The following is a 72,089-nucleotide window of genomic DNA, read 5'->3' as shown; positions in this document are numbered from 1 at the left end:
AAAAATAACATGACATTATGATTGGTCAGTGTCAGGGTACTTTCACTACCCTTAGGTGACTAGTACTCCCTCCACCCTAATGCTCAATAAGTTAGTAAATCTATTAATTATACCAGTTTGATCCTGACTCAACATAGGGTGTCATGTTTCTTTTGCCTTTTCTTTCGGAGGTTTTCGATCTACTACAATGTATAGTCTTTCAGGAATGCAGGTGCCATACCATTAGAGGTGCACAAATCGGTTTTTTTAAAAAAACCGGTTCGGTTAATAACCGGACCGGTTTTTCTTGGCCTGGAAAAAAACCGGTTTTTAAATAACCGGACCGGTTTATTAACCGGTTTTTTTGGTGCAAAACTCGGACCGGTCTAACCGGTTAGGACCGGTTTAGAAACCGGTTAGAACCGGTTAATAACCGGTTTTTTTAATTAACCGGTTTTTTTTTTTTTAAATAACCGGTTAATAACCGGTTTTTTCATAATAACCGGTTTTAAAATTAACCGGTTTTTTCCATAACCGGTTCAGTAACCGGTTTTTTCTCTAGAACTTGTAACCGATATACGAACCGGCGGTTACTAAACCGGTCAAACCGGTTTTTAAATAACCGGTTTTCGTAAAAACCGGTTTTCGGTTTAAACCGTTGAACCAGTTCACCAACCGGTTTTTTTGCCCATCTCTAGGTGGTGGGAGTATAACTCGATATCTTCTCCATATTAACATCACATCACCTTTTTATTCTCATCTCAAAACGATAGAAATACATTCGATCACCAAATCATTTACCCCATCCCAAAGACATTTTTCAATTAATTAATTCAAATAAATATTATTAAAATTAAATAACAATAATTTATTTTATCATTTAAATAACTATTGTAATGCATTTTATTGATTTTTTTTAATTTCTTTTGATTAACATCAAATTTCGTGTTGACCAACACGAGTTCACCACCTATATGTACTGGTTTTGTTTTCGATACCAAATGAATGGGGTGGTGTCCTCCATAGGTATCACAGACAAAATCATCCTGACCTGAGTTATGCTGAAATCATTCCAATTTCCAAGTAGCCTAAGGGACGTATATTGTACTTATTTAGATTTTAATGACACATACTTTTTCATTTTCGTGTTTTAGATAGTAATTTTAATAGAGCATATATATATACATGAAAGAAATATCTTATAACAACTTACGTACCACATGAGCATTTCAAGCCATACAAATTACATACAAACAAATTAATTAACCACCTAGGCCATCACACCCTTACACAAAAACAATGAATGCTAAAATCGTGGAGGACTTGATTCATGGGATTGACGAGTATCCTTAATAAAAAAACATGCAAATTTATTTCACATTTGATGTCGCTTCTTAATCACAATCTAGCTTGTTCTAGTCATGGCTTTGGCGGTTTCAATATCTTTGATCAATTGATGAATTTCTTCTCTACGTGCTTTGGTACGAATTTAACCCATCCATACCATATATATTGTTTGCTTCTACAGTTCCAATATCAGGTCTACACAAAATACGAGTCATGAGTTAGATATATTAAAAATTTAAAGCTTTGGAACCCTGATCCTTATAGAAATATTTATTTTAACATTTTTTTAAATAAATTTCACATGTGAAATTCAAGGAGACACTATTTGACCTGTCTTTTGGACAAGGGTTGAGTGCAGAATGTAGTTTTTGTAGTTATGCTTGTGGAAAATGCATTGAATTTCAAGCCAGTGAGTTTTTTTGTTATTTTGTTATTTGTTTACTGAATCTTTTTAATAAAACGTCTAAAAGATTAATTTTATATATTCTATACTAGTCTCAAAATTTAGTTGACTTTCACTGATTATTTCTGTGTCTAATATATATACCTATATTAGTTAGATGGTGTACAATTTATTCTCCATGTATATATATATGTGTCGAAGCATGAAATGAATCTGACCTGATCTATGACGATGTTTTCATGGATTTCGAGATGAACGAATCACGCCTTTATCTTCTTCTCCGGTTGCTTGAGATCTGCAATGGCTTTTTGGGGGTGTGGAGGTGACTGCTAAGAAATCTCGAGGATCTCTTGTTTACAGACACAAAAATATATGATGGCAGCTCTTACTGAGCATCCCACCAATAAGGAGCTGAAGACCTCCTTATATAGAGAGCCTCATGGCCACCATCATGGTACCCTAATGGGCCTAGCCCAGTTAGGGTTACCTCCACAAAACCCCCTCAGCCCAATAACATTGTATTAGTCCGCATAATAAAATAAGCCAAACATAATAAATTTAGGGTCGTAAAACCGGGTTTAGTACCATACCCCTACAAGCCCCCAAGTCCAGTGTTGCTCCTAGGCGTGCAAGCGTTTAGGTGGAGCGCTGGACTTTATAAGGTGTGTTAGGACGTGAGGCGGTTTTTTCCCTTTTCTTCGACCTTGTCTTTATTGTCTTTGAGTTTTGGGAGGTTTTCTCCATGATGGTGACATGTTGTGGTCCTTATGATAATGATGGTGCACTAGCATGAATAAGATATAGCACGCATCATAACAATAGTGGCGCGGGGCCTGATAAAAGATAGAGTGCGCGTCTCGATAATAATGTAATGTAACTTGCGCGCGAGGCAGCTTACGAGTTATAAAAATAATTAAGCTTGCGCGTGAGGTGACTTACGAGCTATAAAATAATAAAGCTTGCGCGTGAGGCGACTTACGAGCTATAAAATAATAAAGCTTGCGCGTGAGGCGACTTACGAGCTATAAGAATAATTAAGCTGGCGCGTGAGGCGACTTACGAGCTATAAAATAATAAAGCTTGCGCGCGAGGCGACTTACGAGCTATAAGAATAATTAAGCTGGCGCGTGAGGCGACTTACGAGCTATAAAATAATAAAGCTTGCGCGCGAGGCGACTTACGAGCTATAAGAATAATTAAGCTTGCGCGTGAGGCGACTTACGAGCTATAAAATAATAAAGCTTGCGCGCGAGGCGACTTACGAGCTATAAGAATAATTAAGCTTGCGCGTGAGGCGACTTACGAGCTATAAAATAATAAAGCTTGCGCGCGAGGCGACTTACGAGCTATAAGAATAATTAAGCAGGCGCGTGAGGCGACTTACGAGCTATAAGAATAATTAAGCTTGCGCGTGAGGTGACTTACGAGCTATAAAATAATAAAGCTTGCGCGCGGGGCGACTTACGAGCTATAAGAATAATTAAGCTTGCGCGTGAGGCGACTTACGAGTTATAAAATAATAAAGCTTGCGCGCGAGGCGACTTACGAGCTATAAGAATAATTAAGCTGGCGCGTGAGGCGACTTACGAGCTATAAAATAATAAAGCTTGCGCGCGAGGCGACTTACGAGCTATAAGAATAATTAAGCTGGCGCGTGAGGCGACTTACAAGCTATAAAATAATAAAGCTGGCGCGTAGCCATGTGGGATATTATTAGGCTCCCGACCTTTAAGTTTGGCGCGTGGCCATATGGGTTTATAAGGATTCCCAACCTTTGAATATGGCGTGTAGCCGTATGGGTTTGGGGATTCCCAACTTTTTGGTTTGGCGCGCGGCCTATGGGTTTATGAGGATTCCCAACCTTTAAGTTTGGCGCGTGGCCTATGGGTTTATGAGGATTCCCAACCTTTAAGTTTGGCGCGTATGTGATATGCGCCATGCGCAGATGTTTCACGCGCGGATGTGATATGCGTGAGCATACGTGATGCGTGAGCATATGCGTGACCATACGTGATGCGTGAGCATACGTGATGCGTGAGCATATGCGTGACCATACATGATGCGCGAGCATACGTGTAGGTTTTGGCTTTGTGTCTTCATGACATCCTGATTTTAAGCCTCGTCTATATTTTGTGGGTTGACCCGCCTCGCTCGACGTAGGGCGGGTGCATACCCCCTTCAAGCCCCCGAGTCTAATGTGTCTTGTCTCGCGCGAGCGAGATAAGATAGATATTAGACAAGTTTGCTTTTTCAAGAGGGCCTGTTTTTTCTTTTTCTTTTCTTGCACGCGCGTTGCGCGTGATTCCATCCCTCTGGTGAAAACGAATCGTTAATGCACGTGGTTGGTTGGTGTTGGATCGCGGTGGTGCGGTGCTCGGCGCTAGCGCGCATGAGTGACGGCGCGCTGCTGCTTCATGGCGATGTATTGAATCGTGGTGGCGCATGCGTGGTGGCGATGTATTGAATCGCGGCGGCGCATGCATGATGGCGGTACATCGAACCATGGTGGCGCATGCACGATGGCGCGAGCGTGTGCTTGTTGAATATAAGGTATGCTTACACGTTGAAATTTGAACAATGTTGTAAGGAATTTATTAAGTACTCCTTAATAGTTGTCATATTTCAGGCTATTTTGCGATATTTTGAATATGCTGACACGTGTCTTGGCATTTCGTTATTCCTCTTTTGCGCGACGTTATCATGCATTTATTATAGGGAATTATGAATGAGTTCTTTAGCCTTTGCGCGTCTATATTTAGCGCATCCATTATAATCCCATGCGCGGCCCCGACCTGAAACCTCAACAACTGTGTTTTGGCATGTGCTTTGCCTTAGTTGTGCTTAGGTATGTTATGGTCGAGCCGCGCAATACGCGGGATGGATGCTTTGAGTAATTTGAGCTAAGGCTCATATTATTGGGCTAAGGCCCTGACGTTTTAGAGTTAAAACTCGTCAACGCGTTTGAGCTTGAAGCTCGCGTATGTATGTTTTACTTCGTTTTATTTTTAGTTTGATGTCAATATAATGTTGTCATATTGCTCAAATTAATAAAAGGAAGTGTGAAACATGTATGCAAAGATCAAAATCAGGCTTGCACATGCATGGCGGCGGAGTCGTGACTCGCGGGCGAGCATGCATGGTGGCGAAGCTTGCTCCTTGGCAGTGCGCATGCATGGCCGCGGAGCGGTGACTCGCGGGCGCGTATGTATGGCGGTGAGTCTTTTGCGCAAAACCCACATGGTGGTTTCCGCGGAGTGAGAATTCGCTGGCGCGCGTGCATGGCGGCGGGAGTCTCCGTAATCAAGATTGTAATTTTAAACCTAAAATCCAGGTCTGTAATCCAGATCTAGATCTGTAAATCAGATCTAGATAGATCTGAAGCTCGGAGCGGAGAGAATTTAAAACCATCACAGATCCGGAGGTTTGATCATCCGAATCAGGTAGTTTCTTTTTTGGATCTACAAATCCTTTTCAGCTTCATTTTTGCACAGATCTGGAAGCCTCTTTTAGATCTATGGATCTTTTTGAGCTTTAATAGAACAAGTCTTGAAGCCTCTTTCTGTAAACTTCCAGATTTGGGTTTTTCTTGGGAGAGATCTGAGGACCGAGACGAAAATCGAAGGGTAGTTCGTTGCCGTCCCACGGATGGCGCCAATGTCGAAGCATGAAATGAATCTGACCTGATCCATGACGATGTTTCCCCGGATTTCGAGATGAACGAACCACGCCTTTATCTTCTTCTCCGGTTGCTTGAGATCTGCAATGGCTTTTTGGGGGTGTGGAGGTGACTGCTAAGAAATCTCGAGGATCTCTTGTTTACAGACACAAAAATATATGATGGCAGCTCTTACTGAGCATCCCACCAATAAGGAGGTGAAGACCTCCTTATATAGAGAGCCTCATGGCCACCATCATGGTACCCTAATGGGCCTAGCCCAGTTAGGGTTACCTCCACAAAACCCCCTCAGCCCAATAACATTGTATTAGTCCGTATAATAAAATAAGCCAAACATAATAAATTTAGGGTCGTAAAACCGGGTTTAGTACCATACCCCTACAATATGCATGATAGAAAACATGAATCAGTATTCATATAAGAGAGAATAACAAACTAAAGATGAATTATAATTACTACAATATTAATATCTATATAATAAATAATAAACTTGGGTTTATATAGGTCACCAAACTGTTGATTTTCCCGCATCTCTCTTCTATTAATTAGATATATTTGATGTCACTTGTCGACTTGTGGTGTGAAGTCCGGCTTTTGATTTACTATTTTTCTCTCATATTAAATAATAGTGATTTTCTTTAATTTGATAAATAATATAATTACGCTATAAATTCTTCTCTTTGTTTTTATATAAGACGTCTTTAAGAAGTATATAAGTACTTTTAAAAACATTTATTCAACCGGTGTAATACATGAGTTTCAAATGGATGGGACAGACATACCTTGTGTAGTTTTTCATCAGCTGAACCAGAAACATCGGATGATGTTGTGCATCTTTTCAGTATCTTTCTCATTGAATGGCTATCAGTTTTCTCTTCCTTTTGTTTACCTATGTGGCTTTTAGTTTCAGTTTTTTCGTCGTCCATTTTAGTTCTCTGGAACAGCTCCAAAAGTGTTGTTCTATTGTGGTTCACTTTAGTTGTTTCTTGTGGAGTACATGCTCTATGATCCGAACTCAACGCCCTCTTTAACTGGTTATAAGCCAGCTTCAATACATATTCTGTTCTTGTTTCATTTTTCATCATATTCCCAATGTAAGTCGCAAACTCTGGCGTTGCTAGACCGCTGATGAATCGATCTCTTTCAACGGCCCTGATCGTTTGAAATCCGTCAAAGTGTTCGCCACTTGATTTTTCCTCCATATGCTCGTTCACAAAATGCTGCATGTAATTTAGCACACTAAGGTGGTTAGATAATCTCCAACCAAAAGACACATGCATAAAAAATATTTAAGAAGATTTAATATAACTAACCACCTCAAAAGGTAACTATGATAAAACATTAAAACACCTTTTTGATTTCTAATATATATATATATATATATATATATATATATATATATATATATATATATATATATATATTATAAAGGTGTATATTTAATGTATTTGATTTTGCAATTCAAAAAGACTAGCGGCATAACTGGTTGTCCGTTTGCCTTCTATTTCGATGTAGATCAATCTTTATATAAATGATGAATTATATAATCAAACAAACAAATTAAAAATATTTTATATTGAAATCACTAACCTTCAAGTTTAGCTTCATCTTCATGGTTTGGGGAGAGAACGAGATCGATTGATATATATATATATTTTTTGAATGGATATTTTTTAATAGGGATCGATTATCGATTTATTGGAGAACTGAAGATAAAGGTTTTGTTATGTGAATTTGTGAGTTTTTGAGGGCTATATATAGATGATTTTGAAGGTCTAATTATTGGCGGATAACAACATGGAGGATAACAACGTTCGAGTTGGATATTTGCATAAAGTTCTTGCTGATATTTGTGTAAAAGTGCAAGTTGAATCCATAATTGTGTAGAGGTGCACGTTTTCTGTAAGCCTATATTATAAAGGTTTAAAACTTTATATTAACACAAGTAAAATTAAGCCTATATTTGCGCGTGGCCCGTCATGATTTAAGGCCCGCCGACCCGTCGTGTTTGGATATGTTCTTTGATTAGATATGAGTGATTGGTTTCTATGATCTTCGTTTGGAGTATAAGAATAGTGATCTGTGATGTTATATATGTATATACAAATATTTATATATAAAATATAGTATATATTCGCGTAACCATTCAATTAACAAAATTTTCTATGACTAGCTTGTGACAATTGAACGAACAATCTTGAAACAACATGAATTGCATAGAGCATTTTGATTGTATAGAATGTCTTGAAATTGATTGGCCGATTTATACACATCGAACCGACACTTCTAGAGTTACATCGGTTGTAGGTACTGTTTCATAGTATGTAATTTCTACATCGTCTTGTTTGGTTAATAAGTTTAGTTATTGACACTCCTATACTTTACATACACAATACATTCATATTAAACGTTGTTTCTACTAGTTATAATTTGGCCCTTAAACTTTGTGTCTTCACAATGATCAGGATTACATCCATATTCACGCCCTTAATCATGATCATTGCTTTGTCGTGGATCTTGAATTCCTAGCATGTCTCTCATAGTGATGAACTTGATTCATTCAGGTGCTTCGTTGGTATATCTTCCCTCTGTAATTCAAAACTTAAGTGCTTGTTATTAATGTGACCATTCTCCACACATACTCTAATGAAATGGTAAAGGGTGTCTATATGCTTGCTTCTTCTATGAAAGACTGAATTCTTCATAAGGGCTATAAGGGAATTAATATCTTCTTTCAGTGTCATCTTTTCTTCCTTCCAACATGTTTGTAGAATGGGAGATCATGCAACAACTAACAATCAAGAATATAACAACAAGAAGAAGAACACAATAAGGGATTAACCCGAAACACAAACTTGTATTATATGAACAATATTGTTACAAGACACGACAGTATGACGCCCTATTTATAGTTATCATGGTGGTTAATTAACCACCCTGGTTGTTATATAACTACGTGGTAGTTATATAACTAATTTATAACCGTCTATAACTAGCTACTATTTACATCAAGACCCCCTTAACTTACAAATGTTGCATAAAACACCCCGAACTATACTTATACTAATTACAAATTTGACCAGCAACATTTTTTTCAAACTTGATCACACAATTAAGGCCAACATTCCCCCGCCCCCAATTGTTGATCCAAGTTTGAGTCTTTTTCACTTAACTTGATCCATCTTGTCTTGTATTTTCTTGCATCCTAATGGTTCTGTAGAATTCCTTCTTTGAACTCACCCTTGCTTTTCTTGCGAACGTCTTGTGCAACCCTTGACCAAAACGCTTTCTAGTCGGATCGAACTTTGGTTCTCCTCGGTTAAATTGCATGTAGTACTACCCACCACTGATTACCGGCCGCACACCACTTGGTCACTCCCAAACAGTGTTGTAAAACTCGGCCTAGGCGGCCGAGTACTCGGCTCCTAGGCGGACCTCGGTAGTTTACAGAAACGCCTTTCACCTAATCGGCCTAACTAGTCGGAATCTTGCCAACTCGGTCAAACTTGGTCCAACTCGGTCTAGGCGGTCAATAAAAAAATTGACTTTTTATTAAAAAAGCCCAATTTCACTCCTCACAATCAGCCCGCCATTATGACTTCCTTTTCACGCTGAACTTCAAACGGCGATTCACTAATTAGGGTCTCAATCTCCATGGGTTTGAAGAATTGAAGGCTTGAAGAGGTGAAGATCGTTTGATTGTAACAACTCTAGCCTTTTCACTTGTTCACTTCTATTTCTATCGTCTCAACAGGTAGCATATAAATATGATTATATGAATCAATTCAACCTTTGTAATTTGTGTGTTTTTGTCTTTTTGACATGCGTGATCTGGAAATAAACCAAGTAACCAATTGTGATGTTTTAGATACTTAGATGATGATAAACCAACTGTGAGTCTGTGACAAGCTATCATTCGTTGTTTGAAATTTGAATAATCATCTAACAGTACTGCTTATTAATTATTAGTTAGATACTTAGATGATAATAAACCAACTGTGACTTTGTATTAGTTGCGTGTGTTTTCTGGTGAATAAAAGTAAACCAACGCATACTTGAAGATATTTTTGGTGCCAAATTGTTATAGTTTGTGATATGAAGTTGCACCAATTATCAAGCATTTTGGTTTGATTAAGTGGCTCCGGTTATTGATATTTGGTTGTTTATTGATGCATGTTCTTTTGCTTTATAAACAGTTAAACACTAAATATGTCATCAACTACTCCGTCAACCGCAACTCAAAACGACCTTAAGCGAAAATCTAATGATCCTGGCTGGGATTATGGAATCTTAACGGATCCTAACAACAAAGATAAAGTGAAATGTACTTTGTGCAACAAACCGATGTCTGGAGGAATCAATAGACTAAAACAACACATTGCACAAATAAAGGGAAACGTTGATGTGCTAAAAGTAGTTATTAATTTATTAACTAAATAAACACTAATCTAGAAACTAAGTAATAATTCTAGACTCTTAACTTAACTAAAACTACTAACCGGAAAGTGAACCGGTCGACTCTAGTACAGCTAAGTAAGTCCGGATATCGAACCCACGAGACTCTTTTAATTACGTAAACTAGCTAAATTAGACTCAATTACAAACACGACTATTTATATTACGTTGGGGGGGGGGGTTTAATAACTAGTATTAAGCTAATATTAATTTAATCACTAAGACTTAAAGACGACTTAAACCTGGACTTAATTCAGATGATGACAAACAACCACCTAGGCTAGAATCCCTAATGCATCAATTATCAATAGTTGGAAAATGCATGTTATGGAACTGGGATCATAAAATAGTCACTTAAAGAAAACCCGAACAGGACCCCTGACCCTTCTCAAGAGACACCTATGGATTTCTATTAAATTCTTAAAAACACCAGTTTAATTAGTCTCGCTTACGGTCGCTAATTAATTTTATGACAAGTACCTCCAAACGAAATCCTACCTTACAGCGCGGAAATCAAAGGTAGTTTAAAGCATTCACTCGACTACACAAACAAGGCTGAAAATCAAACCTAGACGAACTCCTTACGAAGAACTAAATCTAGCAATTTTAAACAACCAAGACTTATCATATAATCTGTCACCTCTCAGCTATTTAGATTAGCAGCACACTTAGGCCTATTTGATTTATTAATATTGTTCCTATGGCTTTATTGCAAGTCAACCATAAACTAGTCAAAAACACATAGTAGATGACCTGACAGAATCCTATTATATGAAACAATTACCAAGGAAACTGTGAAACAATAAAACTCGTCAAACAATCCTAAGCACACATATGCATCGAATAAATAACAAGAAACCTCTTACTTAATCATAAACCATAAATAAAAGCAAAATCCAAACTAAAATCCAATATCAACAAAAGTTCATCATAAACCTAGGTGGTATAAGGGTTTAGCAAACAACCATACTCAAGACCAAAAGAAAATAAACAGGTTCAAACAGTAACTTCATGACGAAAGTAATAAATTCAAACCGAATAATAAGAATGTTTGGATGAGTAGGTGTTGAACCCAAACACTCCCTGCTCGAACCCAAAGGCTTCCTCTCCTCTCCTTGCGCCTGCCTCCTGGTCGAACTCCCTTCTGCCTCCAGGGTCTGTATTCCCAGTCAATATTATATAGATGATGCTTTCTTGTTTTCCAATCATATGGCGGCTCCAATAAATCTGCCCACAATCCCCCACCGAATAATTGTTATGAACGTGGTGATATATTGCCTTATATTATATTATTACCAAAATTAATAACACCACAAGATTGGATTCCAAATCCAACAAAACTTCTTTTTTTTTTTCTTTTTTCATCTCACAATTATTATTATTATTATTATTATTATTATTATTATTATTAACATACGTCATTAGAGTTTATTTCTCATTTTTTAATATTACAATAATAGTTAATTAGCATAATAATAAAAATTAGTAAGATATAACATATGCTCGACCCTTCTTTCGCCGGTCTCAAGTTTAGTAAAAAGTGCTCCACTTTAGCTCATATTCTCTAAAAATCATTAAACTCACATGTGAACCAAATATTAAGAATATTCAATAAAAACTTGGCTCAAAAGCACTTAAAAGTACATGGATTATTTATATAATAATATGTATAAATGAGACCACATCAAACGTCGCCCCATGTTCTGAAGCCACAAAAGAAGATTAAATAAGATGTAGAGATTCTCTTAATGATAGCAGATTGAAAAGGAAAGGAAAGGCACGTGATGATCAATCTTTAAGAGCAGGGGTGAATATCGAAAGCGATGGACATGTTGAAAACACTACCATTGAGGATGATGAAATGGTAGATTCCTTTGGTGTTGATAAGCCTCCACGATCTTTTGGTCCTATGGATCGTTTTGTGGATAACACTATTAATCCAGAAGATGTATTGAATAAGTTAAAGAGCAAAAGTGATAATTTATCAGATATAGTTTGTAAAGAACATATAACTCGCGCAAAAGAGTTTATATGTATATGGGAATACAAATGTCACACCCCGATCTAGGGCCTAGGCGTGTGACCAATAGTTGGTACCTGTTTTGCAAATATATCAGAGTTACGTTCTTTTAGCGGAAGTCATAAAATATTATTATAATGAAATATCGGGAATTTAATACCCGTTTTGATAATCAAATACCTGCCATTTTAAAATATGATTCTTCAAATATTTTAATTAAAACATATGAGCCATCAGATCACCTCTAATGACTATGTCTCCAATCTTCTAATTTGGCTTGCTTGTCTGTTCTACCTTTACTGTTTTCCTGAAATGTGAGGGAAAAATACGTTAGCTATGTGCTGGTGAATAGCGCTGACTCAATAAAAAGATTTTTATAATTCATCATAATATAATCATATACAAAATCACCTTCGTTATGATACAACACCAATAATGTTCAACGACTCAGTGGGCCTCATCCCATCTCATCGGAACTAAAAATACCAATAGACCACTTCACTCGCGCTAGAGACAGTCACTTGCCTCATGGTCAGTATGTTTGTAGTGTGCCCACTACAGTACATATATGTAAGAATCCAGACACATGTGTATTTTAGCCTGAGTGTTTAGTACTACCTTGTATCAAAACGTTTTAGAGGATTTGAACCAACCCTCATGCAAATATTTCCATAACTCTTTTACATATGGATAATAGTCCATAGTTTTAAAGAGTAAATATTTTTTCAAAATATACAGTACATAGACGTATTCACGTCATAAAACATTTCACACTATAAAAAGGTTTGGACGTATTCACGTCATAACATATTTCACACTATAAAAAGGTTTGGACGCATTCACCTTTTGATATATCAATGTATCTTACTGACAAATGCCTACTTTTTATCTCGGACCTATAGTACGAGAATAATATTTCATAAATAACTAGATCTACAAATCTAGCTTTAGACCTTTAGTCTATTTACATAACCTTTACCTTGATGTTCTTTTCTTTTAGAAAACCCATATGTATACTACGTTTCTTCATCATGAAGAAACGTATATATATATATATATATATCTAATTTCTTCTTTCATAAAAAATATATTTACACGATAATAAAGAATAATATTTTATCCATAATCTTATCTTATGAAAGCTTATTACAATTACTTATCTGATCAAGGTATAGACTATATTCCTGACTAAGGTCTAAGCCATATAAAATAATAATAAACTAATAGCTTAAGTAGAACCCCTACCTTATGCGGGTATTTTATTTACCTAAGCTTTGCGCGGGTAGCACTTCTACTCCCTTATCACGTACTGAAGCTTAAATCGTCAGAACCTTGTTTCGAACTTGCTTAACACATCTTTGTGTCGTTAAAACTTCAGTTCTTGCACGAATTACGAGAAATCGGAACCACGGAACCTCACACGAGTCTGGCACGTCTCCCAAGGTTGTGTGTGTGTAAGTGAGTGTGAAAATAGGATGAGAATGCTTCAAACCCGTAGCCCCCTTTTATAGGCAAAGTTTTGACCATCATCGCGTAGCGCAATGGGGTTTTGCCCCAGGCCATCGCGTAGCGCGACGCCGCAATACACCAGAGGTTTCCACGTATTGACACGTGGTTGATCCGGTTACTTAACCGGGTCATCGCGTAGCGTGATACCCCCTTCCTTCTGGACCATCGCATAGCGCGACGCCCCTTTTTCTAAACTCATGGGAAACTGCATTGTGTAGCGCGATGATCTAATCTGTATACCCATCGCGTAGCGCGATGGGTCTAGAAATCAGAATTTTTATTTTTAGTCCTTGAACTTGAGTATTTCGTCACTTCTTGGTCTATCTTCCACAATTCAAAAATACTAAAGTGCCAAGTGGGCCATCAAAACGCCACATTACGCCCATCGCCCGAGCCTGTGTGCGTCGGGTGCTAAACACCCTCCGCTAGGACTAGTGAGAGTGGTTAGCCCCATAAGAACATTACCATGGAAAACTCCTTCCTTATAAAGTGCTTTTATTTCTTTCCCACCTTCCATGTGGGATGGAGTTTCCATACTTTTTTCTTAACATAAACATGCATTCATTTCTTTACTTTATTTTCCCATTACATATCTTATGAATATTTTTGGTCCTTCACTTTTAAATTTTGTCAAATTTGGACCAAAATTTTGTGGGTGTTACAACAAATGTGCAATTCCTTTTCATGCGTTTGAAGATAATAGCTTCAAATTGATGTTGGAGGCAATTGGCCAATTTGGATGTGCGCTTCCACCTCCAACTAGATATGAGATGGGAGAAACGTACCTAAAAAAAGAAGTTGACAGAACAACAAATTTGTTGAAGCCATACAAAGAGGAATGGAAAACTAACGGATGCACGATAATGACAGACGCATGGTCCGATAGAAAGATAAGGAGCATCATGAATTTGTGTGTGAATTCAAAGTTAGGAACTATTTTTTTATCCTCTACAGAATCTTCTGATGAAGCTCACATGAGTGAGCACATATATGAGTATGTAGAAGCTTGCATCAAGGAAGTTGGTCCAGAAAATGTTGTTCAAATTGTGACCGACAATGCTTCAAATAATATGGGAGCAGCAAAGTTGTTAAACGAAAAAAGGCCAACAATAGTTTGGACCTCATATGCAACGCATACTATCACTCTTATGCTTGAAGGTCTTAATTTTTTATCATGCTTTCTTAGATTTTTTAGCATTACTGTTTTTTATTTTCTTATTTATATTTTTATATATAATGTTTATAATTTATTATTTTATTAACATGTTTATTTTTTTCTGAAAGGTATTGCGATGCTACCTAGGTATCAGAAGGTTATCACTAAAGCAAAAGCATTAACCGTGTTCATATATGCCCATCATAAAACTTTGGCTATGATGAGGAACTTCACTAAAAAAAGAGATATTGTGAGACCAGGTGTCACCAGATTTGCTTCCGCATTTCTCACTTTGCAAAGTTTGGCTGATAAGAAGGCCCAACTAAAACAAATGTTTACTAGTGATGAATGGGAAAAGTGTAAGTTTTCTAAAACAGTAAAAGGGAAAAGTGCTTATAATACGGTGTTGAATACCTCATTTTGGACCGGTGTAGCTTTATGTTTAAAAGTTTTTGCCCCATTGGTTAAATTTTTACGGATGGTTGATGCGGATTGGAAGCCATCCATGGGATTTATCTATAGTGAGATTAAAAGTGCAGAAGAAGAAATCAAGAATGCTTTGGGAAATAATAAAAAAGATTATCAACCGGTTTTGGATATCATCTCAAAAAAGATGAGAAATAGGCTTGATACGAAGTTACATTTGACGGCCTATCTTCTAAACCCATTTTATCTTTATAACAATTCGGAAATCCTAGATGATATTAATGTGTCAAATGTGATTGTTGATTTAGTTGGTACAATATATCCAGAAGATCACAATTTGCAAAACCATATTGTGACGGTCGAGTTGCCGGTGTAAAAGGGTAAACAAGAAAAGTTTAGTCGGGCTATGGCATTGAAAGGATGTGAGGTGAATGACGACAAATTTGATCCAGGTATTAAATTAATGTATTTTAATTTATAACTTATATATAATTAATGTTTATACTTTATAGTTCATAGTTAACAAGTTATATAAAATTTAACTTTATCAATTTTTGAATTTACTGGTTTAGTATCATGTTTGTTTACTTTTCACATTGTAGCAAATTGGTGGGCAGCTTATGGTGCATCAACTCCCGAATTAAGAAAGATTGCTATGAGGATACTTTCTTTAACAATTAGTTCGTCGGGATGTGAAAGAAATTGGAGCACATTTGAAGGGGTTAGTAACTTTAATATTACTAGGTGAATATGAGTCAAAGTATGCTTATTTAGTTATTATTTATTAAACCATTTGTCATTTTGTTGTTTATTTTTAAAATTTGTAGGTACATACAAAGAAAAGAAATAGACTAGAGACAAGCAAAGTGAGAAATCTTGTTTTTGTTCAATTTAATACAAATTTGATGGAAAATAACATAAAAAGGAAAACTAGGGGATTGGAAGTGTTATTAGCAAGGGATGCTAGTGAGGCTCAAGATTGGATTGTCGAAGGCGATGTAGAGGAGAGTGAGCCTGGAGTTACTCATGAAGCCAAAGGCGACGATGATGAATCTTTAGAAACCCGGAGAAATGCTAGATTAAGAGAACTTGATGAGGAAGATTTCGTGTCCGAGGATGAAGAGGAATTAAATGATGAGGTTGAATATGAATCAGATGGGGTTACCATCAATGAGCAATATTGAGACACCTTGGAAGACAATGATTAAATGTTTAACATGTCTAATTATCTATCGTACATGCAACGTTTTGAAATACGCTAATATGTGACTATATGTCAACATCTATCCTTTTTTATGTATTTTGAAATTAGAATTTTAATTATGGTTGGAATGTTGGATGTAATGCAAGTATTGATTTTAGCATGCATTTTGTTAAATGAATGTAAGCTTATGATTTTTCACATGTATATAATCTTATAAAAATTAATTTCCTTTATAATTCACCATGTCCACGTACTCCCCGAGTACTCCCCGCATAGGCCGAGTACGCTCAACTCCCCAGTCGGCCGCCCGAGGAGCGCCTAGCGGCGCCTAGCGAGTTTTGCAACACTGCTCCCAAACCATTTATTTCCCGTGTTTCTAATACCTTTAGATTCAAAAAGCCCCTTGTACACCTACGTGATTAAGACAAAACACCAGGATTCCAACCACCAATTTCCCAAACCTGAATACAAAACACATCCGTTGCACATTAATACCTGCGGCCTCCTGTCGCTTTTGATGTTGCCATACCGTTGTCGCTTCTTAACCGCCATCAATGGCCACCAAGTAAGCCTCTGCCTACTCTAATTTGATTACAACGTACAAACCATCGTCGTTTCCATCGACGCTGCATATCTCTAAATCACATCGCAAACGCCACCACAAGTCGCGCCCGACTCGTTAAGACTTAAACCAATTATTACTGCCACCGAAACATCGTAGCTATGCTCTTCTTTATTGTTTTGCCCTAGCACCAAAATTGTTTGATATACAAAACTCAAAGCAAACCATTAAGATATGATATCGCTACTCGGTTTCCAGTTCTTCTTTCTATGAACCCCAATAACCGCCACTAAATTCTTGATTGAAGATTAAATACAATGATCTTGATCTTTTGAACCTTTGGCTTCGATACCAATAGAAGAAGAAGAAGAAGAAGAAGACGACGACGACGACTAGGGATTAGCCTGAAACACAAACTTGTATTATATAAACAATGTTGTAAGAACAAGACACAACACTCTGACGCCCTATTTATAGTTATCATCATGACGGTTATATAACTATCTCATGGTTATATAACTAGCTTATAACCGCCCATAACCGCCTAATATTTACATGAAGACCTCTTAACTTATAAATGCTGCATAAAACACCTCAAACTATACTTAGACCTATAACAAATTGGATCCGCAACATTTTATCAAACTTGATCACACAATTAAGGCCAACAATGTTATCTCACTAAGCAACTCTTCAACCGTAGTGTTTGACATTATACTGCAGTAGCTGCCTTGAATTCTGATTCACAAGATGATAATGATATTGTCTATTGCCTTTCAGTTCTCTAAGTTATAGGTGATTCTCCAAAATACCATACCATTAGTCGATCCTTTTTTTTTTATCTGCATTTCCACTTAACACCATACCCTGTCACCATAACCTGTTATGTTAGAGCCTCTTTGTTTCTTGGAGATGATTACATGTTCCTTTTGTTCCTTTGATGTAACATATTACTAGCTTGCTTCACTGCTTTTAAAGATGCTCCTTTGGTGGTTGTATGAATCTACTAAGTAAACCAACTGAATAACTTGGATCTGGTCTATGCAGTACAAAATGTTCATTTCTAGTTTATGGTGGATGCTCATAACCAAGTTTGTGGTCTTGTCAATAGTTGAGTATAATTTTAAACCTTATTAAAGTATGCCATGTTACTTTAAATATATATAGTTTCAAAGTGCATATTTAGGATTGATTATGTAAACATGTTAATTAATTTATCTATCTTATTCGCAAATCATTGGGTGATTAGGACTAAGGTTAAGTTATCCTTATATATATATATATATATATATATATATATATATATATATTCTTAAAAGTGCTCTTGAGAGCATTCTTATCCGGTTCCCTAAATGTTTGTGATGGGATTTTGTAAATTATAAGGTGGAGGTTTGAGTGGTTGTGAGTGTAAATTAAAGGATGGAGAGAGAAAATGTAGTGATTTTTATAAATTTGGGGAAAGGGTAGTGATTTTTTGTAAATTATAGGGTAGAGAGAAAAATTGTAATGAATAAATTACAAAAAATATATTATTTAATTAAACAGAAGAGAGAAATGTAGTGTTTTTAGTGTAATTATAGAGAGAGGGATATGGAACCGGATAAGAATGCTTTGATTGTATCATAAGCAGCATTTAATCAAGACCAAGTGGACCAGGAAGGCAGGAACAAAGCACATACTACCAGTTTGGTTCGGTAATTATGAACTGTTGGACTCGCCGGTTTTGTCAGCTTCTAAGTTAATCGGTGACCCATCTTCTATAGTTCCAGCCTTAGTTTATACAAATGATTGCCTTCGTTCCAGCGTGTGTTAAGCTTGTGACGAAGTTGATTAAGAGAAAATTGAAAACAAATAGAAGGGGCCATTAGTTTAGAATGTAGCATGCAACTCATTCTTGAAAATCGAAATATTATTTAAAGTTAAAGTTGTTAGGTGATGAAATGTAATTAAAATCTCGCAGCGGGGTCTTTAAATATGAAAACAGTATTAAGTTTTTGGTTTCTATTTATTAATTATGGTACTCTCCTTATTCACATGGAAAATATTTAGTATCAACCATATACAAAACTCCGAAATCCAAATTATGAAAGTTTTGTTACATAAAAGATTCAAACCAAAAGTCTTCAACGAGTTGTCTCGATCGGGCTTTGTCTCGAGTGTACCATTTGAACAAACTAAGACGTTAGCATTGGTTGAGAGTTTATGTTCTCTCTCTTGACAGATTGCGCACGTCTTCTTAGCTAGCTTAGTGGATTTATGAAATTTCTGTCATACCCAAACACTAAAAGCTCGATATATAGTCATATATCTATGACAAGAAGTCTCGACATTTATAATGTATACAATGTGCATCCCTAGATGATAATTGGAACTTGCATGACAAACAATATATAGTCATTTCTGTTCCATATATGGTCCCTAAAAATGTGTCACTCGATCAATTATGTTTGTCATATTATTGGTCCAGCTAGCTTTCCAAATAGTGATCCCCTAAAACCCAAGCACTAAAAGCTCGGTCGTACGTTATCTAGTGACAACAAGTTTAGATATTATCTTCATCTTGAGTTGTTTCCGGACAGTGTTCGATCCTGCATGTATCATTTTATGTAAATATGATCATTTAATTTCCTAACAATGAAGTAAACTTCTTGGTGAATCATTAATCTGTCTTCTTCCTATCAACGTTATGTTGGTGATTTTAGTCTCGATCATCAGGCGGTTTTTGGGTAATAGGGATTCACTTAAAAATTAGAATATACATTTATAGAAGTTAGGAGATACGAAGTGTACATTTGATCAAGACTGTTCTGATTTCTCGTAAATGGGGCATGAGGCATCGTCACTGGTAGTTATGGTGGTTATAACCGCTATCGGTAGCTAAGGTGGTAGTATAACTACTAATTGTAGTTATGATGGTTTTATAACTACCAAAGTAGTTATGGCGGTTATATAACTACTAGGCGATTATAACTTACCCGGTTCACAAAATTTACACGAATTCACATACTTGTTCTTGTCAAACGTTTAAGTCTATCCGATTAAAAGTTCAGAAGAACCACCGAATTATTTTGATTATCCAAGCGTTATCGATTATGAATCTCCAACACATTATCCAGCCTACTATAAAATACTATTTTTTTTTTACGTACGTGGTTGTACGGTTCCGTTGTTCAAACATATATGCTAGATAGTTAGCCAGCTAATAATCATAGTGAAAAGGTGGGAGGGTGAATGCGTTGAGATATTTGTGTCGACCGGCCTTTGGACGCTGACTAATGATGAGAATTGGATCTGGGCCACAACGTGAACCCTGTTCCATGTCCCCAGCCCAGATAATGCACCCATTATTGTTGGCCCTATATATCCAAGGTACACTTTTACTTGTACCAGCTAACCCTATATGTAAATGTAAGTAAGTGACTCGTATATATTTTGAACATATAAGTGAGTTCTGAATTTTGATCCACCTGATCTAGGCCAGCTTATGAACCAAACCCCGGTTAATTAGGTACGTAGTATTAGTTGGAGTTTATGGACGCACCTTACCTTATTTGGTTTCTAGGGTTTGAATGTGAGTGGAAGTGGCAGAGCCTTGGGTGGTTTTGAAATTTTGATACCATGTAAGATAACGTTAAACAGTTTATTGTTTCATAATAATTCATTACAATATACAGAGAACTCTGGAAACCTAAGATGGGCCCGCGGACTTACATTATAATTCCTAATAATAATATAGTCTAATAGTATTTAAGCATTATGTTAGACACAGTTTGGTTCATTATAAAACTCTAATATACAGTAGAACATGAACCCAAAAAATAATAAATTATATATAAATGTGTATGTCCAAAGTTACTGAAAATACATTTTTTTGCTTAGTTAAACTAAACTAAATTTTCACCCACTTTTCTAGCAAGAGTCCCCTTACAAAAAATCAATGCAAAGTGAAGAGGTATGTACCCGCCTCAACACCGAGCAAGGCGGGTCAACCCACAAGATAAACACATTATGAAGGCACAAAGCCAAAACCTATGCGCATGGCGCATACAAAACATGCTCAGACATCATATGCCCAGGCACACATATGCTCGCGCATCACATATGCTCGCGGCGCATATCACATGCTCGTGCATATCACATCTGCCCAGGCACACATATGCTCGCGCATCACATATGCGCCCGGCGCACCAGCGCGCGGCGCTTATCACATGCTCGTGCATATCACATCTGCGCATGAAATATCTGCGCGTGAGAATAAAGAGAAGACCTCGCGCATCCTCAGGATGGGCGCATATCACACATGCACATAATCGACCTCGTCCTTATCCAAATCAGGATTAGGGCAACCTTGATTGTGCACATCAGACAACCTTCCAGAAGGCATCTTTTTAAGGAATAAGAATATGCTGATGTTGACAGCTGCCAAATGAAAGGTCGACAACTCAGCATGACACATGTGCTACCACGTGATTACAACCAACGAGAAAGCGCCAGGTGTCCCAGAGGACACGTGGCGCAGTGCGATTGGAGGAGGCCAACGAGGTTGAGCCTAATCAGTGAAAACCCTAGCACTATAAATACAGCATCAACTCCACTTTGATGGACATTCATACTCAATCATTGACAGTTACAGACACATTGATTCACATTGAAGCATATTCAATCACACAATCATACAGAGTAACATACAGTATTCAGCTATTAAGCAATACTCTCCCAATTCCCTCACTCTCACATTATTATCTTCTCCTACACATACTTATTCTCACGCCGGAGGGTTACCCCAAAGAGGACCCCTCTGTCCCTTTCTGAGGGGTAAGTAACGGCGCTGTTCATTTTGTAGGTGGAATAACACTGAACCAGAAGAACCATCGGTGAAATAGTATAATCACACCCGAGGAAAGTTGATCTGCTACCAGTGAGTAGATCCACGTTTCTTCATTGGCGCCATCCACTGTTACAAACGGCAATCAGATCTACATAAAAAAAATAAATCACCATGGTTTCTGGCGTTCGTAACGTTGATCAAGCTCTGGAGGATATTGAACGTGAGGGTGTTAACGACGGACAGCAGGTTCTGAGGGTTCCGCGTGATTCTACGCGTACCACCAGCAACCGTCCCTTCGTCACAACCCCTCACGGCCAGACTGAAACTCCTCCAGACGATCTCACGTTACAAAATATGGCCGGCGCGAAACTGAAAGGACCAATGGGTCCAGAAGAAGAAACAAATGATCCGAATGAATGGCTCATAAACGAGCAGCGGCGTCTGATGGAAAAATACAATGAAATGGTCAAACAGAAGAAGCTAGCCGACCAAACACAAAGGCAAGCGTTTGATAAGCAGACTACAAAAAGGCCGCGCGCGCCGGAAGAAGGACATTCTGTTCACACTGCACACACTGAGTTCAGTGATGAAGAAGTGCATAGCATGAGGAAGACACGGGATACTCATGCAGGAGGCTCACAGCTCCGCGCGCCTGTGAACATGGCGCCTGGAGCCAGAGCAGATCTGGATCTGCACATGCCGTACAGCCCACCGGTCAGAGGGCAAGTGGACGTAACCACACCCTACAGACCAGCCATCTTGGTAAAACACTCAAAGTTTACTGCGCGCATTGCGCAGGCTCCCATCCAGCACAAGACCAAGATGCCAAGTGGTCTGGGCAAATATGATGGCACAACAGATCCAGATGACTTTTTGCAAGGTTTCTATAACACGGGAAACCTAGAGAGCTGGACGATGCCAACATGGTGTCATATGTTTGCTCGCTGCCTCACAGGCGCAGCGCGGGTATGGTTCAAGAGCTTGCCGACTGGGCAAATTGATGGGTTCGAGGAACTATTAGAAAAGTTCCAAGCCCACTTCGTACAGCAGCGCAGGCACACGCGCGATCCTGATGACATCATGCACTGCGTACGCAGGAATGATGAAACGATTGAAGATTACATCACTCGTTTCAATCAGGAGTCCCTGGCAATCGGGGGTATAACTGAGCAGCTCCTGCGCGTGGCCTTTATACAAGGCGCGCGCAGTGATCAATTACGACGAGCTCTCGTAAGCAAAGATGGCATGCCCACCACGTGGGCCAAGTTAATGGAGGCATCGCGAGTTTTCGCGAGAAATGAAAAACAGATTGCCCAAGATAGGGCAAGAGAAAGAGCGCATCAGGCTGAATCACCGCGCAGCAAAGAGAAGAGGGCCAAACAGAACTCTGTATGGTCCAGGTTGCAGCCAACAAGTTTTTCTTCAGCAGAAAAGCAAGCGCAACCAAGCTCACCCCAGCCCCAAAAAGATGTTCGTAATCGCGGGGATGGTGACAAGAGGGAGGGCGGCAGAGATCCTAGCAGACCTCTGCCAAGAATATGGACTCCACTCACTAAAACACCTTCACAGGTGTTAAGTACTGAGAATGTTCAATTCAAGCCCCCCAAGCAACTACACTACAAGGGACCGCAAAACAGTGGCAAATATTGTGAATTTCACAGGTCCCCGGGCCACAACACGGACGCATGCCATCATTTAAAGGATGCGATCGAGAAGGATGTAAAATCAGGCAGGCTGGCTCACTTGGTGAAAAACCAAAGAATAGAAGATGAGCAACCGGAAGGAGCCTCTGCCAGCAAGAAATACAAAAGAATCTGTGTGGCTGAGGGGGGACGACAAGGGCAGACGTCAAAAAAGAGAAGCGCGCAAATCCACGGAGATTGGCGCGAGCAGCAAGTCATCTTCCCAAGAATCAGGGGAGGCCCTTCAATAAGCAGTCCTCTCGTCATCACCACACACATTGCTCATTACGAAGTGTCAAAGGTCCTGGTGGACACTGGAAGCGAATCTGACATTATGTATGAGCAATGTTTCAGAAAGTTAGACCCGGCAGACCAAGCGCGGCTCGAAATTGTGAACGCACCAATCTGTGGTGTCTCAAATGAAATCATCCATCCCCTAGGCCAGATTCAGTTTGAACTAACTATGGGGGATGATGAGCACAAGCGAGCCGAAGTTGTCAACTTCTTGGTCTTGCCCACCACGTCATGCCACAATATGATCCTGGGTAGGGGAACGATTGCCCAATTTAATGCTGTACCGTCGCCAGCGCACGGCGCATTGGGGTTCCCTACACCAACAGGCGTAACATTTGTTTACCGCGATCATTTGTGCGCAGTGACAAGTACGCCGCGGGAAGGGAGAATGAAACTTCCAATGGCGGACAATGCGCCAGAGAAGTGGATTTTAAACCCAAAATTCCCAGAGCAAACGGTCACAATTGGCGCTACCATTTCAGACGAAACGAGATTGAGAATGAAAAAGTTGCTCACAAAATACACGTCGGTTTTCGCGTGGCAACACTCCGATATGACGGGGGTCCCGCGAGACTTGGCGCAACATTCTCTTAACACGTTCAAGTCGGTGGAGCCAACTGCTCAGAAAAAGAGAATCATGGGGGATGAAAAGGCGAAGGCCATGAATGAGCAAGTGGAGGACCTGTTGCGCGCAAACATCATCCGCCCGATCCGATACCAGACGTGGGTAGCCAATCCTGTGATGGTAAAGAAAAGCAACGGGTCATGGAGGATGTGTATTGACTTCAAGGACCTCAACAAAGCATGTCCGAAAGACTGTTACCCCCTCCCAAACATCGACGCAAAGGTGGACTCCGTGGCGCCATTCAAGCTCAAATGTTTCCTGGATGCCTACAAAGGCTATCACCAGATTCAAATGGCACCACAGGACGAAGACAAGACTGCCTTCAGAACCGACAAGGGTGTTTTTTGTTACACAAAAATGCCCTTTGGTTTAAAGAATGCGGGCGCAACCTATCAGAGACTTATGGATTCGGTTTTCAATGAACAAATCGGAAGAAATCTAGAAGTCTACGTTGATGATTTGGTGATCAAGAGCAGGGAGGAGAGACAAATGCTCAAAGACATCGAGGAAACTCTTCAGCGCCTAACGGAAGTTAACATGAAGCTCAACCCGAGCAAATGTACTTTCGGCGCGGAAGAGGGGAAATTTCTTGGTGTAATGGTCACTAAGGATGGTTTCAAGGTGAACCCTGAAAAGGTGGAAGCCATCCTTGACATGCCTTCACCATCCACCATGAAAGAGGTTCAGAAGCTGAATGGTAGATTGGTGTCAATCAACAGGTTCCTAGCGAACCACGCCAGCAAATCTACTCCATTCGTTAACACTTTGAGGAATTGCTTGAAGAAGAGCCAATTCAAGTGGACGCCTGAGGCTGAGCAAGATTTCAGTGAGATAAAAGAATGTCTCATAAAGCTGCCCGCGCTCACAGCTCCACTTCCTGGCAAAACCCTTACATTGTACTTGTCAGCTGGAGACCGCGCCATCGGCGCAGTATTATTGGTGGATCGCAAGGGGATCCAAACGCCAATATACTATGTGAGTCGGGTGCTGACAGACCCTGAGACGCGCTATTCCATCATGGAAAAGTTAGTTTTGTCACTAACACACGCGTCGCGCAAGCTTCACAGATACTTCAATGGTCATCCGATTGAAGTTCTGACAGGTTACAACATCCAGCAAGTCTTGCGACGCCCCGCGCTCTCCGGAAGGCTGACAAAGTGGGCGCTGGAATTGGGTGAACACACGATCACTTATAAGCCCCGTCCAGCAATAAAGGGTCAAGTTTTGGCGGATTTCATCACGGAAATCCCAGAGGGAAAGATTGAAGAAGCTCAGCGCGAGGTAGACCCTCCGCGAGCAAATGATGAAGAAGATGTTTGGAGGCTATTCACTGATGGAGCCTCCAACACCGAAGGGTCCGGCGCAGGCCTCAAACTGGTGGACCCTGATAATCATGAATATACTTATGCTATTAGGTTGGACTTCAAGAGTACTAACAATGAGGCTGAGTATGAAGCCCTGCTGGCTGGTCTGCGCATTGCGCGCAAGTTTGGAGTTAAAAGGCTAGAGGCACATGTTGATTCTTACTTGGTAGCTGCACAGGTCAATGGCCTTTATGATGCCAAGGAGAACACCATGCCTCTATATCTAGAGCAGGCAAAAAAGCTCGTTGAGCAGTTTGACTTCTTCAAAATCATACACATCTCGCGCAGCGAAAACAAGTCCGCTGACGCGTTGAGTAAGATGGCATCAACTAATTTTGATCACTTTGGCAAAGATGTCAGGGTGGAAGTGATGAGCAACCCGTCAGTGCAAACGCAATCGGTCCTTGTAATTCATACAACCCCTTCATCCTGGATAACTCCAATAATGGAATTCCTGAAGGAGGGGACGTTACCGGACGATCACGCACAGGCGAGAAAGATAAGACACAAGGTGCAGAACTATGAACTACTTGATGGTACATTATATCGACGCTCTTATCTTGGACCGCTCATGAAATGCCTGGATGCTGAAGAAGCAAGCTATGTGATTAGGGAGATTCACGAAGGAATCTGTGGCATACACGCTGGCCCGCGCATGGTGGTTGCCAAGGCAATGAGCTCGGGCTACTATTGGCCAGGCATGTACTTGGATGCGCTAAAAGAAATACAAAAATGCAAGGCATGTCAGAGCTACGCGCCAAACACCATGCGGCCAAAGAACAACTTGATTCCGGTGACCAGTGCATGGCCTTTCCACAAATGGGCCATTGATATTGTGGGGCCCCTGCCGCAAGCGCAAGGGCGAGTGAAATTTTTGGTAGTGGTGATAGACTATTTCACAAAATGGGTTGAGGCCAAGCCACTAGCAAAAATCACAGCTGAGGCGATGAAGCAATTTATCTGGAGCCACATCATTTGCCGTTTTGGCCTTCCTATGGAAATTGTGAGCGACAATGGCAAACAATTCACTGACAGGAAGATATCTAGCTGGCTCAAAGAATTGCACATCAACCAAATCTTCACTTCGGTCTATCACCCTCAAGGGAATAGCCAAGTGGAGCGCGCGAATCAAAGTTTGTTAAATGGGCTGAAGAAAAGGTTGGAGGGAGAATCCCATTCTTGGGTCGAAGAGTTACCTAATGTCCTGTGGGCGCACAGGACATTAAGCAAAACTAGCAATGGCGAATCCCCGTTCAGCCTAACCTATGGGACAGAGGCTATGATCCCAGCAGAAATTGGATGCCCATCCCATAGGGTACTCATGATGAGCAAGACTGATAACGAGCGCGAAAGAAGATTGGACCTTAACTTGCTTGAAGGGCGCAGAGAAGCGGCTATCATCAATGAAGCCAGATACAAGAAAAAGCTGGAAAAATATTATAATCAGCGCGTTAAAGAGTGCCACTTCAAGAAAAATGATTTTGTCCTTCGAAACAATGAAGCTAGCCGCGCAATACCCCCAGGAAAAATGTCCCCCAATTGGGAGGGACCTTATCAAATTTCAGAAGATTTGGGGAAAGGCGCGTACACTTTAAAAGATTTGAATGGAAAAAAAATACCGCGCGCGTGGAACGCGGCACAACTTAGAAAATGCTTCATGTAAAAGTTCAAATATGTAATCAAGGCTTTTAAGCCATCATGAATGATGATTCGCGCTATCTTTCAATATTTGTTCTATTACCTTTGCATACATGTTTCACACTTCCATTATTAATTTGGAGCAATATGACAACACTATATTGACTTCAAAACGAAATAAAACGAAGTAAAACATACATGCGCGAGCCTTAGCTCAAACGCGTTAACGAGTCTTAACTCTAAAACGTCAGGGCCTTAGCCCAAACCTACGAGCCTTAGCTCAAACACGTTAATGAGTCTTAACTCTACAAACGTCAGGGCCTTAGCCCAAAACAAAGAGCCTTAGCTCAAAACACTCACAAACATCCATCTTACATCCCGAACAGCCTGATCATAAAAATCCTTAAACACAACTAAGGCAAAGTACATGCCATATCATAGTTGTTAAGGTCTCAGGTCGAGGTCGCGCGCGGAATCATAGTGGATATCTGAGTAACACATGTTGACATGTAATGGCTAAAACTCATACTTCCATATTAAAACCGCGCGACCTCGACGCGCAAAAAAGGAATTGAGAAAAGATATCGCGCATGTCAGCATAAACAAGATACTGCGAAACCACTTACAAAATAGGACTATGGTTAAGTGAATAATTTCCTTACAACCTTGTTCTTATTTTAACGTGCAAGCATATCTTATATCTATACAAGCAAACATGAAGAGATGAATGGAAATGCGCAAGATGTGAAAAAGGGAAAACAAGTTTCATTCCATAACATTGAAATTTACAAGTATGATGGGTTACAAATTACAAGTATAAAAAATAAAAATAAAAAATTAGAAAGATGAAGGGCTTCTCAGGTCTCCACGTCGACGTCAGCCACTTCATCACCCTCATCATCTCCCTCAGCATCCGGCACGGCCCGCTCCTCATCTCCGAACTGACCATAGTCAAGTTCTTCCTCCTCAATGGAGTCTTCTATCACGACGGTGTCAGGAGCAGATTCTTTCGCCGCGCCAGAGCCGCTGGCAGGGGCAACATCCCCCGCGCCACCATCATCGCCACCAGCCCTCTCGCATTCATCGAGCAACTTCTTTAGCGCGCCGAGGTCGGGCTGGTCAGCAAGCGCAGCAATCTGCAAATCAATAGAAAAGTATTTAGTACAAAAGAATTGGAAAATTAATCAAGAAAAACTCATTAAGGTCAAGGTACCTGAACAAGGATGGGGATGGGAGTACTCATATACTTCTCCCCCACAGCGGCCATGTCCGCGCAGGCCGCGTCGCTCTTGTAAGGGTACTCGGATGGATTCTTCTTCAACATACCATATTCGTACCCATCCGTAAACCCTTCAGCTCGACCCACCAAGCGAGCGGCAGCATTGCAGTCCATCACAAGGGCCTGAAACTCGGCGGAATATTTCATCGCCAAAGCGCAACGAGTCACGCCCTGTGACACCAGCCATTGGCGATCCTGCGCGAGGCCAGCAACAGACGTCTCGAGGGCAGGAACCTGTGAGTTTAATAACTCAACAGTTTCCTTGATCTTTTTTAGCTCCTCTTTATCAGACGCTGCTGCCGCCAATATTTTTTCTTTCTCCGCCTGCGCAGCATCAAGTGCTTCCTGGCTGGACGCTGCCGTCGCCAAGGCCTCATCTCTATCGGCCTGCGCGGCCGCCAACTCCTTCTTCAGGCGCGCGACCTCACTCTCCAGTGATGATTTCTCAGTGATACTCTGGACGATAGCTTGGTCACGCGCCTCAGCCTGCTGTTCCAAGACACGCACTCTCCGTGCGTACTTGGCAACTTCGGCCTCCGCCACCTGCTGCTTCTCCCGCGCAGCCTGGAGCTCATGCCCGCGCTTAATAAAGGCGGTGTTGGCACTTGCTCTATTTTCGCTGAGCTCCGCCTGGAGTTTCTCAGCTCGTGCGCGAGCATCGGAAAGGTTCCAGGCAGCCACCTTAGCCTCTTGCTGGGCTGCCACAAGAGCATCGCGTACTTTAATATAATCGCGATGAAGCTCTTGGGAGGCAGCAAAGAAAGCTGACCCAGCGAAAATGTGATCGTTGAGCAAGTCAGCGCGGGTGCGCTCCTCCTGATACCTCCTTTCAGTAGGAGGCACGGCATGAGCCCAGAAGTCCTCGCATACGCCCATGGATTGGAAGGAACTGTCTTCATTAATATTCCATCTCGGGCGATAAACGTGGTCACCTTCCTACAAAACACAAGAAATGTTCTAAGTCATAAAACATACTTATATGGAGGTACGCGCAGCGGAGCAACAAATTAAAACATACCTGCGGGGATGAAGCAGAAAAGTCAGCGCCAGCCCCACCTGAAGTCTGTGCTGCGAAGTCATGTGGCATCGCAGGGCTGGCGCGGTCTCCCAAGGAGTCCTCAGCTTGAGCCCCCTCATCCTCCTCATCTTCTTCAATAGGCCTCTTCTCCTGCGACCTGGAGGGCTCCAAACCAGCCTCGCGGAGAGGGCTGCGCGTAGGAGGAGGCGAGGGAGGTCTCGACGCCGCCAGTTCGGCGCGCAATACGGCTTCCTGCTCCTTTGTAATCCCAATAAGGGGAGACTCAGCACTAGCAGGAGCAGGACCAGAACCAGCGGCGCCGGCAACGGCGCCAGGAGTGTCGCCAGCAACTTGTACGCCAGCTATAACTCCTATGAACAAATCAACAAGGAAAATTGGTTTATGACTGGATCCAAAAGAAAAAGTTCAGAAGACAAATGTGCAAAACATACCTTGGCGCAATTCTGTTCGCGCGGCGAACATCGCCATAAAGTTCATTCTACCCTTCTCAGAGGGTAGAACGGGGGACTTCGAAGCAGACCCCGGCGCAGCCTCAGCACCTTGTGGCGCCTGCGGCTGATCTGCAACTGTCGCCGGTCCTGCAAACATTCAAAGGAGCAAAGGTTTAATAATAATTCAATCAGATGAAGATAAACAAAGTATACCTGTCGCAGCCGCGGCATTGCTTCTCTCTTCAGCCGCGCGAACGGAGGAGGTGACGCCACCATACCTCAAGTGGACAGGAGGTCTGCCCACTTTCACAGGCAGGGAAGCTAAAGAAACCTTGGTGGTAAACACCTCGGTTTCCGCAGGTCCCTTCGTTTGAGCATGGGGATGAGCGACAGGGCTGTCGTCTTTCTTCTGTCTCTTACTGCCCCCTGCGCCGGATTTCCCCTTAGCTTTGCGCTTTAGTAGGGGCGCCTCCTCTTCCTCCTCCTCCTCCTCCGCGAGCTCCAGCTCGTAGTTCTCCAGCGCATCTACAACACATGCAACAGAACTGTTAATAAACTTTGGTATTTTAAAGGAATAAGCATAAGTGCGAAGGCTTACCAGGCGCGTCGCTATCAAAGTCAAATGCCAGATCGACAGGGATGAACATGTCATCGAAGCGATCTGGGAAGCCCACCTCCCCAGCGCCAAGCGCGACGGAGCCACCTTCCACTTGATCATCATAAGCGGCGTGGATATAATCCTGGGTGACTGAGCAAAAACAAGTCAAGTGATATCAGCAAAAAGAATTATGTTCGCGCAGAAAAAGAAATAAAGCAATAAAATAAACTTACACAACCCGTCGACTTGGATAACGGGCACAAGTGCGCTGTCGGTCCACAGCTTATTCATGCCGACCCCCACCAGCGCCTCCTCGCGAATTTTCTTGGCGGGGGATGGTTCGGTGGTCAGTTTCTTAACCCAAGCGCCGGTTGGGTTCTTAATAACATCCGCATCCGCGGGCGCAGAATCGATCGCGCGCATCGTCATGCGGATGGGGATTACACCAGCCCTAATGTAAAAGAACCTCTCAGACCAGTCATGAAGGCTCTTGAATGAAACAGTGGAGCACTTAACCTTCTGACTGCGAGGAATAAAGGAGATCCAAGAATCTTGGATCTTGGGCTTGTAAAAAAATTGAAAGCGCCGAGGGGTGGGCTCCTCGCGCTGTGATTTGCACATGAACTCGAAATGAGTCATGCGCACGAGTCCAAACGGATGGACTTGGGATATATGAATCCCGAAAAAACGTAACACCGCGCCTACAAACCTTGTCATCGGAAGACGAAGGTTGCAGTGGGTGAAAAAATGGGTGTACAGTGAAATATAGCCGGGAGGCGGGTCCGCCGCCGTCTGCCCGGCCACAGGCAACATGCAGCCAAACACAGGGGGGAAACCCTGTGACGAGATGAGGCTGTCGAGATCGGCCTGCCTCAATTTGCAGGGGATTTCATTCCACCTTTTCGGGGCCTTGGTCTTCCCTACTTCCTCCGATGTGGTCTCAACAACCCTCTTCCCCTTGCCTTTCTGCTTCAATGTCGACATCACCACAGATTTCACACGGCGTCTTCGGGAGGCAATAGAGGTGATGGAGGGGTTAGAGGAGTCTGAACTATCAGACATACAACTGCAGCAGCAGATAATCGAGGATTCAAAACAATCAAAACACTCAAATCAGAATATGAAAGGCAGAAATTCGAAAATTAGCAACAATGAAGATGAAGATAAAAATTTTTTCCTAAGGGCCTGCTTTTATAGGCCCAGGAGAGAGAAAAGTGGTAACTGATCGGATTTCACGCGCCCCCACTCGCAGGTGCAAGCCAACGAGAGCGCGGCACGTGTCCCTAACACTGTTGAGGGGACATAAAAATGTAACCGACCTGCCACGGAACAGAGACGCGCCCCCACTCGCAGGTGCAAACCAATGCGAGCGCGACACGTGTTCCAGACAGCTGTACGAGGGGACATGAAAGGCAACTGTAGCACCTCGAGCACACGAAACGTCTGACACGTTTACGGCGCACGTCACCACCAACCAACCACGTGTTTGGATCCTTCGTTTCAACCAAATGGATAGAACTTCGCGCAACGATGAAAACAACCAAGAAAACGACAAAACCCCTTTAAAAGACCAAATCAGTAAGTCTAATATCTATCTTACCGCGCTCGCGCGAGATAAGACACACATTAGACTGGGGGGGCTTGAAGAGGTATGTACCCGCCTCAACACCGAGCAAGGCGGGTCAACCCACAAGATAAACACATTATGAAGGCACAAAGCCAAAACCTATGCGCATGGCGCATACAAAACATGCTCAGGCATCATATGCCCAGGCACACATATGCTCGCGCATCACATATGCGCGCGGCGCATATCACATGCTCGTGCATATCACATCTGCCCAGGCACACATATGCTCGCGCATCACATATGCGCGCGGCGCACCAGCGCGCGGCGCTTATCACATGCTCGTGCATATCACATCTGCGCATGAAATATCTGCGCGTGAGAATAAAGAGAAGACCTCGCGCATCCTCAGGATGGGCGCATATCACACATGCACATAATCGACCTCGTCCTTATCCAAATCAGGATTAGGGCAACCTTGATTGTGCACGTCAGACAACCTTCCAGATGGCATCTTTTTAAGGAATAAGAATATGCTGATGTTGACAGCTGCCAAATGAAAGGTCGACAACTCAGCATGACACATGTGCTACCACGTGATTACAACCAACGAGAAAGCGCCAGGTGTCCCAGAGGACACGTGGCGCAGTGCGATTGGAGGAGGCCAACGAGGTTGAGCCTAATCAGTGAAAACCCTAGCACTATAAATACAGCATCAACTCCACTTTGATGGACATTCATACTCAATCATTGACAGTTACAGACACATTGATTCACATTGAAGCATATTCAATCACACAATCATACAGAGTAACATACAGTATTCAGCTATTAAGCAATACTCTCCCAATTCCCTCACTCTCACATTATTATCTTCTCCTACACATACTTATTCTCACGCCGGAGGGTTACCCCAAAGAGGACCCCTCTGTCCCTTTCTGAGGGGTAAGTAACGGCGCTGTTCATTTTGTAGGTGGAAGAACACTGAACCAGAAGAACCATCGGTGAAATAGTATAATCACACCCGAGGAAAGTTGATCTGCTACCAGTGAGTAGATCCACGTTTCTTCACAAAGCAAATTGAATCAATTATTAGTCTAATGCCTACTTCCAAAGTGCTTCCACAAAACCTACAACAATCGTCTCCGTCAATGCTTGCCGCCTATCGTTATAAGTCCTCAAAACGTACGATTATGTGTGCTAAAAATGGTGTTTGTTTCTCGTGTCTATTTATTGATTAGATTGAAAGCCACATCAACACGTACAGGCCAATTTGATATAATTAAAGGATCAAGCGTATATTAATTTAATTTGATGCAAATATCATATGATCAGTGTAATCCAAAACCATTTATATGCTTCTTATGATTTATAAGCTTAATTAGATGCTTTTACTAGTTAAGTTGTTAGCAGCATTTATTAATTTTTAAATATTTTGATGTTACAACTATGATGTATCCTTAAAACAAAAGAGAAAAGGAATTGAATAAAGACAATAAAAACTATGTCACTGTGGGATGCAAACAACAATGAGACAAACGATATATGGCCACAGCCCACAGGACATGTTCATCAATTATTCAATATTGGTGGTTCTTCCAATACAGTAATACATGTACACCCCCACAATTCTCTGAATCTATATACAAATTTAATTTGTACCATGGATAAGCTCTAGCTATGATATATATAAATCTTAAATCATTATGCATGGTTTGGTTATACATGTTTTGGACAGGTTTGGCATTTGAATGTCAGTATCATGAACACCTATATCCGGTTTGCTTTTAGGATTAAGATCTAAGTTTTAATATTTGTTTTCAAGGGAGTTTGCCAACTGGGTGGACTCACTTGTCATCCACAAGAACACGAGGACTATGATCGAGGCCATTCTGATGACTTCGTGGTGGGTGATTTGGAGGATTCGAAACAAAACGATTTTTGACAAAATTTACATATAATAGAGTAGGAGACTATATTCTTTGTTATATTGTTCAGTGTTCTTTTAATTGGCGTGGTAGTAGAACTAGAAAATAAATTCTAAATTGGCTAGAAAGAAAACCTCTATTATTAATGTAATTTTGTTGGTTTTCATCTAGCTTCTTGCTAGTTGGTCGGTATCCCATTCCCAATAATTGTTTCTAAATGAACTTATTTCTAGTTACATTACTTAACTATATTCTAAATGAACTTACTTCTAGTTACATAATAATTTAGCTTACTGATATTAGTTTTTTATATTGATAATATATTTATTTTGAAAACATCTCTTGTAACCATGACATCCTTATATTTGCGTACATGGAACATAGTTTCTTTCTAAAAAAGGAACTATTTAATTCCACAAAGAAAGTTTTTTTACGAGGTACAACTATAAATTCTATAAAATCATACATAAATCAATTCTCTTTGAGAGATTGTCTTGAATACATCTTAAATTTTGAGCTTCATGTTAATCCTACTAAAAAACATGTCAGGTAAAGAAGGGAGGGACATTCCGATTAGGTTAAATAGGGCATGGGCTCATGATATTTGATATGATTAGTGGTTAGCTATATTTCATCTAATAATTTTAAATCAATAGCATAATTAAAGATATTATCTTATTAGTATTTATTAATTGTATTCTTATAAATAATTTACCTATTGTATTTTTTATAATTAGTTTATCTATAATACACAACATCTTTTGTACAAAATGCATGATCCCAAGAATATAGATTAATAGGATTAGGCTTGTCACGTATATGGTCCCATTCAACATAACATGTTATTGAAACTCAAATTGTCCAAGTTCACTACAGCAATGTGGCGTCGATAGTGAAGTGTTGATGGGTGAGTTTTTGTTTAGCAAATTATGGAAATCAAAATGATTGTTTGGAGGGGTTTTATCAGTCTAGTGAGATCTCACTCGTTGTCCGTGAGAGTTTTAAGCAAAATTTAAAGATAAATTTATAAATGAATTAAGAAAGAAATTCCAATATGAATAGTAAGCATAATGGTTAATTTTCCAAAATTTTCATTACTCCTGATGAGTGAAGACCCTCTAAAACGAAATCTAAACCGTCCATACTGATTTGACGCTTCAGACATGACTAATCTTGAAACACCACCACCGACGAAATCTATCACCGTGAAAAGTCCCCTTCAAGACCCATAATCCAAAGGCTGAATTCGTTTCAAACCAAAGGTGTTCAATTTATTTGTACTTTCTAATGGACCATACTGGAATGAGTATCCATAGCCCATCATGTTCAGCTTGCTTAAATTAATGTTGACAACTGACAAGTAGTTCGTATAAAGAAGGATCTACAGCTTGTTCTCCACAAGTCCAAAGCCCATTCTGTTTTAACCATACTCCACTTGAACAGAAGGTTTTCGGTTTAAGATTCGAGTTTAGTTTAGTTTTTAGCATATTAAGCACGGGTAGCACCGCGCTTAAATCTATTGCTACGATGACACACTCGAAAAATCACTATTTGAAGAACGACGTGCTTTATATGATCTGTGCCACCTAGAGGTTTTTACAACAAACTGTCGGGTTTTACAAGTACCAGAAAAGCATGAAACAAGCATCAAATACAAACCTTTTACTTCCCATAATACATACATATATACATACATTTGGCTAAATAGACTTCTTATCTAAAGGTGAAGTCGCGTGCACTTGCTTGTCCTCGGCCGTCTTTCTTTGCATCTCATTTTCCTCCCTCAAATACTGATTAAATGCTTTCGGAAGGAACCTTGGAATTAGAAACCCGAACATATTGATCGAAAAATATGCTAGGTTTGATAAAGCGAGAACCCTTCCGAACCAGAACCATGCCACATCCTAGTTCCAACATTTCACCAAACCAAAAACATCAACAATTAATCAGTCACAAACCTTTTAGCACACAAATATATTAATAGGGGGCGTGTACAGTTCAGTTCAGGTTAGTTTTAGGATAAAACTGAAACAAAAACTGAAATTTCAGTTTTTAAATTTCTAAAAATCGTTTGCTTTCGGTTTTTTGGTTTTCGGGTTTACACATATATTACTAGGGGCGTGTATGCTTTGGTTTAGGTTAGTTTTAGGCTAAATTGAACCGAAACTGAAATTTCAGTTTTTAAATTTTTAAAATCGTTCGGTTTTGGTTCTTTTATTTTCGGTTAGGTTAGTTTTAGGCTAAACTGAACTGAAACTGAAATTTCAGTTTTTAACATTTTAAAATCATTCGGTTTTGGTTCTTTTATTTTCAGTTTGGGTTATGTTTTTTTAAAATTTTGAACGTTAAAAAAAATTGGCCTAAATAATGAACATGCAACTAAATTATTTTGTTATTTAATAACTAATTAAGTATACTAAAGTAATTTACATATTTGTTAAAACTTTTATAATTAACATAAAAATCACAGTTTATAAATGCAGTTTGGTTTTTTCAGTTTTTTTCTTGCAAAACTGAAAAAGAACCATACCTTTGGTTTTAGTGTTTTACAAAGAAAAAAAAACGTTGGTTTTGTTTCGGTTCAGTATTTTCAAACCAGTTTGGCTTTTTGGGAAAAAAAGCGTTGGTTTTGTTTCGGTTCAGGGTTTTCAAACTGGTTCGGCTTTTTCAGTTTTTTCAGTTTCATCCACATATCCATGTATATTACCTTGATTTCCGCTTGTGGAGCGAGGGACTTGTTGATCCAAACATCTTGAACCCAATCCAAGATAACAAAGATCCTCCTAACCGTATACAACATGGGTACTAAAGCTCTAACCGGAGGCGAAAACAACGACAGCCCGCTTATGATGTTTTCAGTTAATATCTGGCACGACAATAAGAACAAATGCGGTGTAGCCGACTGCAATGCATGTTCATCTCCCCTTGCAAATCCACCCAACACATAAGCCAACGGTAAAAACAATCCAACCGTCGTCCCTAGTACTACATAGGCTCGGAATATCCGGCTTCCTTGGTATATTTCTTTCGAAGCAGTTGTTCCACCGTGACTGGGAAAAGCTAGCCGTGAGAGAATAAGGAGGTAGCCGGTGGAGAAGACGGGGAACGCAAGGTCGAAAAGCGGGACGAGACCGCTGGCTGAGAAAACCATGATGAAGGCAACCAGTTGGAGTTCGATAATGCGTAGAGATCCCATTACACTGCCTACCGCCGTGTTTTCTTGCCGTTTGGTTGTTGCACTGGCATCCGCATCAGACCGGGGACCCACCGCAAGGGATACACCTGACATTTCTTGTGTTAGCTATTGAGGTCTTTAATTATCAACCTGCAAAGTTGTAAGAACAAAAGCGGTATATAAGGCGTACCTAGTGAATCTCAGAGAAAATCAATCTCAAAGAGCTCATAACTAAAGTTTGAATAAACATGAATACTCGTTTTTTCGTTTATTTATGTTCGTGAATAGAAATAATAATATAACATGTCCTTTGTAAAACATGGACACACGTTTTGTTCATTTAATTTAATTAATGAATAAACATGAATACTTGTTTTTTCGTTTATTTATGTTCGTGAACATGTTCATATTCATTACTTCAATTCATTTATTTCCGTTTATGGTTGGTCAAGGAAAAAAAAAGCTATATTTATACAGAATAAACATTAAAGAGGCTTATTTAAATATTTATATAGTTATGTTTAGTCAAGTACTATCATTTGTGATTGTATCTTTGTGAATGATTCGTTTAGGTTTTAAAACGAACAAATATGAACGCACACGAACAACATACCCGCGTCTCCGAGAATCGTTAAAAAAATTTTGATCCAAACCAAAAAAAATGGCCCGAACATACTCACGTCTCCAAGAATAGTTAAAAAATTTTCAAAAATTCTGGTCCGAAGGAAAAAAAAATTGGGCCTTATGGCCGGAAGGAAAAAAAAATTAGGCCTTATGAGTATATGAGTTGGGTTTAGAATGCAATTTTTTTTCTTTCAAAAAACTATATATAACTAATATTAAAAAAAATCTTAGGTTTAGAATGCAATTTTTTTTCATAAAATATGTATAATTAATATTGATAAAAAATCGAACCTACCGGGGTACCAGACCCTGATGAACAAGCCTGTTTTCATTTTTCATTTTCTAATGAAAACAGGCATGACCACAAAAATTTGTTTGATTATAAGCTCATGTTAGGTTAAATTTTCTTTTTTTTTTTGAACCAACACATAAAAAAGCTCTTGCTCGTGTTCATTCGGTTCATTCACATGCCAGCCTAAAACCGACTTCATAACATCAGCATACCAAGTGAACTACTAACAGCTAAACTAAAATCATCTTCAAAATACATAAACTCTCATAATATTAGTTAATAATCGATCACAAACAAACATGAACAGATCATAAAATATAGAAAAGAACATAAACTGAAAGAACAATGATGAGATCTATCTTACTTGTTCCAAGCAAAAGCAAACCAAAAATTAATCGTGAGAGAGATGAGGAGAGAAAGAAGCAACTAATAAACAAGTGTGGATGATGTACGTGTCACTTTTACACAACATATGTGTCCACGTGGTAAGCATACACGTGTAGTTCAAAGATCCTGTCTCTTTTGATGCTTATCATCGTCACCTCCGCTCAAACATGCATTGCTTGGTTGTACAATCAGCTTTGCTACATGTGCTTTCATAAACAAGCTATACCAGTGACGAAGTTTGGGTTATAAACTTGTTAAAAAGTATTTTGAGATGACCGAACTTAGTACCTGTAAAATTTTTCGAACAAAATCGTGAAGATTTACACTACTAAAAGAAGACACCCAAGCACCAATAAAGTTGCGCCCTTGCTATTACCCGCATTTTTTTCACTATCGGATCAGTTGGGTCTGATCAAGAATAGGGTATGGAACTGCTTTGATTATCGGTCAGATTGGTGAACTAGACCGAGTGGTTGGACCCGATTTCCGGTGTTTATTACGTTTTCTTTTTCAAAATCCCGTTTAATATTTTATCAAAATTATGAATTCGCAAAAAACGTAAAGTATTTTCATGTTTTGTTTTGTGTTCGATACATGTATACAACTTTCATTTTATATTATCAATTATATCATTAGCCTCGGTACTACAGCGTAGAACAGTTGTCTTTAACAGGATAAGTACATAAATACTATATATAACATGTCTCCACCAGTTACCAGAGCAAATGTAACTAGGAGCGAAGTATTGAATTATAAACCTTTGGTGATGATGTTAATTATCTAAGCAGGACTCTAAGACTGTGACAAATAACATATCTCGTAAGAAACCTAAGTCGGTATTTTGTATGCATCGCTAATGTTGTCACATTAAAGTGCCGATGGACTAGTAGCATGTAAACGTAATTGACAAAGCACCTTACTAATGGCTAATACAACAAATCTTAGCAACCAGTGGAGCAGGGCACGATATTTAGTCTCGGTACTACAGCGTAGAACAGTTGTCTTTAATAACCCCAACTAAATGTATAGCACAACTCTAGTAACTTCCACCTAATTGTATAGTGTTTAGGTGACACCCATACGTATATTTGACACATATGAACCAATAAATTGTATAGATATGAATCATATGATCATTTGTTTTTCTTACTTATATAGTCATAATATGTACTAACATTTATAATATGTCATTAAACTGCTTATTATGGTATTAGAAATTTTAGTATTTGATATTGAAAAACAAAAAAGACTAGTGACAAGCCATAAAACAGTAAAATATGGCTAGCATAGCATTCTCAGTCTGTTACAAGACAAGAAACAATAACACCCAAAACCCAAACCAATACAAAAAAAACTAACAATTAATTCTATACCCCTGAACAACAACAAAAACAGCCGCCCAATACTACACTTAAAAAAATTCATTCAATTTTCATCAACTCTCTAATCAAAAACAAAACTTTCAATCAAAAAGAATCATGCCTAAACACTAACCCCAAAACTGCTGCATACGAGCGAGCGAGCGTTCGTTCAAAGCACCATTGCAACTTTCTCATGCGATACCACAGAAGATGAATGAGCTATCAAGGGCTCATAGTGATCAGCCCCTGCTCCGCACCACCCTGCAACAGCATCATCATCAATTCTATAAGATTAACCTTAAAACAAACCTATATTTTTTTGTTTTTTTTTCTAAGATAGATTATTAATAATAGATAGATAGTATACCTGTTCCTTTCATGAACAGAAAGAAAGGCGGTCCACAAATTTCACTTCTTGGACGATGCGGAAGGAAAAACACGCAGTTATCTTCATCAACCATTGCATCCGATCCATGTGCTTGCAACTGTAAATCCAATCAAAATAAGTAACAACATATTATAATAATAGGCTGGCAGGTTGCATGTAGTAAACAAAAGGTTGAAAATAAATGCGTACCACATAAATTTCTCTTTTGAACTCAGTAGCAATGCATTCGATTGCTATATCATCGCCAAAAGCTGCAGCATGGCCTTCTCGGTTCTCGTCTACAGTCAATAAACCTTCCTCTGTATATTGCAAAGTAATGATGTTATACTCGTCATCTGGAGACCCAGATATGGACATGTACTTGGCCCAGTTTTGACCATTGTCCACTGCAATACACCTCTCTTTATAAATAGACTCTGCAGCCAATTCTCTGCAATCATCGCCCGAAAAATTATTATACATTTCATACAGGTTTCACAGCTAATCGCAATTCTCTGATTGCAAGACTATTCGTATTTGATTAATACGTGCTAAGTTATGATTCTAAATCAACAGATCCATTAGGTATATAAAAGTATGTTGACCAGCTTTGTAGAATACATGATTGTATTAAACTACTACAAATTATTAAAACATACTAAAAGTTGTTAAAATACACAAAAGCAAGTAATATGACTCCATTAAAAAAAGATTACCCCTTTGAAAGATTGACAATAAAAAGAAAACGACTTTTCACATTGCTTTACAAAAATATTACATATTTGTATATAATTTCCACTAGGGGTGCGCAAACGGGTCAGACCCGACCTGGACCGTTTAATGGTATTCTTAGGACCGTGGGTTTGATCCGGTTCGGGTCTCGTGGGTCTGATCCGGTTTATGCTTACCCCGCAGCAAAGCGCCTACTACTGGCATCTTGATGATATTGCATATTAACCGAATAACATCTTTGTGGGTTACTCAACACAGAAGATGAATTTTAATATATTTAAAATCACCACAGTTTCCGCCTCAACAAACTCATCATTATACATAAATCATCAATCAAATATACTTAGCTTTTGTATCAGTTCTAGTGACTCAAAATAAAATTATATTAATTTTGTTTATATATATATATATATAATATGGGTCGGGCTCGGCTTTTGCTCATTTCAACCAGTCAACACGCACCACCAATCCACTAACCCGACACGATTGACGCCCCTAAATTATTTCATATTAACCGCATTAACATCTTTCTGGGTTACCCTAAACAGAAGATGAATTTCAATATGCATCTAACATCTCTTCCTCACAGTTTCTACAGAAATCAATCAAATATATATTTTTCAAGAATGAACAATCAATCAAAATCAAAACCCAGATCTAAAAACTATCAATTTAGCATTAGCAAAGAAAAGAAAACCCAGATCTGAAAGCTTAAAACAAAGTCAAATTGATAGTTTTTATTATACCTTTGCATGCCGAGACTAACGAGTTCATCGATAGCTGCATCAAGACTCTGACGATCTGACCTCTTGGCAAGCAATTTAATCTCCTGAACAACATGTATACCCCACCCAGATCTCAGATCTGGCGCATACATATGCTTTATCGCGGCGTCAATATTATCTCTGTCAGTCTCAGATCCACCACCAAGATCTTGTAAAAACCTCGTCACCGTTCTCCGCCGTAGATCCGTGGCATTGATGTTGAGATTCATGGCCCGTTGCGAGGCCGTGAATAGGCAGTTCCCGTCGGCCTCGACATCTCCGCCGTGGCTCAGCCGGAAAACAACATCTTGATTTGGGGTTTTATTGGGTGGGTGCTTCCAGAGGACGCCTTTGGTGTGGAGGCGTTGGAGGTTACGCTTCTGTTGGTCTTCTAGGCCGGTGACGTCATCCCAGGGGATGGGTGAGGGGGGGTCTTTCCATGGGATGACTGGCGATGAGGCGGTGGAATCGGCGCATATAAGTTTGCCCATGATGTGATGTGATGTGATGTTAATTGAATATGTAATTTGATTTGATTCAAAGGAAGAATGAGAGAGAGAGGTTAGGGTTAACGGATAGATCGAGGACGCGGGAGGGAAAGGACACGTGGCGGGGTTGTAGTGACTGATTGTGGGTAGGTGTGTAATGCGGTTTGGTTTTTCAAGGAATATTCCATGCATGGTTAAAAATTAAAACGAGGGATGAACGGACTTCTTGGCGAAATCAATATCAATTTGGTATTCTCGTTATCTAATTGGTATCAAAGTTTTGAGTTTCGGTATTAGTATGGTAAAGGATGCTACCGGTATTTCTCGAATTTTACCTTAAATACTAGTACTGAATCTAAAATTTCGATACCGATACTGGCACCAATAATTTGTGATTTTCGGGACCAGGAGTTTTGGTACCGGTACGGAACCGATCTCATACCTAGTTAAATTAACAAAACAAATAAACAAGGTTGTGCTCAGTCATGGGTCGAGTGACAAGTTATGGTTTTTTGGACGATGTTGGGCTACAACACCGCCCCATTTCCAAGACTACAAATGGGCGATAAAGGGGGCGACAAATCTATATTGCATGTGTGTATGTGTGTTTGTTGGAAATAATAATAATAAGTAATAAAAAGGAGGGCTAAACACCCCTAAAATAAAATCGTTCCTCTGCTGACGTGGCACCATGTTTCGAAAATCCCCCCCCCCAATTTTCTAGCACATTGCACATAGCTTTAAGGGGTTCTTTTTTAAAAAAAGTATTAATTTGGATACGGTTAGGGTTAAACTTGTTTTGATCAAAATTGAATCGAATTAAAATTAGTCGTTTTAGAAAAAGTTAAGACATATTCTTTAGTCAAATTTGTGATAGTGACCAGTGATCGATGACGGGGAGGTAGTTACAGCGATGGAAGTGACGTGACGGAAACAGAGAGCTAGTGGAAGTGGAGATGGTGGTGTTGAGTTATGGGCATGTTGGCTTCATATCTTCTTTGTGAGAGTGTCGATGTTGGCATGGGCTATGTGAGGTGGTACATATCATATGATTCTTAGTTAGAACTTAGATGAATTTTTTCATGACCACGTAGCACATATATTTTTTAGATGTAACGGTGTCTTCTACTTCAGCTTATCGGGCAAGATCTTAGAGAAACGGGAGACTACTATCGTTGAATGATTCTTCATCGTAATTATCGGGTGGAATATACACGGGAAGAAAGTTCAAGTTTATTTATAAAAGTGTATGAAGAAAATAGTATAAAAATAGTTGTGGTAGAGCGGGTATAAAATTATTAAGTGTATGATTATTTATAAAGAAAAAGAAATTCAAACTAGTCATTCAACGGCTAGTCAACCTCCGACGGCCACATTTTCAATGCTACCCTAAGACATTACCTTTATGGTAGATTTTTGAGACTGACAGACGATATTCTTCGCGAACCCAAGAAACCCATGGCAGCAAGCCCAACCCCTGGCACCCTAAGTTCTGCTATTAAAGAGAGAGGAAAATGGATTTAAACTTTAAAGTAACTACAAGTGTCATAATTTAAGATTGAACTTTTGTAGAATTAACTTTTAACTTAATTTTTATTTGCTCAAGTTTTTGGGTTACCTTATAATAAAAAATGTGATGCATAAACACTCTAAAGCCACCTAAAGTATTAGAGCCGGCTACCAACTTACCAAGTAGCTTTCTTTTTTATGCTTTAAGATGTCATCTTAATTAAATTCCATCTAAAAAGATATTTTTCAATTGTGTGTTCTCTTCCCGAATCCTCACCTTTTGTTCTTCTATATAAATTTTGTCTTTAATATGATAAAAGAATTGAAGGTTGTACGTAATTGTTTAACTGAAACGATTATGACTTTCCATTTTTGTTATGTTCTTTTGTCAGAAAACTATAATTTTATCAAATATTTTTGATATGAAGCCAAAAACATATATAATCCGAACCAAATACAAACTAATAATCTAGATCATCATCTCAACGATCTAATAACAAAACTCTCAAGAACACAAAATACAGACTCAAAACCTAGCGTATGATCCGAATCTCAACAGAGGAAACAATAACGAATTGATGAAAGAAAGTATCTCGAATACACTCATACAAACAATTGGAACATCAATGTGATAGAACCCTAAATACTCAAATCCAAGACTGACCAGGAGAGAACAAACTTGATACGAGCAAGACGGTGAGAGAGAATATAATTAGAAGATCATGTAGATAGACCCCTTGATATTGAGCGATAGAACCCTTCTTTTTTGAATGATGGAGTCGACGATCAGATATTTAGATGTAAACCACAAGCTTAAGCCCACGGGCTTCCACAAATCCATATCTCTCATAGTTCCATCAGGTCTATTAATCAGCATAAACCCTAATTCAAATCATAAATAAACATTTATAAGCCCACATATATTTTTGGATACAAATTGAAAGAATACATTACACGTTTTAGCGAAAGTGAGTTGGTTTTATATGGACTTTTTATAGTGTTACTAACTCAATTTCACTTCTATAAAATAGATTTTTCTTTAGAAATGATTTGGAATCCATCACTTGGCCAAATTAATTGGGATTTTAATGTGATCAAGCAAAACCAATTTTAAGACAAATCAAATTATGAATCTTTGTGTTGTTATTAAATAACAACTTGAAGACATACAACATAAACACATTAACTTTAAAATACAATGTAGAGCCAAACACATTAATGGTTTAGCTTTTAGAATCTCTTCCTAGACAATGAAGGAGAAGGGTTCCCTTCAAACACTGTCTCAATCAATGTGAAGAGACACTAATCGACCCCGGGCAGATTACGGATAATCTGGGGGTTAAGTAGATGTTTCCCACGAGGGTTGTATCCGGCAAGATGGTTATTCTTCCGATGACCTGCAAAACAGACACCGTGAGCTCGTCACTGAGAAGGGGGGGGTACCTCCTTGTGACCACCCTCCGGCGTGAGAATCAGACTAGATTGCTCTTGAATATAAGTGTATATTAAGAGAAATGTCTAGAGCAGATATCAGACAATATATGGAGATATAAGATAATGATACCGTTCCAAGGTGTTGGAGTATTTATAGCCGAAGGTAGGTTTCCAAGCAGGTACAGCCGGCTGAATAGTATTCCTGTTCTACCAACTGTGGGCTACGCACGTGTCATGCTGATGGTTGGTGGGTAAGCAGCGGCTGATAGTGACCAGGCCGGCTGTGTAGTGTTCCTTTTCCACCAACTGCAAGCTATGGACGTGCCCCGACAGGGGTTGGTGAGTAGGCAGCGGCTGATAGTGACATAAAGTAGTAGAGTGTGCTGCTCGTCGTACTGTTGTCAGCGAGCTGTCACTGCTTTGGTCAGATCTTTTGTACTATACCTTGGCAGGTACAGTACAAAAGGTCCTCCAGTATGAGGAGCTCAAAGCCAAACTATAGAGGCTCCAGCAGGCTCATGACGCCTTGGCCATGGAAGACGCCAAGAAGCTTCAAGAGATCTTGGACCAGAGGGGTATGCTTGACCATACTGAGCGTAAGCTAAAGGGCGTTGAAGAGGCTGCTGCTAAGGAAGTGTTGCTTGCCAACCTTAACAAAAGTGAAGCCGAACGCGCCCGTAACCAAGCTCAAGCTGCCCTCCAGGAGGCTCTGGTTACCAAGGAATGGCTTCTACGAGAAGCGTTGTCGCAGGTAAGCTTAGCTTCATAACGTCTTTACGCTTTTCTTTATACTTAGAAAAGGTTTTGATAGTTGGTATTTTTGTTTTGTAGGTTGTGCATCGGGTCTTCACGGACACATCATATGACGATGCTATGAGCGCAGCCCTCAACGCTTCTCATGAGGATGGGGAAAAGGCTGGCTTCCTGCTTGGTCTAGGGTTTGTTGAACAAGGCATTCCGCCTTCCAACTTCCCTCTGTACGATGTAGATGCCGAAGCTGCTTATGACCAAGCAGTGAACCAGTATGCTGCCTTCCCGCATCCAGTGGTGGAGAAGGTGAACGAAGTTGCTGCCGCTGACAATGGGCTAACTATCCTCAAGACTTTCCTTGAACCGCCACAGCCAACTGATGGTGCGGGTACGAGTGGGTTTGGAGGGAGTGGTCCTGAAGCTTGAACCTTGAGATCCCTTCCCACCTTTAGGATAGATTTTTTTTTTTGTATAGATTTATATTCTTGTAATACTTGAATGTTGATGGAATATAAATCATTTGTTAATGCCTTGCGTTGTAAACCTTATATGTTTTGTTTCACGCATATTTTGGTTTAACTTAGCAATTTCTTGAGTATTTTGGATAAGTTAACCTTTCAACGTGGCGGATAATAGGTTAAAGTTTTTCTTCCTCTTTCGTGATTGTGCGGGTAAAACCGTCACTTTTACTTAGTAGGATGGCTAAACTTTACCTACATCTGACCTGCGTGAAGGTTTTCCTCATCTCTTAGAAATTTTTGCCGTTTTGTGTTTATGCGGGTTTTGCCGCCTTCCACACGCAACGACTTCTTTTCACACTTATTTATGCGGTGAATACCGGCATATCAGTGTTTTGAATAAGTTAAACCTTTCGACGCGCGGTTGTCAATAGGTTAATGTTTAGTTTCCTCTATCATGATTGTGCGGATAGGACCGGCACTTTCATTTAGTGGGATGACCAAACTTTACCTATAACTGACATGTGTGAAGGTTTGCCGTTTTTTGTGTTTATGCGGGTTTTGCCGCCGTCCATGTAACACCCCGACCAAAGGCGGATTATACATCGGGGCGCCACATATTGTTTCATTACTCGTGACACTATTGGGTGTCAATATTTAATAAATACGTTCATTCGCGCACGCGCAAAGTAGACATAAGATAACATAAATCATCATAAATCAATATATTATAAATCATAATAATAAAACAGCAATAACTTGTCTTGATACATTTTAATCTAGGTCCAAAATAAAAAAAAACTTCCTAGGTGTCCACAAGCTCCAAAACAGCTACTGCAAACCTGAACATGTGTTAAAATAAACGTCAAACACTTGCGTGTTGGTGAGAAATCAAGTTTAATACAATGCATAGATAACAATAAAATCTGCGCGCAACATGTGTATGTCTGGTTTTCAACAAGGGTGTAATCTGATCGGGACCAACTCTAAGATTCATAAGACTGCCAGTGCTCACAATTGAGCTCACAAACAAGACTAACTGTGCATGTGTAAACAAAAGAGAAAATCATAAACGATAGTTCTCCCGTGTTCATCTAATGGTACCATGAAAACTGCGGAATAGACCGACAAGACGGTTAATGATCCACACATACAAATAAACAGCCAAGTCTACGTCCTCAACACATGGGATACTGCGCGACTAAAGTTCATAAACAAGTTTAAGACTCTAAGTTTGTATGAACACATGAACATCCCAAAACATTAAAAGCAAAAAGGGATTAGGTACGAGATTACTCACATGATAAACGATGCGGTGTAAGATGAAGCAAGAACCAACTTTAAACAAGCACAAGTTAACCTATAAATAAGATTATTGTTTTAATGATTGGTTTTAAGTCTTGATTATAAGTTAGCATAATTAATAAGTAAGTTATTATATATAATATATATTACCGGAAAACAGGGCAGAACAGGGAGGAAGACGGAGGCAGAGAGGAAGACGGCAGAGAGAGCAAGGAGGAGGACAGGAGAGATTAAGTGTTTTGTGTGTGTAGTGTTAGGAAAATAATACTATTATTTATAGGAAAACCCTAGGAGACATAATCCCTAGAAAAGGGGAAAGAATCTTAAAAAGCAAAAGATTCCAAAAGCAAAAGATATGGAAAGATATGGCAGCTGCAGAGGCAAGATAAAGCTGTCAGGGAACAGTAAAAAAGCATGGGCGGGTAGATAAAGGTACAGGTCAAGCATGGCAAAAGCAGATCTCAAAAGATTATGTCAGTCACTTTATCTGTCAACCAATGGGGTTGGTGCGCATGCTGCGCCGAAAGTAACTTTTCAGACATAAAGCAGATTAGGTCAACAGCTCAAAAGATAAGACAACACAAAAGCAAACGGCTAGATTTAAACAGAAGAAAACTCGAAGGATTCAGCGCGAGAAGGCTAAGGCGCGAAGGCAGACACAGAAGGTCAAGAGAGCGCGAGCGCGAAGGCAGACAGAACTAACCTTAACGCGTCGCGGAAAGAACTACCATTTCTAAGCGCGCCGCGGAAAGAGTCACATTTCTTAGCGCGCCGCGGGAGGAACTAAAATTCCTAGCGCGCCGCGGGAAGAACTATAATTCTTCGCGCGTCGAGGGATGAACTACGATTCTTAGCGCGCTGCGAGAAGAACTACAAATCCTTAGCGCGTCGCGGGAAGAACTCCCGTTCTTAGCGCGCTGCGAGAAGAATTACAAACCCTTAGCGCGTCGCGGGAAGAACTACCGTTCTTAGCGCGCTGCGAGAGGAATTACAATTCTTAGCGTGCAGCGAGAAGAGTTCATCTCGCGTATCGCTGAAACAGGTGGTCTTCACGCAGGATTCCTTGTAAGGGGTCTGGCGCGTAGAGCTGCGCAGACAACCTTAGGCGGGAAGGAACAAAGGACAAGCAAAGATTTAGAAGAAAAAGAGGGAAACAAGGCGTAAGGGCGGGACGGCGACAAGAGGGAAAAGAAGGCGGAAAGAGAGAAGGAGAGGGACGGGACGGCGGAAAGAAAGAGAGGAAGAGGCGGGAAGGAAAATATATTATTATTATTAAAAGTAAAATATAAGTATAAATAAATATTAAATCATAAAAGAAAGAGATCGGATCAGAGAAACGGGTACCTGGGTCGGGTCGGATCAGGGCAGATGTCACAGTCTCCCCTACTTTAAGAAATTTCGTCCCGAAATTTATCTCGAAGTAGGTTGCGCAGAGAACAGGTGCGGGTACTTGATCTTCATTTGATCTTCCCTTTCCCATGTAAACTCGGCTCCGCGCTTGGATTCCCAGCGAACTTTCACGATAGGGATACGACTGCGCTTGGTTTGCTTAACCTCGCGATCCATAATCTCAACAGGCTTCTCAACGAAATGCATAGATTCATCAACTTGAACTTCATCAAGTGGAATGTGAAGGTTCTCGTCGGCTAAACACTTCTTGAGATTGGATACATGGAACGTTGGATGCACATTACTGAGCGCGGGCGGCAGGTCAAGTCTGTAGGCAACTTTTCCCACACGCGCGAGAATCTTGAATGGACCAACATAACGAGGAGCAAGCTTCCCTTCTTCCCAAAGCGGACAACACCCTTCCAGGGCGACACTTTGAGGAGAACAAGATCACCAACTTGAAATTCGAGAGGCTTCCGTCTACGATCTGCGTAACTCTTCTGTCGGCTTCTGGCAGTCAGCAGATGATCACGGATCTTGGCGATTTTATCGGTTGTCTCTTGAACAAGTTCGGGTCCTGTGATTTGAGCTTCTCCCACCTCGCTCCAACAAATCGGGGAGCGGCACTTACGACCGTAAAGTGCTTCAAATGGGGCCATACCAATACTGGAATGATAGCTGTTATTATAAGAGAACTCGATCAAAGGTAGGTGCGAATCCCAATTACCTCCAAAATCAAGAACACAAGATCGGAGCATATCCTCAAGAGTTTGAATAGTTCGCTCAGACTGACCGTCAGTCTGAGGATGATATGCCGTACTCATGTCCAAGCGAGTTCCTAGCGCAGATTGGAGAGATTTCCAAAAGCGAGATATAAAACGGCCATCGCGATCGGATATGATGCTCAAAGGAGTACCATGGCGGCAGACAATTTCCTTGACATAAAGCTGCGCGAGATGCTCAACACGGTAGTTTTCACGAATGGGCAGGAAGTGAGCAGACTTAGTCAAACGATCCACTATTACCCAAATGCTATCATGTTTGCTTGCTGTCAAAGGTAACTTGGTAATGAAGTCCATCGCTACACATTCCCATTTCCACGTAGGAATTTCTGGTTGTTCGAGCAAACCAGATGGGCGTTGGTGTTCAGCTTTCACTTTAGAACAAGTCAGACATTTAGCTACGAACACAGCAATATCCTTTTTCATACCGGGCCACCAATAAGTAATGCGCAAATCCTTGTACATCTTATCAGCGCCGGGATGAATAGAATATCGAGATTTGTGCGCTTCACTCAGATATCAGCGCGAAGATTCTCATCAAAGGGAATCCAGATGCGATTGAGATAGCAGAGAATTTCACTCAGATTAGGGACAAAGAGTGCTTCCGCGCCACACGCTAATTCGGCGCGAAGGTTACCATTACTGATGGATGCGCGCTGCGCGTCACGAATACGCGATTCAAGGTTGCTTTGAATCGGCGCAAAGTGAAGCTGGGTGCGCGGCAAGATACAGTTAAGTTGGCAGGGTTTTCGGCTGAGCGCATCGGCTACCACATTAGCCTTACCAGGATGATACCGGATCTCACAATCGTAATCGCTGATGAGTTCGTTCCATCGGCGTTGCCTCATGTTAAGTTCCTTCTGATCAAAGATATGCTGAAGGCTTTTATGGTCAGTGTAGAGGATACACTTAGTGCCATAAAGGTAGTGTCTCCAGATTTTCAAGGCAAAAACAACTGCACCAAGTTCGAGATCGTGAGTTGTATAATTCTTTTCATGAACCTTAAGTTGCCTTGATGCGTAAGCGATAACCTTGCCTCGTTGCATAAGAACACAACCGAGACCTTGGTTGGAGGCATCGCAGTACACGACAAAATCATCATTACCCTCAGGTAGCGCAAGAACAGGAGCTTCACACAACAAACGCTTGAGCGTTAGAAAGGCTTCTTCTTGCTTCGAGCCCCAAATATACGGTTTACCTTTGTGCGTTAGAGCTGTTAAAGGCAAAGCGATCTTTGAGAAGTTCGAAATGAAACGCCGGTAATAACCAGCTAAGCCCAGAAAGGAACGGATCTCAGAAGGAGAGGATGGCGTAATCCAGTTCTTGATTGCTTCAATCTTGGATGGGTCGACATGAATACCCATCTTGTTGACAACATGACCAAGAAACTGTACTTCATCAGACCAGAATTCACACTTGGAAAGCTTAGCATAGAGTTGCTCGGTTCGAAGCTTTTGCAATACCAATCGGAGATGTTGCTCATGCTCGGCCTTGGTCTTAGAATACACCAGAACATCATCGATAAACACAATCACGAAACGGTCCAAGAAAGGCCTACACACCCGATTCATTAGATCCATGAAAACGGCGGGTGCGTTGGTTAGACCGAAGGACATGACCAAGAATTCAAAATGGCCATAACGAGTTCGAAAAGCAGTCTTCGGAACATCTTCATCGCGGATGCGCAACTGGTGATAGCCAGAGCGGAGATCGATCTTCGAGAAACAGGAGGCACCTTGGAGTTGATCAAAGAGGTCGTCAATACGCGGTAAGGGATACCGGTTTTTAATGGTGAGTTTGTTCAACTCGCGGTAATCAATACACATGCGGAACGATCCATCTTTCTTTTTAACGAACAACACCGGAGCACCCCAGGGCGAAGAGCTAGGGCGAATGAATCCTTTAGCAGTCAACTCTTGAAGTTGGCTGGCCAATTCTTGCATCTCAGCGGGTGCAAGACGGTAAGGAGATTTAGCTACGGGGGAAGCACCAGGGACAAGATCAACACGAAACTCGACTTCACGAGCGGGAGGGATACCAGGAAGATCATCAGGAAAAACTTCAGGGAAATCACGCACGACGGGGATATCGCGAAGCTTCTTTTCTTCAGCAGGTTTAACCACATGGGCTAGAAATGCAATACACTTCTTCCGCATGAGTCTTTGGGCTTCGGCGCAAGACATAAGCTTAAGACCGCGGGAGGGTTTTTCGCCGTAGATATGAAGATCACCATTTTCTCGAGGAATGCGAATCAACTTCTTGGCGCAAATAACTTCGGCGCGATTCTTCGAGAGCCAGTCCATACCAATGATAACATCAAAGCTTCCAAGAGGCATAGGGATGAGGTCGATTAGAAAATCGTTTTCGTTAAGGTTAAGCGTACAATCTTTAATCACTGAGTTTATTAAAATAGTTTCGCCATTAGCCAATTCAACTGAAAAATTCTCTTTTAAATCGTTGCGCGGTCGCGCAAGCTTCTGCTCGAAGGCGCGAGAGATAAAACTTCGATCGGCGCCAGTATCAAAAAGTACAGAAGCATAAAATCCGTTAAGCAAAAATGTACCATTAACTACGTCATTATTCGCTTGCGCTTGGTGCGCGGTTATGTTAAAAGCTCGTCCACGCGTCACTTGGTTTGAAATCTGGTTCACCGGATTCGCTTGTGTAATCTGAACTTGTAGTCTCGGGCACGCGTTCCGGAAATGACTGGGATCACCGCAGTTAAAGCACGATCTGGGTCGTGGGTTTTGGTAGGTTGGTTGTGGGTTCTGCGGGTAGACTGGTGGTGTTGGCGCAATTGGATTGGCGGGAAGGACTCTACAGTTTTCTGCAAGGTGACCAGCGCGGCCACATCGGGTACAAAGTCGACACGGGGTTTGGGTTGGGTGGTGAAATCTACAGGTTGGGCAAAAGGGTTGATTTCCTGTGTAAGGTTTCTTAGTTGGCGGGGCAGGGAGTGCGGGATTGGTTAAGGCATAGTTGTGGACTACAGGAGGTGTTGGGTAAGCGGACAGAGGGTTAGGCGCGTAAACTGGGGGTTGATAAATGGGTTGCTGGACAATGGGCGGGTTGGTAAGCGCATAGGCCTTGCGCCTGCGCTTGAGGTTGTTACGGTTTGAGGGTTCTGGTTTGGTTTCTGTTGGTTCAGGGGCAGTCTTGGTGAGTTTGGTCTTCTCAGTTCCCCGCAGGAACAGGGTTCCTGCTCTGACATGGTTGTCGCTGAGCACAGCGGCCAACTCGATGGCGTCAGAGAGGGTAACTGGGTTTCTGGCCCATACAGAATCTTGAATTTCCATGGGGAGACCCCCAAGGAATTTCTCGATTGCTCGGCGTGAAGGGGTAACAAGGTGAGGGACCAGTAAGCTTAGCTCGTGGAAGCGCGTCGCGTACTCGCGCGCTTCGCCACTGTATTGCTTCAAGTTCCAGAATTCTTCCTCCAGGCGCTTCACTTCGTTGGGAGGGCAGAATTCTCGCGTAAGAATTTCCTTGAATTCCTCCCATGTCATGCTAGAAGCAGCCTCTGTGCCACGCGCATGAGCTACTCCATTCCACCATGTAAGCGCTCTGGATTCCAGGACACTGGAAGCATATAGGGTTCGTCTGTCTGAGGGGCATTGGGTATGGAGGAAAGTGTTTTCTATTTTCTCAAGCCATTGGAGCATCACGGTGGCTCCTTCAAGACCTGTGAACTTTGGAGGGTTACCCGCGTTAAAGGACTTAATGTTGTAACCAGAGGTGTTGGTATTGTTTTGGCTCAAGGCTTGGGCTATCGCGGCGGCCATTTCCTGGGAACGTTGCTGTCTACGCATGCGCGAGGCTTCTCTTCTCTGAAATCGGCGAGATAGCGGAGGCATTCTATAAAAATTTTAATTTTAGTTAATATCTTGGTTTTATCGCAAAGTATAACTTTATAAAGCTTGGTTTCGCAGAGTCAGTTACTGTCAAAAGTTAAAGTAAAATAAATGACCCTAAATGCAGACTTAATAAAGGTAGCAAATTCGAATCAAGAATCGACAATTCATGTATCACCATGACTTTCCGAATTCCCAATTTAAAATATACGAGCAAACGAGTATTGGAGATTGACGATTCATGTATCACCATGACTTTTCAATCTTCAATATAAAATATACAAGAAAATGAGTATTGGAGGTTGACAATTCATGTATCACCATGACTTTTCAAGTCTCCAACCTCAGAACATAATCGTAAATGGAAATTGAAAATCAACTATTCATGTATCACCATGACTTTTCGGATTTTCAAACCCAACAAACGAATATGTAAGTAAAATCAATAAAAATCGAAATTTAACAAAAATCGAAATATCGCGAAATAAAACATAAAATCATATACTGCGCAAGCGCGAGCATATTCATAAATAACGAGTAATTAACAATAAGCGTGCAAACATGAGATTTCTCTCATGCGCGAGAAGGGACTCTTAGGTATTCTAGGCCGTTACGTCTAACCGCCTATCCTAAAGTCAACGAGCTCTGATACCAATCTGTAACACCCCGACCAAAGGCGGATTATACATCGGGGCGCCACATATTGTTTCATTACTCGTGACACTATTGGGTGTCAATATTTAATAAATACGTTCATTCGCGCACGCGCAAAGTAGACATAAGATAACATAAATCATCATAAATCAATATATTATAAATCATAATAATAAAACAGCAATAACTTGTCTTGATACATTTTAATCTAGGTCCAAAATAAAAAAAAAACTTCCTAGGTGTCCACAAGCTCCAAAACAGCTACTGCAAACCTGAACATGTGTTAAAATAAACGTCAAACACTTGCGTGTTGGTGAGAAATCAAGTTTAATACAATGCATAGATAACAATAAAATCTGCGCGCAACATGTGTATGTCTGGTTTTCAACAAGGGTGTAATCTGATCGGGACCAACTCTAAGATTCATAAGACTGCCAGTGCTCACAATTGAGCTCACAAACAAGACTAACTGTGCATGTGTAAACAAAAGAGAAAATCATAAACGATAGTTCTCCCGTGTTCATCTAATGGTACCATGAAAACTGCGGAATAGACCGACAAGACGGTTAATGATCCACACATACAAATAAACAGCCAAGTCTACGTCCTCAACACATGGGATACTGCGCGACTAAAGTTCATAAACAAGTTTAAGACTCTAAGTTTGTATGAACACATGAACATCCCAAAACATTAAAAGCAAAAAGGGATTAGGTACGAGATTACTCACATGATAAACGATGCGGTGTAAGATGAAGCAAGAACCAACTTTAAACAAGCACAAGTTAACCTATAAATAAGATTATTGTTTTAATGATTGGTTTTAAGTCTTGATTATAAGTTAGCATAATTAATAAGTAAGTTATTATATATAATATATATTACCGGAAAACAGGGCAGAACAGGGAGGAAGACGGAGGCAGAGAGGAAGACGGCAGAGAGAGCAAGGAGGAGGACAGGAGAGATTAAGTGTTTTGTGTGTGTAGTGTTAGGAAAATAATACTATTATTTATAGGAAAACCCTAGGAGACATAATCCCTAGAAAAGGGGAAAGAATCTTAAAAAGCAAAAGATTCCAAAAGCAAAAGATATGGAAAGATATGGCAGCTGCAGAGGCAAGATAAAGCTGTCAGGGAACAGTAAAAAAGCATGGGCGGGTAGATAAAGGTACAGGTCAAGCATGGCAAAAGCAGATCTCAAAAGATTATGTCAGTCACTTTATCTGTCAACCAATGGGGTTGGTGCGCATGCTGCGCCGAAAGTAACTTTTCAGACATAAAGCAGATTAGGTCAACAGCTCAAAAGATAAGACAACACAAAAGCAAACGGCTAGATTTAAACAGAAGAAAACTCGAAGGATTCAGCGCGAGAAGGCTAAGGCGCGAAGGCAGACACAGAAGGTCAAGAGAGCGCGAGCGCGAAGGCAGACAGAACTAACCTTAACGCGTCGCGGAAAGAACTACCATTTCTAAGCGCGCCGCGGAAAGAGTCACATTTCTTAGCGCGCCGCGGGAGGAACTAAAATTCCTAGCGCGCCGCGGGAAGAACTATAATTCTTCGCGCGTCGAGGGATGAACTACGATTCTTAGCGCGCTGCGAGAAGAACTACAAATCCTTAGCGCGTCGCGGGAAGAACTCCCGTTCTTAGCGCGCTGCGAGAAGAATTACAAACCCTTAGCGCGTCGCGGGAAGAACTACCGTTCTTAGCGTGCTGCGAGAGGAATTACAATTCTTAGCGTGCAGCGAGAAGAGTTCATCTCGCGTATCGCTGAAACAGGTGGTCTTCACGCAGGATTCCTTGTAAGGGGTCTGGCGCGTAGAGCTGCGCAGACAACCTTAGGCGGGAAGGAACAAAGGACAAGCAAAGAGTTAGAAGAAAAAGAGGGAAACAAGGCGTAAGGGCGGGACGGCGACAAGAGGGAAAAGAAGGCGGAAAGAGAGAAGGAGAGGGACGGGACGGCGGAAAGAAAGAGAGGAAGAGGCGGGAAGGAAAATATATTATTATTATTAAAAGTAAAATATAAGTATAAATAAATATTAAATCATAAAAGAAAGAGATCGGATCAGAGAAACGGGTACCTGGGTCGGGTCGGATCAGGGCAGATGTCACAGTCCACACGCAACGACGTCTCCACTTATTTATGCGGTGAATACCGGCATCAGTATTGAATAAGTTAACCGTTCGACGCGCGGCTGTCAATAGGTTAAAGTTCAGTTTCCTCTATCATGATTGTGTGGATAGGACCGGCACTTTCATTTAGTGGGATAGCCAAACTTTACCTATAACTGACCTGCGTGAAGGTTTGCCGTTTTTTGTGTTTATGCGGGTTTTGCCGCCGTCCACACGCAACGACGTCTCCACTTATTTATGCGGTGAAAACCGGCATATCAGTGTTTTGAATAAGTTAACCGTTCGACGCGCGGTTTTCAATAGGTTAACGTTCAGTTTCCTCTATCATGATTATGCGGATAGGACCGGCACTTTCATTTAGTGGGATGACCAAACTTTACCTATAACTGACCTGCGTGAAGGTTGTCATCTGTTTGAAATTTTTGCCGTTTTTTGTGTTTATGCGGGTTTTGCCGCTTTCCACACGCAACGACGTCTCCACTTATTTATGCGGTGAATACCGGCACATCAGTGTGGAAAGTTCATAAGTATAAATGTACGACCATCAGCGTCAATGTGATAAGGAGAATCATTTCCATTAGAAGTGGCTCTGGGCCTTTTCTTTACAAGTTTGGAATTGATCTACATGCAACCTGTGTAATTGAGCTCCCTTCCATGTTCTTGGGATGGGAGTGTCATCGAGCCTTTCGAGCCGATATGCACTTGGTTCGGAATCTCGTTGTTTACGCAGTATGTAGTCTCCAACATTGAAGCTGCAGTTTCGTGTTTTTCCCAACTGGGGTTCTACACGCGTTGGCCTGCTCAGCATCCTTTACGCCACGAGGTGTGCGAGTTCTCCTTCTCTGACGAATGTCTCGATGATATCCTTCAAGTCTATGCATTCGTCGGTGGTGTGGCCTTTTGTCCTGTGGAAGTCACAGAATTTGCTTTGATCAGCGTTTGGACGCTGTCGGATAATTGGAGCCTTTGGCCATGGGAGCCTTTCAGTGGCAAATATCTCGGTGACGCTTTTGGTGAGTGGCGTCCATCTGGAGTTCCGGTTCGACGACTGCATGTTGTCCTTTCCGCCTAACCGAGGGTGCGAGCCGGATGAGGTGTCGAAGTTTACCCTTGACCGCCAAATACCTAGCTTCCTCTTTTTGTTTAGTCGGGCGGTAAGGACGTTCTTTTCTCTTGTTTTCTGGGTGTAGAGGTTTGTGCTTTGGGGAAGATCTCTACCCAGTTGCTTTTCCGTTTCCGCGAAGCGTTTAGCTGCTGTCATGATGGCATCCCATGTGGATGGCATGCCGTCTTTACCCGTTAAAGTGCGGATGAGCTCTGGATCTTTCGCGCCCTGGATGAAAGCAGCGCGAACAAGATTTTCGCTAATAGCGCCCAGACTCAGCTTCTTTGAGTTGAAGCGAGTGATGAAGTCTAGCAAAGATTCATCTTCCTCTCGGATGCAGTTGAGGATCGTCCATTGCTCTTCAGTGTACTTTCTTTGTTGACTGAAGTGTTGGCTGAACTTCTGTTGGAAGTCTGCCCAATCGTAGATGTGGTGGACCGGTAGACGGTCAAACCACGCTCTAGCCGCTCCAACCAACGTCATCTGGAACATATAACACCACGTGGGTTCCGTCCAGTTGCTGACGGTTGCCCCCGCTATGAATCTGTTCAAATGATCGTCTGGGTCGGATATACCATCAAAAGTGCCGATGTTGGGCATCTGCTTGGCACTCTTCGGGGCGATTGCTTCCGCAATGTCCCTTGCAAACTTGGACGTTCCCGCATTTGCAACAGTTGGTCTAAAGGCTTTGGAGAAGTCACGTGGGTTTCTACCCGCGTTTTTTGGTTTGAAAGTTTCTCCAAAATTCCTTCTCGGTTGGAAGTCCGTTACCTTACGCTTCCCTTTCGCCCTATGGCGAGGGTTTGCGTCGCTGTCGAATTCCTCCTGATCATCCCAGTACTCGCACTCATTGCTCATGTTGAGCTGTTGTCGACTACCGAATCCGTCAGCCTGTTGGAGTGAACGTAAGCGTTCATCCAACTCAGCTTGGAATTCCCTTTGTAGTGCTTCCGCCCACGCTTTAACTTGATCAAGTGTTTGGCGGGGGAGCCTCGTCCGTTGTCTTTCCACCTGGGTATTAATGAATCCCAGGGGATGATTGTTTACTGCACTTGCCCCAGCTTGGGTAACCGGGGTAGTGTTCGTAAAATTTACTGCACTTGCCCCGGCTTGAGTAACCGGGGTAGTGTTCGTAAAATTTGTGTATTCGCCGGTGTTCCTCCCAGTAGCAGGGGTTGTGGTTACCGGGGTTTCTTGGTCACTCGCTGGCCTTGGGACCGGAGTAACGTTAACCATCTTTCCAGAAGTTTGAAAAAACTGAAAGAATAAGTTCTAGCTTTTATGCACGGATGACGCTAATGAAGAAACACTAATCGACCCCGGGCAGATTACGGATAATCTGGGGGTTAAGTAGATGTTTTCCACGAGGGTTGTATCCGGCAAGATGGTTATTCTTCCGATGACCTGCAAAACAGACACTGTGAGCTCGTCACTGAGAAGGGGGGGGGTACCTCCTTGTGACCACCCTCCGGCGTGAGAATCAGACTAGATTGCTCTTGAATATAAGTGTATATTAAGAGAAATGTCTAAAGCAGATATCAGACAATATATGGAGATATAAGATAATGATACCGTTCCAAGGTGTTGGAGTATTTATAGCCGAAGGTAGGTTTCCAAGCAGGTACAGCCACCTGAATAGTATTCCTGTTCTACCAACTGTGGGCTACGCACGTGCCATGCTGATGGTTGGTGGGTAGGCAGCGGCTGATAGTGACCAGGCCGGCTGTGTACTGTTCCTTTTCCACCAACTGCAGGCTATGGACGTGCCCCGACAGGGGTTGGTGAGTAGGCAGCGGCTGATAGTGACATAAAGTAGTAGAGCGTATTGCTCGTCGTACTGTTGTCAGCGAGCTGTCACTGCTTTGGTCAGATCTTTTGTACTATACCTTGGCATGTACAGTACAAAAGGTCCTCCAGTAGCGTACGGACTGGCTCATTTGGGCGGGAGTTTTCCCGGCTTTGTGCGGGAGTATTCCCGGCTTGCTCACTCCTTCTTCAGGTGACATTACTGAATTATTTAAGAGTTAGTGCCTTGTGCATGTAGCCTTGCTGCGCGGGTAGCCTTCCCTGATGGCTAGTATCCGTTGCTGCGGGAACAGGCGGAGTACGTCGACCATTGGGAGGCTTTTCCTGCGGGAACAGCTTGCGTACTGCGCGTAAGGACGTCACGTCTCTGAGCATGGTGGGTCCTGCGGATCCAGTTGGTTTTTGCGCAGACGTCCCTCTTCAAGGTGAGTTGCGAGTTTAGTCTTTGCGCAGACGTCCTTCTTGAAGGTGAGTCTTACGGGTCCAACTGCGCAGACGTCCCTCTTTGAGGTGAGTCTTGCGGGTTCAACTGGGCTCTGCTGGGACCTACCTCTTCACAATGCCTCAATATCTTCAGGTTGATACTTTATATACTTGTCCATATTTTTCCCTGCCACAAAATGCTGCTTATATCTCCCTACAAACGACCTATAAGCCGGAATCACCACTGCGGATATCGACGCCCTGAGCTCCGACTGCAACTGCTCCTCACTCACCACCCAAGGGCTTTGTGTCTTGTGTATCTCGTCAAACATTGTGTTAAAGTTTTTAAACTTCTCTTTCAACACCTTTTTATTCACTTTGCCATTTACTTGTATCCCTTCTTGTGTGATGCATTGCAATAGCCTTCCCCATGTTTCCCTTTGGTAGCTCTTATGGTATTGCAGAACCTCCGACGACCGCCGCCGACACCAATTATCCCCCATGAGTTTCTTAATCTCATTTGATCCTTTCACCTTTTGTAAAATGTACCTTCCATTGTTCATTAGGAATATGTCACGTAACGATGGGTCTTTGTACAATGTCGACTTAACCGCTAGGTTCCCGTCTAGAAGGCTCATAACCGACGCTATTTGCGCCGCCAGCGGCGTCTTCTCCATGTCCACGTCCTCAAACGAAGATGAAGAACTCGTCGGCTGGTTAACTTTCGAGTTTTGTTGAAAGATTTGGTCTAATGTGTTCCCATAGTCACATGCATATTTTAAGTAGTTTAACACGTAACGTGTGAGCGGATGCACGGCTCCTCCGGGTACGGGTGTCTTCGCAGCGTCCTGCCGGATTGATTTCTCGAGGTCACAGAACATGTTTACGACCCGCTCGCCTATTCGTTCGGCTACTGATGATATTCCACGTTCAAATCGTTGTACGGCTGTTCGTCTTTGGTTTCACTCGCGCTTGAATCCTTCATTGCTTCTTTAAGACCTTGAAGCGACTCATACATATCAAGGAACTTGAATAATCTCTCGGCTGAACGCTTCATCATTGCGACCGTCGCTGCGTAATCAAGCAGCGAGGTTACAAGGCTGCGAATAAGGCTTACGGATACGCCTCTGAAAACCGACAAGTGGTGAGCGAAAACGGCTTCGCCTAGCTTTCGTTCGGCCGGAATTAGAAAATGCGAAAAATGCTTGATGATTCGGATCCATCGTGAGATGTCTGCTTCGAGCCAGTCCCAGTTTAGCTTCTGGACTTCTTCGGCATTCAGCTTTTCGAAATCGAGCCGTCTGAGTTGCTCGTACAAGGCGTTGCCTCTCGCGATGCTGTAAACGTTTGAGCACTCGTTTTTGTAGCCTGATGATATCATGGTGTTGACGAGTTTGTTCATTTTGTTGATGTTTTCCTCTGTGAAGCCGGGATAATCTTGTTCTTTGCTCGGTTCGGGTAACGGACAACGCTCGGTTTTGAAGGAAAAATGCTTCGAAGAAATGACTTTCAGTTTCGGTTCGGATGAAGCATTTGAATCCACAAGAAGAACGCGAAGTTCTTCTCCCATGAAAGCCATGACTCTATGCACAAGTTTTCCAACTTTGTCATGTGATGACGTGTCGGAAAACTCTGCTAAAGCGGTTTTCAGTTTTGATAACCGCTGGACAGAGTCAAATAAAAACATGTCCTCGTGAGGAGATGGTTTTCTTGTCTTGGATTTAATGATCAGTGAGAAGGTTTCCATGACGTCCGGGAGGTCAGGCGGGGTGGTTTTTTCGTCGGTTTTTGAAACTTGTTCGGTAAAAGCATCAAGCTCGGCGAATATTTGGTCATGATCGACGTTGGGTAATGGCTTAATGGGGTCGTTTTGGTCGTCGCTGGATTCGGAAAGATGTGGTTCGGGGAGGACCGAGGATTTATTGGGTGCGCGGTTGGAGAAGGATGAGCGGGGGCTTTCGAGGTTGGATCGCCAGCGGTGTCGGCCGATGAAGCTGCCGGATTTGGCATTGTGTCTCTCCATTGATGAAGAAAAATGGGAGGAGGAAGGGGTTGATTATACCCTAATATTATGGAGGGTATCTCAATATTGTTTGTTCCACCACCCCTCCTTTTGCATGCATGTTTTGGGTTGATTATATATATTTTGTGTTTAGATGAAATTGGTTTGTTTAAAAATAGCTATTTAGATTTGTTTAATAAGAGAAAAGTCGATGGTTTAAGTTTTTTTAATATGCACAATTCCATGATAAGTAATTAAACTTGATTCATACTAAGATGTTGAAGTAATTTGGATTGGCTAATATGTAACTTAACCCTTATAAATCTTTGTGTTTGTACGTTTATGTTTTATTTAAGTTTTTTGTATGTATTTTTTTAATTTGCAAGATCTTTACAAGGAATAAATTTTTAACAAGTTAAAGTTAAAAAGTGGCCACATAAACGTAGCCTTTGTAACTTGTCATGGGACTTGTTCTTTAAAGGATATCTTACATAATAGTTTAGTTACTCACTAGAGCTATATTATAAGCCACAAAATATTGCAATGCATTTTGGTTTCGAAACGAATTCATTGGGGCATCTCACTGTATAATGTAGCATTTTTTTGGAAGGTAGACAATATCGGTTTCGAAACGAATTCATTATAATGTAGCATTTTTTTGGAAGGTAGACAATATCATTTATAGAAAACTTGCAAGAAACATACCAATGTAGTGTTTTGTGTGCAGAAGTGAGTGACGGAATTGAATAGACTATTGTAAAGTAATGAACAAAAGTATGTTTGGTTGGTTATTGAAATTGACTCATCTATTACCTTGTTCATTCCAACGTAGACCACCACCCCCGTCACCGCCACCACCACCACCTACCACCGTCGCCAACCACCACAGACCGCCACCAACATCGCCCTCACCACCGCGACTACTACCAACCACCACCGCCGCCCACCATGCCACCTGCCACTACCAACCACCATCACCGTTCATCGCCACCCACCATCACCAGCATCGTGACCACCACCACCACCCATCATCACCGACAGCAGCCCACCACCACCGGCACCCATCATCACTGACAACAGCCCACCACCATTACAACCCACAACCACAACCACCACCATGACCGACAACACCCATCGCCACCGCCAACCACTCACCACTATCGCCACAACCACGAGTTTTTTACATAACTAATACCGTTTAAGAAATTCTTTTCACAACTAAGCATGGGTTTGAAAAATTTTCAAAATTAATGCAATCTCTGTTAGTAATGGCAACTTGAAGAAACCATATAGGGTTAGTCAGGGAATATAAGACTTACTTTATTGGGAATGCATAAGTTGTCATTACCAATGGCAACTTCTGACAGGTTGTCATTACTAATGGCAACTTCTGCCATGTTTTTGTCAAGTTGCCATTACTAATGGCAACTTCTGAAAAGTTGTCATTACCCATGGCAACTTCTGACAGGTTGCCGTTACCAATGGCAACTTCTGATATCACTTCTTTGCTTTAATTCACGGGTGTTTGTTTGGAACAATAAATAAGATGAATGTCAGTAGCTAAAGATGCATGCATGTAATTTTTAACCTTCTAATATAATATAAGTAGATTGAGGGGAGACCATTATTTTTAAAAGGTGTTAATGAGAATTAATTTTGAAACTTGCTTTGTTTTTATTTTATTTTATTTAAGTCAAAACTATAAACAAACATGAAAATCAGTACTTTTCAATTAACTCGAGTAACTCAAAATTCACTTCGTTGAGCATAGTCAATAACCATGCTCACATTGCATTTAGAAAATTGGTCCCCCCCCCCAACCACACACCTTACCTACTTTATTGGTACAAATGCATTCATATGACATTAGTTTCAACTTTATTGAGTATGACTCCAAACAAAAACACCCGTGAATTAAAGTAAAAAAGTGATATCAGAAGTTGCCATTAGTAATGGCAACTTGACAAAAACATGACAGAAGTTGCCATTAGTAATGGCAACCTGTCAGAAGTTGTCATTGGTAATGACAACTTATGCATTCCCAATAAAGTAAGTCTTACATTCCCTGACTAGCCTTATAGGGTTTCTTCAAGTTGCCATTACTAATGGAGATTGCATTAATTTTGAAAATTTTTCAAACCTATGCTTAGTTGTGAAAAGAATTTCTTAAACGGTATTAGTTATGTAAAAAACTCCACAACCACCACCACCAACGATAGTGACCACCAATTTTATTTAATTCATTCGTCTCTTCTTGTCTATCAAACAAGTAATGATACATTCAATTCTTAAATGATTATCAAACAACATAAGAAAATAATAGCAATCTTTTTTATTAATTTATCAATTTTATTCTATCGCTTATTTCATTATCATATACCAAACACACCCCTAATAGTTATCATTACAAGATACAAAATACTAAGAAATGAAAGATAAAGGAGGACTCGAATACTCCCAATTTGGATTACACATCTTGGTTCTGAATTTAATTTAATTACAAATGTGCATGATAGGCTACATTACAACATGTCTCCATCATTCTATATGAGTGGCCCTGACTTTACTTTTAAATTACACAATTTTTTCGACTAACTCTTTATATGGTCTTTGTTATAAAAATTAATGATCATAAATATTCAAATTAGAAACGAACAATGTATCCATCTATTAATAATCCCTATATGGTATTAAATTGTTTATATAAATAACCAAAGCCATTAATTTGTAGGAATATTTTTTATAGATAACAAATAATAATCATTAATTAATAGGAATACTTTTTATAGATAATAAATGGTTTGATAAAAACTAATCTTATACCAAAGGGTAACAATCATGAATTTTAATGACAAAATTGGATTTTAATAATCTCATCTATTTATAATTGACTAATAATAATCTAACTTCTAAAAATAGCTACTACCAATTAATCTTTTACATTAATTGTTTTCATTTGACCCCTGTTAAAAAAAATTAACGGAGTTAAGTTTTTTCCGAATTATAAACTATATTTTAGGGCTTTTAGTCATAATGAAGATTTATCATTAAAAAGTTACCCAGAGGAGAAGCTCCACAAAACCCTTTGATGTGAAAGTTATTGATTTTCCAAGTGGATTTCATTAGAGAAGACGATATAGACTCTTTCATAAAAAGTGGGCAACTAACCTTAATGAGCTTTTTTGACATAGGTAGGTTTGAGCCTAAAATTATGTTTACAGGGTTTCTGCGTTAAGTCCACTTTTGGGTAACTTATATGTTTTGTATTTCATCTTGAACAACCATTTATAATTCATACGAGCTAAAGGTGTACCATGACACGTTTTTTCAAACGAGTTTTATGTTGACAACTAAGAGTACCACATAAAGCAATTTTTCGTAACAAACTAATAATTTAATATGAAAGAGAAAAATAGCAAAACGTTCACACGATATCGTGGATCACACTTAAAGCAGAAAATTACAAAAGCATTATTATAAAAAACAATAACTCAATATTATCTCTTTAAAATAAAAGATTATATTATTTAGGGAAATTAATTTTAACAATCTCAATTTGCTTATTACAATTTATAGAAATTCACAATGTTGAAATAATCTCACATTTTTTCAGTTGTTCGATAATAGTCATACCTTAAAAAATTCTCGCCATCAGTCCCACATTTCGCCCTATTTTTTCTCATTTGGCCCCCGTTAAAAAAAGCTTAACCTCGTTAACCTTTTCTAAAATTTCAAACTGAAGTTTTAAGGCTTTTGATCGGAAAGATAACACGAGCCGTTTGATGCAAAATTTACTTCGAAACAATGCTTCAAACGACGAGACGGTGCTTCAGTCAGGGACTTGGGAGAGACTTATAAAATAAAAGGCTTTTTATTATTTAAGGTTTTTTTTTCTTCACTAGTGAATATGAAAGGCTTATAAACAAAATAAAAAGACTTAAAAAAGGTAGAAAAAGACCAACAAAGCCGGCTTTCTTTGTAAGCTGTAAACACAAACACACGCTTTCTATCTATCCAACATGTATCTATCTATCTTATCTATCTATCTATCAGTTTTAGTCCTAAACAAATCAATCTTTTTTATCTCTTGATTTGTCCCTACCTTAACCTTCGTACCCTGTTCTTCTTCATCGAATCTATCCAATCTTTCATCAATTCCTCCATCACCATCTTCTCTTATATTATTATCCGTATCCGTCTTTGATCCATGGGTTGTTTCCCTTGCTTTGATTCTAAAGAAGAAGAGAAATTTAATCATCAAAAAGTCTCCTCTGATCACCATCAGCTTCATCCTTCTGCTCCCACTTCCAATATCTCTAGATTATCTTCTGGTATTTTTATTTTATTTCAGCCGATCTGATCTGATCTGTTTATGTATATAGATTTGTTTCTGAATTTTGAATCTGGACCCATGATTTAGAAGTATTATAACTGAATGATTGTGATGTTACTTTTGAAATTATGATTATCATTATTGGCTGTTAGTTGTTACAGTGAGTTGCTATAGGAAAAATATCTGGGATTATCGGTTATTTTAATATCGTGTAAAACCCTGTAATCAATTTTGAGATATCTTAAGGGAGATTGCAAATTGTAAGATTAATATATATAACACTAATAATTCAGTATACTCGAGTTCCTACCATTAACACTAAAAATTGATAATTAAGACTTAAAAACACTGATATATCGGTCAAATATTAGTCAGCATCGCCGGTATTGTCGGTACCGATATTTTACCAAGGGACTGATATGTGATTTGTTATGGCAGGAGTTGATAGAATGAAATCTAGAAATAATGCGAATGTTAGCTTAAGGAGGGAGTCATCCGAGCCGGGGCAGGGGCTCGGGCTGCCAGATGGTCAAATCACGGCGCAAACGTTCACGTTTCAGGAACTTGCGGCTGCGACGAATAATTTTCGGTCTGATTGCTTCTTAGGGGAGGGTGGTTTCGGTTGTGTATATAGAGGGCGTCTCCAGAGTAGCGGCCAGGTAAGTTATTGTGCTTTTTATGAGTCTTTTAAAGATGTGATCAGTGTGAATTTTATATATGTTTAGCTAATGTATAGGTTGTAGCGGTTAAGCAATTGGATAGAAATGGGCTTCAAGGTAACCGGGAATTTCTGGTTGAAGTTCTTATGCTCAGCCTTTTGCATCATCCGAACTTGGTGAATTTGATTGGTTATTGTGCGGATGGTGACCAAAGACTTCTTGTCTATGAGTTTATGGCCTTGGGTTCGTTGGAAGATCACCTTCATGGTAACAAGTTTTGTGCTTTCTTTTTTCTGATTATATTAACCAACTTGAAATTATGCTTAAATAGAAACCGACTTACACTTTATTATTACCAGTTTAGCAACCAAGTTATACTGATTGTAGAATCTCATGTGTGACTCGTAATAATGTATAGTATATTCCATGTGGCATCTAGCAATTATTCTTAACTAAAGGTTTTACAAAAAAGATAATTTTTTTTATATTGTATATAGTTTTATTATTATTAGTTCCACATGACTACCTTTTTTTAGGGGTGTGCAAGAAACCCAAAAAACCGATCCGGAACCGGAAAAACCAAAAAAACCGATCCGAAACAAGAACCGACGGTTTGGTTTTATGTTTTTGTAAAAATCGAACTTATGGTTGAGTTTGGTTTTGCATGTAATAAAAACCGAAAAAAACCGAACCGAATTTCTAGTTTTTTATTTTTTATATTAAGTAATTTACAAGAATAATAAATATGTAACTCAAATATTTTTTTGCCAAATGTATAATAGTCAGTTAATAATCAACAAAATTATTTATGCCTAAATTCATTATTTTTGCTCTTTTTTTTCGGCATAAAATTTCAAATGGCAAAAACCAAAACCAAAACAAAAACCGAAACTGAAAAAACAGAAACCAAACGGTTTCAAAAATCCAAAAACCAAAGTTTCAGTTTTTGGTTTGGTTTTAGCCCAAAACTGCACCCAACCTCACCACGCACGCCCCTACCTTTTTTTGTACATATTTGACGTCTGGTATGGCTTCAACCAGTGCCACATCAGCAGTTACAAGTAAATCATTTAGCATATGGCTCAATGCTAAAATCAGTAATAAGTTGTAAGCCGGTTTCTACTTTGCGCCTAGTCTAAATTATATATTCTAAAAGATAGAGAAAGTGTAAATTTCATTGCGAGTTCATGCAGTTTACACTTTACAGGTTGACACTTAATACACTGTTTGCAGATATTCCACCTGACAGAGAACCGTTAGATTGGAACACGAGAATGAAGATAGCGGCGGGTGCAGCCAAAGGGTTAGAGTTTCTTCATGACAAAGCTAACCCGCCTGTCATTTACCGAGACTTCAAATCATCAAACATTTTACTGGACGAGGGGTTTCAACCAAAGTTGTCTGACTTTGGGCTCGCGAAACTGGGCCCCACTGGAGACAAATCGCATGTCTCCACACGGGTCATGGGTACATACGGTTACTGTGCTCCTGAGTATGCAATGACTGGTCAACTAACGGTCAAGTCCGACGTCTATAGTTTTGGTGTTGTGTTTTTAGAGCTTATTACTGGTAGAAAAGCGATAGATAGCACTCAACCGCACGGACAACAGAATCTTGTGACATGGGTAATTAAAAATTATGTTTCTTTAAGACATTAGCATGTTTTTTGTTTTTTATTTTTTATGAATGTTTATGTGATTTCAGGCGCGACCTCTGTTTAACGACAGAAGGAAGTTCACATCATTGGTGGACCCGCGGCTAGAAGGTCGGTACCCGATGCGGGGGCTGTACCAAGCGCTTGCAGTGGCATCCATGTGCATTCAAGAACAGGCTGCAGCACGGCCTCTGATTGCTGACGTGGTGACTGCATTGTCATATCTAGCAAACCAGGGGTATGACCCCACGACAGCTCCGGCTCATAATACGATGAGACCGAAAAACTGGCGGGTGTCGAAGAACGATGAAGGGGGATGTAGCAGATGGGATTTGGAAGGGTCGGATTCGCCTAAAGAAACGGTAAAGATGCTTGAACGAGAGAGGGCTGTTGCAGAAGCGAAAATGTGGGTCGAAAAACGAAGACAGTCCGGGTAGTGTTGGAAAATTGAAGGCGTTTTTCGGGTGAGATGTGAAAGTTGAAAGCAACTTTTATGCTGCAGTGGTATTGTATATTTTGATGACAGATTGAGAAGAGGGATGAATTTTATTGTTGATTTTCCTTTTTCTTGTGCAACATATATATATATATATATATATATTGATTGAATGGGGTTTTAGAATTTATATATATATGATATTTTTAGAAATTGGAATTATGAGATTTGGTTGAATTCATTCCTAGGGATTTAAATGACTTCATTCTAATTTCCATCTCATTTTTCTATAAACAGGTTTGTAAATGATTTATTATTATTTTTCAATAAAAAATAAACTATATAAATATAATTTAAATGAGCTCGTTTTATGTTTATATGTATATAATGTAACTATATATTTGCGCATTCATAACAATGAATTTCTCAAGGCGAGCTTGTGATGTTGGGTTGGGGGGAGGCTTATTCTCACCATCACTCAGAATCCTTTTCTTTCTGCAGATATTTCAAGAGTCAAAATTCACACCCTAAGTTATGAAGATTTTAATAATCAATACATACATACATACATAATAACTAGCAAGCAAGCAGATACATATACGAACAAGGGTTTTAGGTTATTATTTATTTGACAAAACTAACAAGATTTCATTCATACGTGCTTTCAATCTAATCTAATCTAATAATTCAGATTCAGATTGGGAGGGAGATTGAATTATTAGCGTACCTGATCTGATATCCAACTCGGAAATACACAAATCCAATTAGGCCTTCGTTTTTAACTCCGCCTTCATTCCTTTATATGACCCCAATTTTTATTTTTATTATTGGAAAGACTTACTCCTTAAGATAATTATAATAATAATAATATTATTATTATTATTATTATTATTATTAATGGCACTTGTGGTCTAAATGAATGCCATAAAGGTAAATCTTTTTTATTCAATTCAAGTCCCGGTCAAATGAGCCAGTTCGTACGCTACTGGAAGACCTTTTGTACTATACCTGCCAAGGTATGGACAAAAGATCTGACCAAAGCTGCGACAGCTCACTGACAACAATACGACGAGCAGCACGCTCTAGTACTTAATGTCACTATCAGCTGCTGCCTACTCACCAACCCTTGTCGTGGCACGTGCATAGCCTGCAGTTGGTGGAAAAGGAATAGTACACAGCCGGCCATGTCACTATCAGCCGCTACCTACCCACCAACCACCAGCAAGGCACGTGCGTAGCCCACAGTTGGTAGAAAAGGAATATAATACAGCCGGCTGTACCTTCTTGGACACCTACCTTCGGCTATAAATACTCCAACACCTTGGAACGGTATCATCATCTTCTCTCTAGCTATTTCTCTTAATATACACTTATATTCAAGAGCAATCTAGTCTGATTCTCACGCCGGAGGGTGGTCACAAGGAGGTACCCCCCCCCCTTCTCAGTGACGAGCTCACGGTGTCTGTTTTGCAGGTCATCAGAAGAATAACCATCTTGCCGGACCTAACCCTCGTGGGAAACATCTATTTAACCCCCCAGATTATCCGTAATCTGCCGGAGTCGATTAGTGTTTCTTCATTGGCGTCATCCGTGCATAAAAGCTAGAACTTATTCTTTTCAGTTTTTTCAAAACTTCTGGAAGATGGTTAACGTTACTCCGGTCCCGAGGCCAGCGAGTGACCAAGAAACCCCGGTAATCACAACCCCAGCTACTGGGAGGAACACCGACGACTACACAAATTTTACGAACACTACCCCGGTTACTCAAGCCGGGGCAAGTGCAGTAAATTTTACGAACACTACCCCGGTTACCCAAGACGGGGCAAGTGCAGTGAACAATCATCCCCTGAGATTCATTGATACCCAGGTGGAAAGACAACGGACGAGGCTCCCCCACCAAACACTTGATCAAGTTAAAGCGTGGGCGGAAGCACGTCAGAAGGAATTCCAAGCTGAGTTGGACGAACGCTTACGTTCCATCCAACAGGCTGACGAATTTGGAAGCACTCGACAACAGCTCAACATGAGCAGTGAGTGCGAGTACTCGGACGATGATCGGGAGGAATCCGACACCGACGCAAACCCTCGCCATAGGGCGAAAGGGAAGCGTAAGGAAACGGACTTCCAACCGAGAAGGAATTTCGAAGAAACTGTAAGGCCCTGTTACCGGTAGCCCTACTTTCGTGTTGGATTTACTCATAAACACAGTTCTAAATATCAGAGTTAATTTAAAACATTTACGCGGAATATAAAACTTTCATAAAACATTACAATATTTCATAACTTGTCTCAAAACATCCTTTGTCTTTCACATTAAAACATTAAAATTAAAACATCATAAGTCTTCAGATGCCAGGCTCTTGTTCAATGCCACGTGTCTCCTCAAGCGAGTTGCCTCATCCTACTCACCTGCGTGCATACTAAAAGTCAGCTACGCTGAGTGAGTTCTAGTTAACCATACACTATACAATACACATAAACTTATATTCTTTCATTCATACTTTCATACTTTCATACTTTCATTCTTTCTTTTGTATTAACTTATCTTCATATCTTACGTTATAAAGAGCATCACGCCCTACATTCCTCGAGTATTATTAGGGCTCGGTACCCTCCTTCCTCGAGTATTATTAGGGCTCGGTACCCTCCTTCCTCGAGTAATATTAGGGCTCGGTACCCTCCTTCCTCGAGTATTATTAGGGCTCGGTACCCTCTTTCCACGAGTATTATTAGGGCTCGGTTTCCCTCTTTCCTCGAATATTAGTAGGGTTCGGTTCCCTAGTTCTCGAATATTAGTAGGGTTCGATTCCCTCTTCGTTACCATACAACCATACATCATACCTCGAGTATTATTAGGGCTCGGTACCCTCTTTCCTCGAATATTAGTAGGGTTCGGTTCCCTAGTTCTCGAATATTAGTAGGGTTCGATTCCCTCTTCGTTACCATAAAACCATACATCATACCTCGAGTATTATTAGGGCCCGGTACCCTCTTCGTAACCATACAACCATCCTTTCATTCTTTTATTAACTTTATCACATTCATACACATAAGCATACATATCATACTTACCTTATACTTAGCGTTACAACCTGACAGTACGTGCAATATCCGAAGATCGTTCACGTACCGTCAAGCCATCATTCATACATATCACATTATTCACATAAGGCATACACTTATCTCTTATGATAAGCGTATTAACAAA

The 72,089-nt window shown here is 40.6% G+C and overlaps 6 protein-coding genes across 6 annotated transcripts; 2 read left to right on the top strand and 4 right to left on the bottom strand.

Annotated features, from left to right (window-relative positions):
• The first annotated feature begins 14,102 nt into the window (after positions 1–14,102).
• On the top strand, positions 14,103–15,347 carry LOC143636506 (uncharacterized). The gene is made up of 2 exons (XM_077104082.1): positions 14,103–14,547; positions 14,674–15,347. The coding sequence occupies exons 1-2, from the start codon at positions 14,103–14,105 to the stop codon at positions 15,345–15,347; spliced, it is 1,119 nt and encodes a 372-aa protein (XP_076960197.1).
• A 20,363-nt stretch (positions 15,348–35,710) lies between these two features.
• Positions 35,711–37,299, bottom strand: LOC143636505 (uncharacterized). Its single transcript, XM_077104081.1, has 2 exons — positions 36,718–37,299; positions 35,711–35,914 (listed from the first exon to the last, which is right to left on the bottom strand). The coding sequence occupies exons 1-2, from the start codon at positions 37,297–37,299 to the stop codon at positions 35,711–35,713; spliced, it is 786 nt and encodes a 261-aa protein (XP_076960196.1).
• Positions 37,300–40,018: 2,719 nt separating this feature from the next.
• Positions 40,019–42,203, bottom strand: LOC143636523 (uncharacterized). Its single transcript, XM_077104098.1, has 4 exons — positions 41,695–42,203; positions 40,427–40,667; positions 40,217–40,334; positions 40,019–40,110 (listed from the first exon to the last, which is right to left on the bottom strand). The coding sequence occupies exons 1-4, from the start codon at positions 42,201–42,203 to the stop codon at positions 40,019–40,021; spliced, it is 960 nt and encodes a 319-aa protein (XP_076960213.1).
• A 17,725-nt stretch (positions 42,204–59,928) lies between these two features.
• LOC143636504 (exocyst complex component EXO70C1-like) lies at positions 59,929–60,678 on the bottom strand. The gene has a single exon (XM_077104080.1). It carries the CDS (start codon positions 60,676–60,678, stop codon positions 59,929–59,931), a length of 750 nt encoding a protein of 249 aa, XP_076960195.1.
• A 29-nt stretch (positions 60,679–60,707) lies between these two features.
• LOC143636502 (exocyst complex component EXO70C1-like) lies at positions 60,708–61,820 on the bottom strand. The gene has a single exon (XM_077104079.1). The coding sequence runs from the start codon at positions 61,818–61,820 to the stop codon at positions 60,708–60,710; it is 1,113 nt and encodes a 370-aa protein (XP_076960194.1).
• Positions 61,821–66,006: 4,186 nt separating this feature from the next.
• Positions 66,007–69,086, top strand: LOC143636552 (serine/threonine-protein kinase PBS1-like). The gene is made up of 5 exons (XM_077104118.1): positions 66,007–66,130; positions 66,571–66,791; positions 66,869–67,058; positions 68,025–68,416; positions 68,496–69,086. Exons 1-5 carry the CDS (start codon positions 66,007–66,009, stop codon positions 68,880–68,882), a joined length of 1,314 nt encoding a protein of 437 aa, XP_076960233.1. The 3' UTR covers positions 68,883–69,086.
• The last annotated feature ends 3,003 nt before the right edge of the window (positions 69,087–72,089 follow it).

This window comes from Bidens hawaiensis, unplaced genomic scaffold (assembly GCF_021521415.1).
Source record: "Bidens hawaiensis isolate Kalapana, Puna unplaced genomic scaffold, B.hawaiensis_p1.1 tig00007984_1, whole genome shotgun sequence".
NCBI lineage: Eukaryota > Viridiplantae > Streptophyta > Magnoliopsida > Asterales > Asteraceae > Bidens > Bidens hawaiensis.
The sequence above is the reverse complement of the archived record's forward strand: the minus strand, read 5'-3'. Positions and strand labels throughout refer to the sequence as shown.

Bases quoted from the DNA above. Each gene is read 5' to 3' on its own strand.
- LOC143636502 (XM_077104079.1), bottom strand. From the start codon at position 61,820: ATGGAGAGACACAATGCCAAATCCGGCAGCTTCATCGGCCGACACCGC.
- LOC143636504 (XM_077104080.1), bottom strand. From the start codon at position 60,678: ATGTTCTGTGACCTCGAGAAATCAATCCGGCAGGACGCTGCGAAGACA.
- LOC143636552 (XM_077104118.1), top strand. From the start codon at position 66,007: ATGGGTTGTTTCCCTTGCTTTGATTCTAAAGAAGAAGAGAAATTTAAT. The intron at 66,131-66,570 runs GTATTTTTATTT...TTGTTATGGCAG, and splicing joins TATCTCTAGATTATCTTCTG to GAGTTGATAGAATGAAATCT. The intron at 66,792-66,868 runs GTAAGTTATTGT...GCTAATGTATAG, and splicing joins GTCTCCAGAGTAGCGGCCAG to GTTGTAGCGGTTAAGCAATT.
- LOC143636506 (XM_077104082.1), top strand. From the start codon at position 14,103: ATGTTGGAGGCAATTGGCCAATTTGGATGTGCGCTTCCACCTCCAACT. The intron at 14,548-14,673 runs GTCTTAATTTTT...TTTTTCTGAAAG, and splicing joins TATCACTCTTATGCTTGAAG to GTATTGCGATGCTACCTAGG.
- LOC143636505 (XM_077104081.1), bottom strand. From the start codon at position 37,299: ATGTCAGGTGTATCCCTTGCGGTGGGTCCCCGGTCTGATGCGGATGCC. The intron at 35,915-36,717 runs GTAATATACATG...TGTTGGAACTAG, and splicing joins CTCCACAAGCGGAAATCAAG to GATGTGGCATGGTTCTGGTT.
- LOC143636523 (XM_077104098.1), bottom strand. From the start codon at position 42,203: ATGGGCAAACTTATATGCGCCGATTCCACCGCCTCATCGCCAGTCATC. The intron at 40,668-41,694 runs GTATAATAAAAA...CGATGATTGCAG, and splicing joins GTTAGTCTCGGCATGCAAAG to AGAATTGGCTGCAGAGTCTA. The intron at 40,111-40,216 runs GTATACTATCTA...ATGCTGTTGCAG, and splicing joins TCTGTTCATGAAAGGAACAG to GGTGGTGCGGAGCAGGGGCT.